Here is a 72,089-nt window from a genome sequence, read left to right on the forward strand (position 1 = left end):
GGCAATGAAAGCTATGTCACCTATGAAAGCAGATGCACCTCTTTTGGAACCGTGGCACTAATGGCTGCAGGCTGATGTAGACTTTCTGAGCCTCTGGTCTTGCTGTTTGAGTAGTCCACAGCCACAGGTACAGCCAATGGGCTAAGAACTAGTAGGTCTTTGTTTGGGCAGAGGGAATCAATCACTTCTTGCCATAGTGTCAGTTCTCCCATCACAGCTCAGTTCCTTTTTCTTGTCTCTTCGCTTTACTCCACACCTCAGTTTAAACAGCAAATTCCACACTCTAAACCACACTCATACCATCCTCAGTCTTTCCCATGCAGTTTTCCACCTTCTTCCCCTCCTGTCTGGGGACTAAGGCATAGCTTGGGCTGCTCCTGGTGGAGGTATAACCCAGGTTGCAGTGTCTATCAGCCACCAGGAGCAGCACCTTAATGGTCCAAGCCAGGAAAGCTCAGATACTCCAAGCTCCTACTTTTGTGGCCACAGACTCTTTCTATCACCTTTCAAGCCCCCTCTGTTACTGAAAGTATTCTTAAAACAACACTGAGTTCACTAGAAGCCCTGAGAAGCATCCTCAGCAATCATGATCTTCTTGAGATACAGTGAGGCTAGTGGGTAATTTATTCTGCTCTCCTGTGCTAACAAAGAAAGCACAACTGCTCTGGTTGTGTTGGGCCCAATTTACCAAAGAGGGTTCATTACAAGGTTGACTGCATGATGAAAAGATCATGATGGCAGGCTGCAGTGCAGCAGCCGTTCCCATCAGTTGAGGTCAATGTGCATATTTTGGAGTTTTCTCTTGCAATTTTCACATGTGGCACTGAATATTTTAGTATTCATGGGACCCCATATGGTTTACAGAATGTCTATATCCAGCAGAGCATACATTCTGCCCTATAAGCAGTAATTTTGATTTAACATTGCCAGTGTCTCTTCCTAAATCAGTTTTGATGCCTCCAATTCCATATCATCATATTCCTGTTTCAGCAAGTGTTGGTGTGATTCACGGTGAGCAACGTGGTTCATCAAATAATCTATTCCCTTACCTCGGTAATTATTTTTAATGGGTGATTTATCCTTTTATGAGTAAAACAGATTAAATGCACAGCACAGCGTATTTCAGTCTGTGGTACCTATCTGCTGCTTTTAGGATGTGGATGTGAGTTTGTACATCTTTCTGAGTTCCAGGATTGACTGGTGCATCACAAAATGTCACTTCATTTGGAGACAAACGGAAATAATCCAAGCAGAACCATTTTTATGATAAAGTGGAGCTGCAAAATATCAGGGTCACTTATCATTTTGTACGTGGAGGACAGGCAATGAAGTCTTTATTGGAAAATTCTCTATGACAGGAAAGCTCTTAATCTTGTCAGAGATAACACAGCCACAGTAATGCATTGCTTGATATTTATAATAGCTACAGTAGATAGCCCCAACCAAACATGCTGTTTCAGCAGTTCACAAGGCTTAAATGACTTTATGTCAAATGCCTTTGAAGATTCCATTTCTCTTTATCTTCTTTGCCAGGAAAATCTGGTATCCAAGCATTTCTTATGTGACTATTGCAAATTCTCAGCCCCAAGGTGGTGCACAAAAGGTGTGTGTCATACCGATCACAAAGGTTTTGCTAGGACTCCTGCAGCTTCATAAGCTTCTTCTGAGTGACACGATAGCCCACATCTTCAAAATGGCAAATGGGAATCCTTGTAATAGCCAAAATGCTACCAGAGATGTTCATACCACTTGCTTTTAAAGATGAGTTACCCTTTGTTTTCTAAGCAGTCTAAGCTTTTGCACTGTTCCAGAAAGCTTATCCTTTTTGTTGTCATATCAGCATCTCTTTGGGAAAAAGTAAGCATGGTCAGTGAGTTGTGAGGACCATCCCAGTCAGGTGACAACCCCAGCAGCAGGGCAGGGACTGTCCCTCCAAATAAAGCCACAATTTGTGTAGTACTTAATGCACTGACATTCAACTATATTACAATAGTGAAGTGACCTTATATTTTAGTCACTGAACTAAAGGAGTAAAGGAGTTTAAGCCAACCTTCTCTGACAGATATTTGTTTATAATTTGTTAATAATCTCCAATGCTGTCAGTTCTACATCCTTCTCAGTAAATCTATTCAGTGTTTCATTACTACTATTCTTGTTGTTGTTATGCTGATTTTAAATCCTCCCTGTTGCAAACAAGAGGATGTTTCTCATCCTATTCCCGAGAGTCATGGAAAATAATTCCTCTGTGTATTTGAAGAGCATCACTCCTCTTTAATCTTTTCAACTTCAGGCTATTTTCGCAGTCTTTCCAGGTTATCTTTTCTATTCATTTATGGCAAGATTCAGGTCTCAATTAAAGGAATCTATACGTAAGTCACTACCTCTAGTCACAAATGCCAGGTGTCCAAGTACCTGGCTTAATTCATGGAATCATAGCATCATTAAAGTTAGGAAGACCACTAAGACCACCTAGTCCAACAAGCAACTAATGCCTGTGACCGCTCTATTTAGCTGATAGAGAATCCATCAACAGATTCCATCAGCAGTCCAAGAGATGAATCAATTCACAGCAAAACAAACTCGACTGACTATTTTGCCAACCTTTTCATCAGCTATGAGAGCTCAAACATCTGCTTCACCTATAGACACATACATTGTAGCCCCACAAGCTTTGGTATCTAAGCCAGATAATAAATAATTCTCCATATAGTTTCTATTTCTCACACTGAAGCAGAAGACTCAGTCTAGCTCCAAGATTCAGCTCTTTGATTAACATGCTAAACACTTGGCTTGTATCTCTCAACAGCTGCATTCTAAAAGTTTCCCCCAAAACTACCTGTTTACCTCATAGACAAAAAATTTAGCAGACTCATATCCCGGCCTGGAAACATTTACTGGCAGGATCCTTTCAGCCAGAGATTCTTTAATGGCAGATGTCCCAGACCTGGGAATTTCAGAGAGATTAAATATTGGGCTATGAAGCAGTCACTTTCCAAGACCAGAAAATAATTATAGTAATAGTGGGAATCCCCTTGACCTTTCGAAGGGCCAGATGTATCACGATAAAAGTGGGTGGGCTGTGCAGCTTCAGAACTGAGTCCTGATCAGGTGAACGTGCATCAGTCTGGTGCTGATCACAGGATCCTATATTCTTCTTATCCTGCCTCCTGCAAATGAGTGCTTAAATACACGGTCTGCAGGTGCAGTTGTGATGAATGCTGTCACAGTTTTCTCTATCACAGAGCTTCCTCTGGCTGCTGCCAGTTTGCCCATAGCTCCTGGCAGCTGTGTCCACAACGAGAGAAGTGAAAGTCAGAGCATGTTACCAGGCAGAGCATTTCTGCAGGACAAGATTGGAAGTGACCTCAGCAGCAATTGCCACTTGGAGCATCTTTAACTGCAGGTAAGAAATGCTGTTTTCAACTTGTTTTCTTACAGAACAAAATGATTGATAGGATAAGAGGTAATGGCTTTAAGCTGTGCCAGGGGAGGTTCAGGATGGATCTTAGGAAAAATTTCTTGTCAGAAAGAGTGGCAATGCACTGACACAGGCTTCCAGGGAGGTGGTGGACTCACCATCCCTGGAGGTGTTCAAGAACCATGGAGATGTGGCACTGAGGGACATTGTTTAGTGGTATGGTGCTGGTAGGTTGGTGTTTGGACTAAATGTTTGAAGTGGTCACAGAAATGACATTTTGTCCTGCCCAGAACTAACCCTAAGGAAAAGGGTTCATGGCAACAGTGAAGCTACATAGCCTTCCCTGCAGGAAGGCAGGGACATGCCCTATCCCTGCCTTCAGAAGTCTGCTTCTGGCACAGACACATCTGGCTAGGACATCCCAGGTGGCCTCCTGGGGACACCACTCATCACCAGTCTCCATCTGAACACAGAGCCACTGACCACAGCCTTTGGCTGTGACCTTCCAACCACCCCATTATCCACTGAATAGTCCATCACTCCAATGTACATTTCTCCAATCTGGAGATAAGGACGTGGTACAGGACCATGTCAAAGGCCTCGCAGAAGTCCGCACAGACAACAAAAGTCACCCCTCCTTTGTCCACCCAAGCTGTCACTACCGTAGATCAAGGTGTCAGGGAGCAAGCTATCCTGTAATCAAGCATGCTTTTGGCTACAAAACACCACTTGCATACAGATCTGCTGGCATCAGATACTGAAAAGATTTTTTCAAACAGTTATTCAGTTCTTTGCCTTTGCACCTCATATTTTCAGCCTTTCTTCAGCTCCTAAAGCTGGCTCATTAACATTGATTCCAAAGTTTGCTTATAAAGGGGGTTGGGATCCTGCAAGCAAAGCACGGTGTTTCCAATCCCTGACTGCTGACAACAACTTCACATCTGGATAGCTCTCCTGTAAGCCAGGCTGGTGTCAAACCTAGAGCACTCACCTAAGCAAGCGGCCCTTTGGGTCTAAAATCCATGTCCATACATGAAGCCAGCACACAGCAGTTGCTCAGCATCTCCTGCAGCAAGAATTCTTCTCAAGGGAAGTGCAAAGATTCCCCTACTGAGACAACCAAACTTCTTGAAATTGGAGAAGCAAAATCAGCATAAAATCTGTTTCTTACACAAAAAGCCATAACTTTAAATGTCATTTTAAAGTTTGGAGAAGAACAGTTATGACAGCAATTTCAATATCATCAGTCTGTTTAACAATGGGAAAAACAGGGCTGAAGAAGTAGATGTGTTAGACGAAGAGCTCCCTCTAGCTAACGAGATAGCATTCAAAAGCACAGAAAGCATTGCGGTACGTGTATACACAGTATGAAAGTTCACTTCTCATCATCCCACTCGTTAGAGGACAGCAATAAATACAAATAAGCTGTAGGGCAATGTTAGCAATTACATCAACACTCAATACTGTTACGTCAAGCCACATAATGCAGCCTGTGTTTCTAGGTCTTCTATTTAGGTTCATCAGGAGGATGTGGTTAAGCAGAAATTGTTCAATTACACCTGAAATGCTGCAGTTTTATGCAGGTGCTGAAGCACCTCTTCAAATTCATCTAGCAGCACTAGCTGGAGGATTGTTTAAATTGTCAGAAAGCATTCCCCAAAAAACCAGCATGCTGAAAGCAGAGGTAACACACAGCTACTTACCGGCCAAGAAAGAGGCAAACACTCCTTCAGCAAAATAAATTCCCGGGAACTTAATGAGACTGATGTCTGTGCTCACTGTAGTCATGCTAATTAATTCAAAAAAGGTTGGTTTCACCTATTTTAAATCTCCCTTGAATGATGTCAAGTCGGCACATACCCCTGGTCCATGAGCTGTACTACTGACTGGCCAGCTGCCTTGTCACTGGCTGAGGTGGGGGACAGGTCTTGAAGCAGCTCCCATGCTGGGGGTGGAGAACCTCCTCCTTCTTCTGCATGGCAGAGCAGAGACAGCACCATGTGAGGCCATGGTGAGAGGTTGTTGGGGTCTGTAGTGCCATAAACTTACATCTAAACAGTGCCAGGATTCATTGAATCACAGAATAATAGAATGGGTTATGTCAAAAGGAACCTTAAGAATCATCCAGTTCCAACTCCATGCTGTGGGCTGGTTGCCCCCCATCAGATCAGACTGCCCAGTGCCCCATCCAACCTGACCTTGAGCACCTCCAGGGATGGGACATTCACAGCCTCTCTGGGCAGCAGTGCCAGTGCCTCATCACCTTCTGAGAAAGGAGTTTCCTCCTAACATCTAACTTAAATCTCCTCTCTTTTGATTTAAAGCCATTACTATCAGACTGTGTACAAAGTCAGTCCCACTCCTGTTTATAAGCTCCCTTCAAGTACCAGAAAGCCACGAGTTCTCTCCAGAACTTTCTCTTCTCCAAGCTGAATAATCCCAAATCCTTCAGTCTCTGCCAATTTCCACCCTTTGCTGAGTATCTCCAGATATAGACACTTCTTCAGAAGCCATCATGTTTGTTCTTGATTTAGAATCACAGCATCATTAAGGTTGGAAAAGACCACTATCATCACCAAGTCCAATCATTGGCCTACCCCCACAACGCCCCATGTCCTTTCAGTGCCACACCTCCACGGTTCTTGATCACCTCCAGGGATGGTGATGCCAGAACTCCCCTGAGCAACATGTTTCAAGAGTGATAACACTCTTTCTGAGAAGTTTTTCCTAATATCCAACCTGCACTAGGTGCCATGAAGGAAGAACTGATAAACAAAGAAGTATAAATGGGGCTTAGGGTCTAATAATGTCCACTTTAAGCAGGAACTGCATCTTGTTTCTCCCTATCCCCTCTCCAGATTCAATTCAGCATTTCTCTTCATTAGGGCAACACTTAACCAGGTGATTAGAATCACCATAAGACTTTAGCTTGTATCTTAGTACAACTTTTCCTGAGAAATAAATCCCCATAAGACTAGCTTATATCTCTGTGTAACTTTCCTTGAGTCCTACCTAAAGACAAGAAATTCAGGATCAGAAAAGTTAAATATATCAATCATCCCAAGGTACACCAAACCATTTAATTTTGGTTAAAATTCAGATTCTGTATGTATGCACAGTACTCCAACTTGAGCTTGCATGTTTCCCTAGGATGAAATCCTGGTTAAATACCTAATTCTAGCCAAGGAGATTTGTATGTGCACAGTAGCTGTTGGGTTTCAAAGATTAACTGCAAAGAAGCTTCCCTCATCTAAACTTAATTAACGTGCACTCTTATCAGGGTTTATAAAATTGCCTGAGAAATCACAAGCATGGTATGGAACATTTCTAGAGCTATAAAGCTCTAGGATTTTCTTTCTGATAGACATAAAAGATAAAAATTTGTGTTCCTATTACTCTCTAACAGTCTAATAAACTGCAAATATCTGATTTCCTATTAATGGCCAGAAGCCAAGAATTCAAACAGAAACATCTTCTATCGCTGTGCTCTGTACATAAAGTAATGTACAGATGCAATAAGAAAGTTAATTGGCTTCTTGTTGCTTGGAGTGCATGTGGAAGAAAATTAAAAGAACCAAATTGCTATATCTAATTAGAAATTCTGTGGAACAACGTTGTAGAGATGGATTGTCAGCTTCCTCAGGCATTTCCTACTCACGTCAGTCAAATTTATGCATCTCCTTTCCAATTAGTATCTTAATTGCCTTCCCATAACTAACAAACAAGTGCTGGCTGTCAGTTTACTTTAATTCACGCAGTCGCAGGGTTGCTAACACTCATCTCCCAGTGAGCAGGTGTCCTACTGGGCAAATCACAGCATTGCACTGCTACATGGAGAATTTCTGTTATGAAATTAAATCTGCAACAAACATCTCCTAGGAGACCATGGTAATTCTGGTTAGAGGAGAAGAGGAGGAAGTGGAGGACAGATAAAATGTTTTGTAAACAATATGGCTGTTGTGAAACGTTCGGATGGGCTGTCATCAGTATCTCTACTCTTAGCTTCATTTAGCAATTTGTGCTAATTTGTCCCCCTCTACTCCACCCTTGTAAGGATCCATCTGGATTACCGCAACCTGGCCTGGGGCACCCAGTAACAGGAAGGATGCAGAGCTGTTGGAGCGGGTCCAGAGGAGGCCGTGAAGATGCTCAGAGGGCTGGAGCACCTCTGCTACGAAGAAAGGCAGAGGAAACTGAGCTAAACTAGAAAAGAGAAAGCTCCTAGATGTTAGGAAGAAATTATTTGCTCAGAGAGTGCTGAGACACTGGCACTGCTGCCCAGAGAATGTGGGTGCCCCATTCCTGGAAGTGCTCAAAGCCAGGATGGATGGGGCCCAGAGACCTGGTGTTTGTAGCCCTGCCCATGGCAAGGCCTTGGAACTGGATAATCTTTAAGGACTCTCCCGACCTAAGCTGTTCTATGATTCTATGATCCTTCACAGGCAGCAGAGGGAAGAACTCAGAATCTTCTCTCCTACATTATCAAGATCTCCAAGGATACCAAATCCTCCAACTTTACCACCTCCCCTAAATTGTGCTCTCCTGCAGCTGGTAGAAATAGAAGATGAGGAACAACCAGCCTTCCCAGGCCCAGCTTAACTCACTGCTGAACACCATATTGTGTATTTGATCAAATCTCTTACCATGAGACAGCAAAGACCGCACACTGTCAGATGGAATCATTACCAAGAGGTAGGTATCCTCTGAAGACTGATAAGAGACACATTTGCACCACATAAAGGGTATATCCAAATGTCAGCATCTCTCCAGCAGAATCCCAATCAGCCTGAAAGCTCTCCTCTGCTGATTCACTCTCACATGTGAAACCAAGAAGGTAAATCTTGGGCTGCCTCCATGCTTCCGTTGTGTGCCCTAGTTAAATCTCAAGAAAGAGCACTGGGGTGAATGCTGGGGAGAATTTGCTGCCCAGTAGCTAAAAATCTTCTCCTTGCAGGCTGCTAACTGCTCATCCAGTTCTCTTCTGATTCCACAGATGATAGCTGAAGATGAAGGCTTACATCAGTTAAAACCGTGCAATGAAGCTTGGATTTCTTTTAATTTACAAGAGTAATAGTAGGAGCTTTACTCTGCAAGAAGGATTTTAAAATGACCAGAAAGCAGGAGTGGACAGATAAATGGTCACTGATCAAAATGGTGGTGATGAATGGTAATTGGAAAATTTTTCATACAATATTTTCATCAGAATTGAGAAAATGAAAGGTTCTTAAATGATTATTCAAGTTAAGAACAACAACAAATAGACGATATATCAGTTTTCTAAGACCATGTGAACTTTTAGCAACCTCCCTAGTGAAAACTACAGAGCAATAAAAATACTTTCCTTACAGACCCCATGGGATAAATGATCGTATCTTTTCCCATGTCATAAACCTGCAGAGAAACTCATGCTTCTGCTTAGAATTATCATAAGAACTGTGGTAGTCAATAGGATAAAATATAATACTAAGATAAACCTAGAAATCTCCAAAAGAAGATGCATATGATAGAATTTCACCCAATTGCTATGCATATGTAATGTCAAGATCCTTCCCAACTGAGGAAGAAAGAGATAATTCACTCCCTGTACGCTGGTGTCCTAAAAACTTTGCTCTGAAGCTGCTAACAAATAACACAACAAATGAACATTATTCAAGAACTTTCACCCGTGAAACATTGGTCTGTTAAAGCTGCCAACACCCCGAAGTGTTGGTATGCTTTCGGAAAATGCCATTGTTATGGCACATACAAAATCCATGTGACAGACAGTCCAGATGATGAAAAAGGTACTGTCCTGGATAGCATCAACACTGATTGCAATAACCAACATTTGAGCTGTAGGTGTTGCTCCTGTCAGTCAGACAGAAATTGAGTCGCTGCACTTCCCCTGGTGCATTCACAGAGAAAATTGTCCTGCAATGAACTCAAAAGCCCTGTGAGTTGCTCAGCACTGTTGATCTCTTACTGCAACACTGTACACCCTCCGGATACCAGTTCTATTAAGACACAGTGTGGGTAGTCCAGCAAATCATCCATCTGTAAACAATTGAATTAGAAGCCTGTCCTCAGAGCAATATGCTCATACAACGGCAGCCCACAGCAAGTGAATACAGGGAAACTCCATTCTGGGTTAGGAGAGAAACCTCTGATACCTCACCACTGTTTTCATCACGGTCACAGACTTTCTGAATGCCAATCATGTACCCATCCTCGTGGATCCTCCACCTGTGAAAGGGCCATAAAAACATTTAGTTGCCTTGCACAAATCCTGATTTACAAACAGAAAACCTGTGATATGGAATCTACTGTTCCCTTCTACAATTACACATTTTTAATCATGGTGTGACTTGAAGCAGCAGATATAACAGATAGATAACAGCACATGGCCTTTTCTTGTTTCAGACTCATCTTAAAAAGAGTTAACCTACCTTACCTGTTTGAATCACATCATTGTCATGAGGCGCTCGAGGTGTGCCTCAAAACTTGGAGCTGACTTACAGTACTCTGATGTCAATGGCAATTGCTGTTGTTCACTACAGGACATAAATGGATCATACAGGTAACAGCAAACAAGAAGAAACATGGCTGAAACAACAGGACTCTTGCCAGTAATCTTTGGCGCAAGAAAAATAGGTGGATATTGTGCAGCTGAATAGCTTTTATGACAGACAACCACTGAATAATACCAAATATCATAAGGCAACTGAGAACAAGGAATGAAGGAACTGTGTTCATTTTTATGGCGACAATGAAAACATGACTGAGAATCAGAAAAATATTGAAATTTTCAGAAGAAGCGTTAGCAAATATCTTTTTGTTAGGGACTAGATATAGTAGCCTAAGGTTCTGACACAGATCTGAGTTCCTGGAAAGAAGTCTCTTCTCAGCTAAGTTCAGCTGTGCATCTTGATCTAACTTGTTGAAAGAAAATAGATGGTGCTCTCCTGCTACCACAGAATCATTCGTCTGACCTAATTTAGACTCTATGAATTGCTCTTACAGATATATACCTCTCTCCTTGCATTTAAAGGGAGCCCAAAGTGATGAGCTTGGATTAGTTAGATATCTGGTACTGAGAACCCTTAAAATCTTCAAAAATAGTGCCCCGTCTCAGGATTATGTTTCCAATTTCTTAGCACACAACCATGATTTACTTGTATCCACTAGCACACAAATATCAAGAATACCAAACACGTGAAAGCTGCCACCTTCAGAAGGCTGCAAAGTAACAAGTTCTCCATCCTAGACTGCTTTCCAAGTAGATCTGCTTGCATTTAGCTTCACTCCACTGCTCTTCACAAGGACTGCCCGCTGAAAAAGTAGAGACAGGGCAAGACCAAAAAAGAGTGAGAAAGAGAGATATTTTGAGCAAGAGAAGCAAGTGCAGACCAGGCATACCAGGTTGCCCTATGTTAGCCTTCCTAGTTAGCTTCCACCCTTCTCATGATTATATGAGGGATCATCTATATTGAAGAAAATTAGTATCTGCTGCTACTTAGTGCTGTGACTGTCTGGTAGCATGCTGAATATTTCTCTGACACAGGCAGTAGAATTAGTCAAAATATCAGATTAATTGGAATTTTGCCCACAAAAGCTAAAACCAAGTAATTTTTAGATTTCTCATTGAAATAAAAGCTTATTCACAAGGAAATTTGAAGAAAATAAAACATCTATGTTAACAGAGCAGGAACTAAGCCCAGTGACTACAAAGGAGGTTCAGGTTCTGTTTGTTTGAGCTTCTCTCCAGTAAACCCTCAGGGAGGGCACACTCCAAGGCCTCAATGTTTTCTTTAGTGAGGGGACCAAAACTGAGCACAGCACTTGAGGTGTGTGAACACAGCACCCGAGGTTTGTCTCTTTTTTAATTTTATTTACTTTTTGTTTGAACTAATTGATCACAGTTTAGCTGCCAGTTGTGCTGATCCAAAATCCTCCTCCTTGGGATTGATGCTGCTTGGGTACGGCATTGGGAATCCAACCCACTGGATGCATTCAGAAGAGACCTCAGTGATCTCAGTGGGATACTGACCTGCCTGGAGCAGATAGAGAGCAGCTACAAAGAGGCAGATCTGCTTCCACCTGACTTATTATTCAAGTGTAAAAGTTTAATGCGCCTATCTGAACAATTAAAGCGTGTTCTCTGGAGCATAGTTGTCTTCTTGCTTCTGAAGAGACAATGGCTCATGAATTAGCAAGCAGTACGGGCAGTATCCCAACATGGATTTATTCATGAGCTGCTTGCTTCTTTGTACACACCTATGAGGAAGAAACAGCTTTAGTAATACACATCACCAAAGGATTTTAAGAAAATTAGGAACCATGTAGAAAATTCATTGGGTTTCTAAGACAAATTTTCTCAGAGATGGAAGGCCAGTATTTTTAAGGGTGGTTGATTCTACTCTGATACAGTTTTTATAGGATTTGTGCAGTCTTGTTAAAAAACATCTGTGGTGCAAATCATGACTGGAAGAAGCATGACCTTCCTTTGGGAAAGAACTGAGCTTGCTCTGCCGCAATGTCCTTAGTAACTACCTTTTTGGACATTCATACCAACGCATCCTGACTAATGACACCTCTTAATCTGTTATGTGACTACAGTTATCCCCAGAAGAAGAAAAGGGAGTTAATTTCGCAGTTACCTTTTGTTACTAAGGCCATGTACTCATGGCCAGTCTGTAATTCACAGCACAGAAGATTTAAATTATCATTCTGTGAAAGATTTGCTTTTTCCTTTGGTTTTGAGGAAAATTATGCCATTACAAAACTTTTATTTCTCTGGTATTGGCAATTTATCCAGTGTTATTCTGCTGCTACGCAAATTAGCATGGCAAATTTACAATTCCATCAATTTTTTATGCATTTGGGAATGCATTGGTTCAAAAGACTGCATCTTGCCAAATACTGATAATTGTATTCCTTCTTTCAAAGAAATTACTAACAAAAGAGATTATTTCTAGCAGAGTTACCCCAAAAAAGTCTTTTTCCTTCTTTTGAAAAGTACTATTTTGTCATAGTCAATCTTTGTGTAAATTGATCACCTCACTGAAATATATACACAAGATTCTTAGATCCAAGAGAGAAGAAAACTGAGGGGAAAACACAGGGAGTACACCGTGCAGACATGAGAGGAGAAAACAGAATTTTGACTACAATTTCAAAGCAACTTCTACTAAAGAAAAAAGTCTTGTGAGCCTTAGTGTTGATGCAAGGTGCATAGCAGGCTATTTCCAGCTGCTAGGTCTGATTTGTGGCAATACTCCAGAACAAATTGTTCAATATATAATTCTATCAAGTCATCCAGTAAACTGAAGAAGTCAAGCTGGTTTCTTTTTCCTTCTTGAGTGTTGCCATCAGGAGGAAAACTTCTCAGACAAATGAGATGCTAGATATATCTCTGTAATCGTAGAGCCTTATGGAGACAGGATGATAACTCATGCAAAATAGTGACACAAAAGGATTAAGAAAATAAAGATTTACTGATGAAAAGTTGCAGAACCTATGACCCCACAATGTGGAAAGTTAAGAGTATAAACTGACTTGTGTACTTACATATTTACAACATACACCCTTAAATATTACTGACCTTAAGAACTGCAACAGTGGTTTTGAAATTGACACCTTTTCAAAACACATTGGAGAGTTCATCATTGTTATCTGACAGCTTATAATACAGTTTCCTCCATGGTAGAACCAATTATAGCAGAAGTATTCTTCTTACACACAAAATAATTGACAACATTTACATCTTACACACAATTGACACACAATTGACAACAGCATAACAAAGACCTAGAGCCTTAAGAAAACAAAATAGCCCAGTATTTAAAATATTTTTCACCACTCTGACACTGAAAATATGCAAATTTTATTTATGCTGGTAAATTAAATGGTGTCAGGAAACATTCCCAGGCATCAGAGTACTATCAACTACATGTTTAATCACAAGCATGACCTAGAGCACCATTCTGGCCACAGCCATCATCACTGAGCCAACTAATGTCAGAGCACAGCTCAGGAATTAGTACAATCCAGAGACCATCCTAAAAGGTAGTTTGCATGTGCTCACTTTATCAGGAAGCCAGGAGAGTTGAGTAAGAACAGGCTGCACCATGCAAGTAGGCCTCCATGCCAGAAAATGATTTTGAGCATGTTTAATTTACAAGCATTTCTATCACTCAGAACAGACGTGGGATGCAAGCTGTTGCATTCCGAAGTTAATAAAAGGTTCTGTATTATCCTTGAAGAGAGTCATCCAAGTTCACAGAAAACTAAATGACATTTGGTTTACTTTTGATTTGGTAAAAAGAAGCCTAAGATCTCCATTTGGGGATCCAATCAACAGCTCAATGCTGTTCTGCTATTACAAAGATGATCCTTAGTTATACTCTCATTCATTTCATGTTCATTACAACTAAGTATCTGCAGTTCTTTAGAACAATGTAGACTGCAAAGGTAGTTGTCATCAGGTAAAAACATATTCAGATATACTCATGCAGGCTCCCATCTCCATTGCACAGAAATGGAGGGTCTAGAATACTTTCCTGAGATGTTTCTTATCATCTTCAAGGGTGTTTTATTGATTTCACTTCGTGGATACTCAAATTTAAGAGTTGCATACTCCAGATATGAGCCATTTTGATGAGTCACTGCATAATAAAGTCCAGGTGAGGGAGGAAAACAAGTATATTATAACACAAAAACATTACATTTTGATTATCCTGTAACAACATTTCCCATAAAAGGTCACTAACTCCTTAAAGCCAGCAAATTGTAAACTGTGTACTCAAGAAATAGATGTTATGGAAAAGCAGTTCATAATCCTCCTAATAATCTTTGCCATTGGGGCACATTCAATATAATTATAGACTGTGGCAGAGTAATTTGAAAACTTTATTCCACAGAGCCATAATTACATCCTGGCTATAATCCTTTAATAGCCAATATCATTTAATGCATAATAGACATACAATATGACTAGATGAACAGACGTCCTAAACATTTTGCAAGCAAGCCATAGTAAAAACAGAAGCATAGATAGTGATGTAGGCTACTAAACAAGATGCACAATTAATAAGCAACAGAATACACAGCCTAGAAACATTAGAACTTCTGCTCTCATTTGTGTATTTGCTGCAACAACAGCTGGTTTTCTAAAGTACCCTGCTGGATGAATAAATTGAAAGTACTGAAAGAAATCCGTCATGACTTGCCACTCACGTCAATCCACAATCAAGCAAAGGGTAGAAACAGACTTACAGCTATTCTTTGAAAAGACGTTGTAAGGACTTACCCTCCAGTAAGTGCTGACCCAGTCCAAAATGCAATGAAGCCACAACAGACCATCCATCCAGCTGCAAATGAGGAGCATTTATCTGGTCACCTCTCATTCTCCATGTTTACATTGTCTAAATTTTATCTGTGTCACAGAAAATAAAAGCAAAGGAAGCAGGGAGATTTGTTTAAACTGCTTATTTGTGCCTAAGAGCATATACAGTGTATGGGACCAGAAAGGAAAAGATTAAAAGAAAACATGATTTGGAGCCTACTTGTTTGTCTCAGGAAAGCAACACAGTGTTCAAGAATCTCTTTAAAATCTAAAGTGACCCTGAAGCACATAATCAGATGCTCCAGAGAAAAGACAGGAATCAGGACATGTCTAGTTCTTCTAGTACCTCACCAGGGGCTGGTGCTGCCTCTGTTCACTAAGCTAACATCAAGTCACCCTACACAACTGAAGGTTGAGACAAATGCAGCTTTTTTTAGTCCAACTACACTGATCTTTTTTTATTAATACACTATACACGTGATAGGTCACCACTTGAAGAGCATAATGGAGATGCCCATGATTGCAAAGGCATCACAAATTAGGACACTTGGTGAGCATCAAATTGCCCATTGCTTTGTTTTTTCCAGTCTACACCAGTTCATTTTGTTTCTCTTGCAGTCAAAGGGTCAAATATCACTCATCACAGGTAGCACTGTCTTCCTTGTACCAATTACAGAAGAAGATAAAATAAGGGGAAAATTCCTTCGTGTTAGCACAATGCAGTGTTTGTTGAGAAAAGTAAGATCTTTAATTTTAGAATGGCCATGGAAAGATCAGACAGGCTCCTGAGACTATGAGCAAAACAGCAGCAAACTTCAAACTAGGCAAAGGTAAGAAACAATGACTAATACTATAATCCAGTTATATTCATCAGCTGAATTCACAAGAACTTAAGAAAGAAATAGATGTAGAGAAGCAGAAGTGACAGTTCTCCCTCCTCTTCTGAATTCCACCAGACAGAGAGTTGAAAAGCAATCCAAATTGTCATAATTTAGCTTGACCTCTCCTTCCAATAGCTGAAGGCAGCAGACTTTCTTAGGCTGGCTCCACAGCCTTTCATCTACCTGGCAGGAGACTGCTATGAGACACAAACGTTACCTGAACTGCACTGCATGGAGGCAGAGTGGAAGCAATTTTTTCTTGAACAATGTGATAAGCGTTGGTGCACGTGAGAAGGCCACAGCCACCCAGGAGCTCAGTGCCGAACGCTGTGAGAACACAGCATGGCAGCTGTTAGAGTTAGCTGTTAGCTGTGTTGAGGGACATGGTTTAGTAGGAGCTATTGGGAATAGGTGAACGGTTGGACTGGGTGATCTTTTAGGTCTTTTCCAACCTTAGTGATTCTATGATTCTATGATTCTATGACATGCAGTGTTTCTCGAGGCACATCAAATTTGATACACTAACACACCCTTACCTCCCACATGAATAAGCTGCAGCTTACAGGAGTTGCTTTAAAACATTCTTCTGGAGTCACCAATTTTCATGGGTATGGTGCAGTGAATTGTCATCCTTTGTCATTAGTGAGCATGCTCCCTCACCACCTGGAGCATCTGCAGTGCCCAGACATTAAAACCAAGGCCAGGGTGAGATTCTTTTCCTCTTACCTTGAGCAACTGAGAATTAGATGCAACATTTGTGCTAGTCACCATAGCCTTCTATAGTCAACAGAGAGGGGGAAGCACTACCAAAGGCAGTGACTTGTTTTAGGTGCACATACTAGGATAAGATTATTTGCCCCCCACAGTGATCACATCAGACATCTGCACCTACCTTCTGATAGTTCAATCAAGGCAGACAATTGCTAAGGGGTACCTTCCTAAGAGGTAGTCCCTTAGGAAAAGATCAGAAAAGAAGAAAAGCTTACAAAAATGAAGTGTCTTCCCCCTAATGATGCAACAGTCAAGACTGGCAGTGGGAGATGGCAGTAAGAAACGGCCAGTGCTCTAGAAAATGGCAGGATCAGAGATCCCAACAGGATGACCATCACAGCTGAAGCAACAAGTACAAAAGAAACCACAGAAGCAAGCTGTGAAAGAAACAGGCAATTCTTTGTCATCTTCTGCAATGTACAACTGTTCATGAACTACAACGTCCAACTTGTTGCGAGGGATAGAAAAGAAAATTCAAATGTTAAAAACTACATGTACATTCATGTGCTGCTTTCCCTCAGAGTGTATTTCTTTACCTCTTGAAGAGGCACTTACTAAAGTCCAGTGTATGAAAATGAGATATCTGGCTATTTCTTTACTATAGTTTTATCTAAGCTTTCATTCACTCTAACTGCTCTAGCTGTTCACTGTAGCTGCTATATGGATGTCTTAACATTATTCCATGAGCTATTCAATTAAGCAGAAGGTTGCATATCTCTGTTCAGTATCCCTGGTGGTTTTAAGTCAGCTTTTCACTTGTTCCATCTCCAATGCTTATTTGGCACAACAGAAATTTTTCCAGATGAGAAGGAACCTACTTATCACCAAGAATGAATTATTTACAGAGAGACTGGTATTCCAGTTTGTGTCAAGACTTCACTAATTGTGGTTTATTGAAAGTATCGCATTGAACACAAGCACAACACTCTTCAGGTTCATAAGAGTCTTGAGAGCTTCTAAATAATACTAAAAAAGGAAAAATTCTGGGGATTGTAAGCAAGAAGCAACACCTTCCACTTCTACGGTATTGACTCAAATCAAGGTTAAATCAAAGCTAAAATAAATCATTTGGTAATTGGTTGCTGGGGATAGGTGAACCCCTTTCCTAACAGGTGCATGGTATAATGCATAAACTCTCCAAGTCAGAAGTCCCAGTTACAACTAGGCAGAACAGACTGAACCTCCTGCTGCACTTCAGCTTACCTGTGTTCAGTCTCCATGCACGTCCTATCACCTCACAGAAGAGTTCTGTGATTATCAGAGCTTGCTCCAGAGACCAAGCAGGACCACAACCCCTTCAACAGCAGCATGCCATCACAGCAATTCAGATACTGTTTAAATCCCAGCTTAGGCCACACGGAGCTCACAGATAAATGATTTTTCACATGTCAGGTTCAAACTCTGAAATTCAGAGTGCAGTGGCAGATGAAATCAAATAGCCTGTCAAATGTAACACCTGGTTGAGCTACTTCTAAATGTCAACTTCTTTTACTCTAAAGAGCTGTGTGAGCTTTCACATAGTTAAATCCAAAATTACACTGCTGAATACTGTCATACCAACACCACCTCACCACTTTCAAGTAGATAAAAACAGGCATTTTTCCATCCAAGCATACTGTTTTCTACTCCTGCAGATATAGACAGACTTGCCTTAGCAGGATAGGTAACAGATCCACCAGCCTCACCAGGCTCCAGAAATTTGCCCTAAAGCTCTGGGTATTAGTAGAATACACCTTACGAAATCAAGCTTTGTAGAAGTACTAATAAGTGCTGGTGCATGTGACTGAAGGCAAAAGAGGTACCTGTCCCTCTGGGTCTGTTTCAGGTTCAATTCCTTCCTGTCCAAAAGCAATCATGCCCAATGCATGCGTTCCTTCTCAAGTGAGTGCCCAGAGCAACAGGTTAAGGGAGCAACTTCCAACTCTGTTTTCAGAGAGTAGTGTGGGTCCTCATTAACTGTTGGCAAGAAATCCACAGAGTTAACTGAAAAAGCAAGCTGACCTGCCAACAATTCAGTAAAAAGGATCTAAGAACTCATTTTCAGTTTTTCCTCTGACATCTCATCCAGACTTCTTTTCCTGCCTAGCGGTGGTTTTAATGTCATGTGGTCCTTCACATGATAGGTAGATCAGCCTTCCACAAAGTTGAAGAGGAGGGTAACTCAGCTTCAGAACGCTCAAACATCCTATATTAGTATTCTTACTATTAGTGGTGTGAGCCTTTGGTTTTCTTCATTCACACCAAAACTTGCTCTTTGAAACTTCTTTCCCCACGAAAAAAAAAAAAAAAAGGGATACTCACATCTTCCATTGGAGTTGTTCAACAACATTACAGCTAACTCCAAGGAAACTCTATGCCTGACTAAAACTGGCAACTGGCAACCATTCCATATTCCCAGCATGCCTTATTTTGTAGCACCAAGTGTCACAGAGCTCAGTGCATGCATAAGTCTGAATGCACAAGGCTTCCTCTAAAGCCTGACTCCTGCCACATCACACTCATTGTTCTGGATTCTGCTGCGTACACCAGAAACCTAAAAAGTTGGCAATGCAGTGACAAACTTCTATTTTGCAGTCTTCACAATCCAACATCATTTTGAGACTAGCTGAGTGCTCAGTCCTAATGGATCTTGATTTCATTTTGAAGGGTATTTTTGAAGCATACTATTCTCAGGATCATCTCTTCTCCCTGCGTTAACAGCCTCTCCGTTTCTGATAAGATCACATGTCAGAACTCTTCTGGCTTATACCCACGTTTCCCTGTTTCTTAAGCTGCTGCTTAAAAATGACATGAAGGTGGAAGAACTAAAAAAAAAAAACCAACACCCAACTCATTCAGTTCAGGGCTGCATAGGAATACTTGTCCAGCATTTAAAATGCTTTCCTAGTGATTTATTCTCAGCAAACCTGAACGTTTTTAAAGTCTGTACCTCATAACATATTGCAGCAGGACTCAACAAAAATACTTTAACACAGACAAGGTGACGTTATGCTGGAACAAGCTGAAACACTGCACATTATATTGGATTTCCTATTTTGTTCTTAGTGGAAGGCTGAGCTGAATTTCAAGTTCTAACACATTCAGAAACAGGGTAGAGTCACAGAGTCCCCCTTTAATATCTAATGCATTGGTTGGTCTAATGCTGGTTAAAAAACAAATTTATGTGTATTGCAAAATCCTTATTGAGCTACGTAAACTGTTTCTAGAGCTAACGTGGAAAACCTCTGTTGCCACAGAACAAATAAATATCAGCATGAAAAGAAAAAGGATATCTTACCCTATCAATGACTGAAATCATGGGCACACAAGAACATGTACCCATGCAATGCATGTGAGTCCCGGAAAAGGTTGCCCAGAGATGCTGAGGATTCTCCATTTAGAGATTACTGAGTGAAACTTCACTGACCCTGAACAACTAGACCTAACTTTAGGGTGGCCCTCGTACAGAGCAAGAGTCTGAACCAGAGATCCCCAGAGATCCTTTTCAATTTGAGTTTTACTATGATCTACGAATGGAAAGGTAACCTTGGGAGATAATAGAAAGGAGTATGCAAATCAAAACTACCACAGACTTTCATAAAGATGTTAACAGCTTTTATTTCACTGGTGCAAGGCCCGTGTGTCACCCACCACTCAGCAACATCAAAACAAAACATCTTCTATAAAACAGTTTCAGAAAATTCAAAACAAAGTAACAGTGGCTATAATAAACTTCATACAGTACTGTAAATCACTTAATTTGTGTCATTCAAACAAGAATAAATCAATTGCTAGCATACATGGCTTTTATTTTTTTCCCCAAAAACAAAACATACCAGCACAACTCCAATACATGCCTCACACCTGGAAATGCGTAACATCGCTCCATGACATTGATAGCTGTTCGTGCTTAGAATTCGTCATCAATTCACCCTACTGATATCATAAAATACAAAATGATATGAAAAAAACCTTACATTTACAAAGTATAGTCCCAATCCTGCAATCTAATCTGTTTGGGCAGGTACCTGCCACCATTTTAACCCCCTGAAGGCAATGTGGTATTTAGTGCTCCATTGCTAAAGATTTGATTGCAGAATTAGGGCAAAAGTGGGAAAGGTTTAAATCTTTCCCCAAGCAGTAAAACCCTGCTTCATTCTTCTAGATTCAGTTTCAGTAGTATTTGCACAACCTCCTAAACAGAGAATTACCTACTGCCAATTACCTCACATTTAGGAAGAAAGAAGGATAGACTTTAAAGCAGTCTGCAGAGAAATGGCTTTCACTGAAATGACTTGGGGCTGTAAGCTGTGCTGTAGCACACGGCGGTGATCCAAATGCTTCCAAGAGATAGCCACATCTTCTTTCAGTATTTACAGTACCTGCTGCCTTCCTCTGCCTGACACGAGCTTCTTCACGAGTAAGAAATCACAGACCTTGTTTCCATTTCATAAGCATTATGACATGACTCCAAACACAGGATTATGACGACAAATGCTAGGGCCATATTCTTCATAGTCTTTTTTCGTGTGACATACTTGGAAGAACTCCGGCTATGAAAACATAAAACAAATCCTCTCAAAACCATATGAATACATAAAGCAGAAAAGCAGACAAGTAAAATAATGCTTTCTTTTTTAATAAAACTAAAATTTTTTAAGAAGCGAAAACAAATCAGTGAAAGCCTGTATGGACAATAGAGTTGATTAAAAAAAAAACAAAAAACAATACAAGAAATCTCACTTTGAAAACAAGAATTGTTCCTGCTTTCCTCCATTTGATTCTCTCTCACGTCAAAGAACGTTTGTTTAGATCCTATACTCCTGAAATCCTGACTAATCCTAAGTGCTAACTTCAAGAATAAAGGGTCTATGCTACAGCTATCATATAAATTTCATTTATGTCACATCATATCTTCACTCAAGTAAAGCTTCCACTTGCTCTGTACAAATTTTGCTGAGACGAACGTTGTGATAGGATTGCAGAATGTGACAAAGTTCAGGATGTCACAAAAGATTTGAAAGCAGTACTCAGAACAAACATAGCCAGCAGACAATGTGAAAAGAAAGATTCAGAATAGTTTTCATGAACACTTACTGTTGAAGCCAGCATGGAACCACCGAACCAAACCGCATAACGCTGCATATGATGTGTTATCACTTGAACTTCAACTGGCTTGGGCTAAGAAAAACAGTTCATCATTAGTTTACATTTCCTTCTAAACTCAAAATGTCTGGAAGTCTTCACCCCTCCATTCCTATCACTGTCTCATAATTACTCAGAACATTGTACTTCCTAGGAGATCGAATCATATAATAATTCCTGACCAGTAGGCTGAAGGACACAGCAGTTAAATTCCTTTTGTCTACTGCTGAGATCACTTCTCTCCCAGTAAGAGATATCAGAAAAGTCCATACACATTGCTCACAGTAACTTCAAAGTTCCTGTAAAGATACGTCATATGCTGCCAAGCTACCAAGAGATCGGATAATACATACGTTCACACACTCTATTCATTCTACAGCACTGTGTTTTCACTCGTGAGGTGAAAGCTCTGACCTTCATTTTTTCTACTATTCTCATAATCAACCCTACTTGAAATTCTGACTTACTTTTATCCGACCGCCACTGAGTTCCTCACTAAGCCTCAATCTCGCATCCACGACTCTTTTCAAATCCCTTTGCAGTCGCCGTCCAAAGTCCCTGAACATTGTGGATCCTCCTGAGAGCACCACATTCTGTGGAGAAAGTAAAAATACACTCTCTAAATCTTCAAAGCAAGTTTCCCAAATTGTATTAGGAAGCTGACAAGCTACACAAGGCACCTTAATGTTGCTCAGTTTCCACAGCACGTCCACAGCTCCTTATGTTCACCCTTTTTCCTTAAGTAGTAGCTTTGTGTAGAATATACTACCACAAAAGAGAAGGATTACATTAAAATAATGAGCAAGTATCTATATATGCACTGGAGCAGAAAGATGACACTGTCAAAAAGTCTCAGAGATGTTGATAACTAACTTAATTATCAGTGCTAAAACTGCATGGCTCTAGCCTGGTCATGTTGCTGTTAGTACCATTCCACAGGCTGGAAAGTTATCTAGAACTCACTTTTAAAAAGAGAGAGACTCCTAAACACAGTCACCAGCAAATCCAATGATTCAAAGATGTATCAAAAAAGGACAATAGTCCTGAGAAAAGTACAGTGCCTTCCACTTTTCTCTACTTGCTTGTCCAGTGCTAGTTCTCAAACAGAGCTAAAAGCCTTGTTCCCTGGACTTGTGCTTTGATTCTAAACACAGGTTCTAAAACATCACATCCTTAACGCTCCTGATAATATCTCAGGGCTCCAGAACAATGCAGAAGTCATTTCAACGGGGCAGGGGACCTGGGATTGATTTCAAAACAGGGACACTGGAAAATAACAATGGTGGCAACAAGAATGGACTTCATAATCAAAAAGGAATGAACTCTATGTGTGCCCCGCAGTGCCTGCATGTGGCACTGCAAACCAAAATACCAATTAGTGCTTACTAAAACCACATGTATACCTGAGTCACATTGGCAAGGAACTTTGCTAAGATTGAGAGTTTTACACTGGGCAAATGGTTATCCGTTCATAATAGCTTTTGACACTGCAGATTGTGCACATAAAGAAAGAATCCCTGAACCACTGCTCACAGCCACAAAACCTGCATACAGATCTGAAGTGCAAAAGTATTCATGCTTTCAGGCTGCAGAAGTAACTTTTTGGAGTTTAAGCACCACAGTACAAGCTGCAAACAAAATTTTCCTTGCTAACTGAGAAGAAAGCTGTTTGCTTATTTATGAAAAATAATGAGATAAGTAACCATATACCTGAAGTAGGATCCAGAAACCACAGCTGGTCCTAAGATTAACTTGCCCCCTTCATATACAAGAGCTCCCTCTGCTTTCAAGAACATATCTTACCCTGACTCAAAGTGGTTACACACTCTGTAAGAGGAAACTGCTAATGGGGAAGAAAAAAGGGAAAAAAGACAACGACTAACTTGAGTGATGAAATAGCAATTAAAAAATTGTCATCAGGAAATATTACCTGGAGATAATGAAGTTGGCAAAGAGAGCAAAAGCAATAATTCCATTCAAAACAAATTAAACTTTAAGTATACATCACAAAGTGGACAGTGATATCACTAAGAGATTTCAGAATACTCTTGAGAATATTTGTAGGAATACATCTTAGACCACCTTATGCGACTGCAGTTAGTGGTAACACTAGGAAAACCTCTTATCATTCCAGGGATACAAGCTAGAATGTCACACCTCCCTGAGATTATGATTGTTTAAGTAATTCTACATGCTAAAATAACATCAGAAAGAATAGAAACATTAGGGTATACTCTTTGAAACGATGCATCATCTCATCACACCTGGAAAAGTCAGGTTAAACAGCATGTGGGATACAAGTATCACCAACTGCCATCATAACATGATTCTACACAGTTACAGTTCCCCTGCTCCCTGTAGCTCTTGGCAGCACTGGGCCAAATCTGTGCTAAATCTTTTGTAAAGGACTGCTGACAACATATGGGCTTCAACAAGTCACCACCACTCAGCAGGTCAATCTTCTGTAAGGAGGGCAGAAGACAGGCCTCACAACCGAAGCAGAATCCACACACATTCCTCACCCTCCGAACACCCTTCAGAAACAAAACAGTGAAGGTGGCAAAAAACCATTGGGATTAAAACAAACAAACAGCCAATACCTTCTCTAAAATTACTGAGTGTAACTCCAGTAACAACTGGAATGAGAAACATTAACAGCAAAGAAGGCTACACATGTCTGTGGAGAAAGCTTACTGATAGTGTTTGGGATTCCAGCCTGCCTGGGATTTCTCTGGCCTCTCACAAAAAGAGATCAAGAGAGTTAGGATTCAAGTACCTGTTGCCAGCTGCTTCCTTTAAATGAGACTTCTTCTGACCTATGTGCTTAAACACACTTCAGCTGGTTTAACAGTTCTAGGCAGAGCACAGGTTTCACAGCTGACACTGATCACACCTCCTGATGGAAAGCAGCTCCAGTTTTTGCTTTTATAGCTACCTGGCTGAAAGTTACATTGGCTTGAAAGAATATATTTTCTTACAAGAGAGAGTTGAAGATCTTCCATGCTCTTGAATAAGACAACCACAAGTAGTAAATAACAAAGCAACCCAGTTCTGGGAGGAATCTGGGGGTCAATGCCATGCGCCTTAGAGGGCTGGCAGGAAACTTCTTACTTCCCATCCATTCCCTTCACTTCCATTATGAGCTCTAGGATATTGAATTTCATTCCATGCCACCTCTGATCCTATATCTGTGTAGTACAATGCTACAAAGATACAAAACAAAACCAACCCAGTTACAATAACAGAAATCTTTATCTAAGTAAAGCTTACCTAAAAGCTGCACACTTTTGCTAATTTAGTTAAAACACTTACAAAGACCGTATGGAAAGTGTAAGAAATATTCATCTCGAACAACAAATATTATCCCCACAAATAAGAAATGTATTGCAAAAAATTATTTCTGGAATAAAATTTTGTTTTAGTCACGAAGAAACAATTTGTGTTTCTTTAAATTCATGATACTTAGTGTCTATTTTACTATTTGAGTATGGTCCTTGCTGTTTCACTGAAACACTTCTGCACTCAGACAAAAAAGAAACCATAAGTCAGCCACTGTTAAACTAGCTAGCACACTAATGTTACAAACCTAATTAGCAGTGGATAAGAAGGTAGGAGGTTTCCTCTCAGCACTCCTGTGCTACCTCAATAATGTGAATCATTTGGGGCTTCAATTTTAAGTCGCAAGAATGCCTTTGCTTTCCCCATGACTTACATCAGTGCCAACAGGATGCAGAACTAATGGCCTGGCAAGCTCTCCAGCCTTAACTCACCTGCAAAGCCTGCCTACTCTGCACTTAGCAATTAATAGCAAGCTTTGCCATTTTGCTGAAGCACGCTTAAGCAAAAGTCAGTTGAATCCTTGCTAGCTTCTGCTCGAGGACACCTACAATTTCAGTGAAAGAGATTAGGAAAGAGTTGACAGGGCAAACGAGCCAGAACCCACTGGATGGTGTTCGTGCCTGCAGCTCACAGCTGCACAGCAGTCTAACAGCGCCATCTACACACCACACGGTGTATGTGAGGCTGCTTTCACACTAAAAGTATTTTAAGTTAGAAGTAACATCAGGGAGACATTTGCTATAGTTATAGTCTCTTGCATTTCATACCTCACCGGGATTCAGTGATGGTTCACTGCAAACTGGGTACCCAACAGTTTGACTTTCTAAGAGAACACAAGTACAATAAGCCTACTGCAAACATCAACTGCAGCAGTACTTTCAAATTCTCTACTGCTCACATTAGCTGCACATCCAGCTAAAAGTCATCTTCTCAATGGAAAAGAAGCAGTCTCCTTAAAATTCACTGAAAGCCAAAATAATCCATCTACAACAGACGTTCACATTCACCAATACACCACAGTCCCCAACTCATGTGATATGACCAGCTGGAAAAACTAGCTTAAAAAAAAATTAAAGAGGCCAAGGATGTGAGAACTCAATCCACCCTGAATATTTAAACTTGGTTGATTAGAATCTTTCAGAAAGATTTCTGAAACCAGCTGAATGCTCTGTCAGACATCACTTTTACCTTAAACCACATATTTGTGCCAAAAACACTGCAGAAAATGGAAATGAGCTGAAAGAAATCAATCAGAGACATGCAAGTGTAAGGTTGTTGGTCATATCCCACTGGCAGAAGGCACAGGTTTCAGAACTGTTGATACTGTTCTCATCAACTGTTACTGTCAGAACTCTGGAAGTATCTGGGGAGAAACTCTGGATGAGAAAAAAAGGAAGATGAAACAGCAAGAAATAAGAATGACAATTTCTGAACCCAATACAAAAATATAAAGAACATTATAACTTACTAGAATATCAAGCAGTTTTCAGGACTTTGAAAAGTCCTTCATTCACTTGTAAAAGTTATTACAACTATATCCACTAGCCAACTGATATGTCTGGCTATTCTTTTTTTGACACTGAGGTAAAGTGTCATAAGATACACCCTAACTGACACAAAGTTGGGACGAGTTTCAAGGTCATACAGAGTGTTTCCAACTTAGAGAGGTTTTTAAATAACAGTACTGAAACCACACAACATTATCATTCCTTGCAAATATACCACAGAGCAGATATTTCATGATTTCAAGCTAGATGTGCATTAATAACAGTGTTTAGTAATATGCTCAGAGTAACCTAAAAGCAGATCACCTTCTACTTCCACATCACGCTACTGCTCTCTGCATTCCTGTGATATGTCATGTATTCACATAACTGTGATGAAAATAAGGAAAGAGGAACAATATTCTAGGGAAAACTGGAGCTAAAGAACGTGACAGAGAATACCTCTGTAAACAAAGACATGGAGGTATTGGATGGAGAGCTGGACGTTAGCCAGCAATGAACCCAAGAACCCAACTGTATCCTGGGCTGTGTCAAAAGAAGCACAGCCAGCAGAGCAACACAGGAGACTCTCCCCCTCTGTTCTGCTCCTTTGAGAAGGCTCTGGGGAGACATCACTGCAGTGCCTAAGGGGGGCTACAGGAAAGCTGGGGAGGGATTTTATCAAGGAGTGCAGTGATAAGTCAAAAGCTGATAGTTTTAAATTAGAAGTTGGTAAGACTTATATTAGATAATAGGAATAAATTATTTACTACTAGAGTGGTGAAGCACTGGCACAGGCTGCTCAGAGCAGCTGCGGATGCCCCATCCTTTGTGGTGCTTGAGGCCAAGTTGAATGGGTTCCTGGGCAACTGGGTTTGGTGGGAGGTGTCCCAACAAAGGGTTGGAATTAGGTGATCTTTCAGGTCTCTTTCAACTCAAACCGTTCTATGTTTCTGTTATAACTCTCTAAAAAAACAGAGCTGGATAAACAAACTATACCTTTCTGCCCAAAGAACACCAAAGGTAATGTGATGCACTTTAACAGCCTCACCAAGCCCTAAGGAAGCACGATCACATTACCTGCTTCATGCAGAATGTTTCATTTTCCAGTGGAATTCAGCATACAGGAATAAGCAACATAACCAGGATACCAGACTACTTCAGTCCTACGGTAAGCTCAAAAAATTACTCCTCCATCACCTAAGCACTCAGTTTAATTTAATTCTACTTTCTGTTGTTTCTGGTTTATTTAAAAAATAAATACATAGTTTATCCTATTTCTTCAAATTCCAGTGCAAGTCTCTGGTTCCAAACTCAACAGCTTAGCACTCCTTCCTTATTTTATCAGAAAGAATCTCACTCCAAGCAATCTGGAACTCTCAACCCCATTAGATACAGTCAGGGAAGACAGAGAATATAAATCAGTGTTTCCAAGCAATCACATCAAGGTGTAATCATTATCAGAATTAAAAACAAAGTACATTGTTGCTAACCTTTACACAATTAAAAAAAATTTATGAGTTTATCTTCTGCAATTTGTAGAAGAATGCTTGCATATAGGCAACACATAAGGCAACACCACCAGCCTCATAAGAAAACTGCTAATAAGATCAGGAAACAGGAATACCAGGAATAAAACTACAAAAACAAACACCATAGAACATCAGAAGATGGGTTACAGAACAATTCTTCAAAGGCTACAAAACACATATAACCTGCAACAGGGTATCTTAGGATATATTCTGGAGGAACATTGATGAAACACTGGGCTCCATCAAAAGAGGAGTGGCCAGCAGGGACAGGGAGGTGATTGTCCCCCTCTACTCTGCTCTTGTGAGGCCCCATCTGCAGTACCGTGTCCAAGTCTGGAGCCCCCAATACAAGAAAGACAGGGAGCTGTTGGAGAGGGTCCAGAGGAGAGCCATGAAGATGATCAGGGGACTGGAGCACCTCCCCTATGAGGACAGGCTGAGGGAGCTGGGCTTGTTCAGCCTGGAGAAAAGAAGGCTGCGGGGTGACCTCATGGCAGCCTTTCAGTACCTAAAGGGAGCCTACAGACAGGAGGGGAATCAACTCTTTGAAAGGGTAGATAACAGCAGGACAAGGGGAAATGGTTTTAAATTGAGGGAGGGGAGATTTGGGCTGGATGTCGGGGGAAATTCTTTGCAGAGAGAGTGGTGAGGTGCTGGAACAGCTGCCCAGAGAGGCTGTGGATGCCCCGTCCCTGGAGGTGTTCAAGGCCAGGTTGGATGGGGCCCTGGGCAGCCTGGTCTGGTGTTAAATGGGGAGTTTGGCAGCCCTGCATGTGGCGGGGGGTTGGAGATTCATGATCCTTGAGGTCCCTTCCAACCCTGGCCATTCTGTGTGATTCTGTGAAACACCCAACATGTATCCAATGCAAGCCTAGCACTCCAGCACAGTAGCAAGAACAGGAGATATTTGCCTCTATGAAAACTTCGGTCTTGCAGAAAGAAAAAGGACAAAGGAGAGCCAGACATTAAGAGTTACCAAAACCTTTTGCAGCAATCCTAAGCTTGAAGCCATTGTAGCCATCTACTACAAAAGTCACTCTGTATAGAAATTTGTTAAGTAGTAGAACCTCCCCTTTTAACCTGCATTGCAGATTTGCTCTAGGTTACTATGTTTCATTCTAGATTACAGAATATGTTATCTAAATAACTAAAACATGCTACAAAATGTTAATAGACACAAACTGTTCTAGGATATATTTAGTTACAACTTAATTGTTCCTGAGAAAATGCCAACTCTTGCAGAGGAGATTCTCGAGATTCTAACAGAACAAAACCATAGCCTTTCACATGAACAAGGCTATTTCTTCATGTTACTTCTTATGCTGTTAATCAAAAATGAAAAAATAAAAAAATAGGGCACTGCTGCTGCTACACAAACAGAAACAACCAGGAAGCATAGAATGTGCTGCCGATGCAGAAAGACAGCTTGCCATAGGCTATGCCCATCAATACCTTCTTTTTCAGTTCTTAATGAACCACTGACTGAAAAAACTCTCTGGACTATATGCTCTAAACAAATTTAAACAGCCTTAATTATTGTCTTCTAAAGGATTAATTTTTCATGTACTTCAACATGAGGTTCAACACCTGGCTAAAACTGCAGTAAACACACTGAGACTACAGGAAAAAAAAAAATCCGCATGGGGAAGAGACCATGAGGCAGCCCTTAAAAATGGGCAAAATCCAAAAAATCCCACCATAAGAATTTATATTACAAATACCAAATATAAATAGTTCCTTTGGAACAATACTTACCTGCATGCCAAGCCACTGCTAATCACCATCTTTTGTTTAAAATTAAAAGATCAGGTATTCCTCACTCAGAAAAACTGAACCTTGTTTCATCTTAAACTTTATTTCTATTCAAAAGTTCACATCCCTCACAGTAGGGGAAATCACAGCTACGTGTACCATACACAAATGCATCATAATGTTATAGTTATCTTCCAAATGAATTCAGTTAATCTTAGAACACAAAGGCCATACCTTATATAACGGACGCCGGACATCGATGGGACAGTTCTGTATAACTTCATCAACTACATCCGAAATGGATTCCATAAAATCAGGATTAGCAAACTAGAATGAAATAGAACAGACATGGTGTGTTTCCTTCCAAAAAAGGAAAAGGCAGAAGTGAGACTTCAGAGACAATTTGTAACAGCAGTTTTAAAAGAAAAAAAGAAGAAAAAAAAAAAAAAAAGGGAAATAAAAGTCAGTATCACTCCTGCTGACCAAGTATTTTACCCTATAACAAGCCCACTTTTGTACAAGGGAAATAAGAAACACTCTTTTCTACAGGCAAACTCAGCTTCTCCTCCTTGGTCGTAAGTCCACCGTTCAAAATTTACGCACTAGAAGCCCACTGCTGCACGTGACATGATTTTAGAGTACATTCTGTCAGACAGAGATAAACTGAAAACAGAATAAGATTGTAAGATGGTTTTACCAAAGACAGCTTTACCTAGCTAACTCAAAACCTGTTAAAGTTAGGAGTTAATGAAGTCCTGGGAGAAATTCTTCTTGGAAGCGGTACCTATCATCTGCTGTGTTTCTCCTGTCTAGAAAGGTAGTGTTTTCAATGCAGAGCCAAGACATTAATTCTTCATTAAGTAATAAAAAAAAAGGAAGATTGTCCTTTATCCTATTCCTCACTGCCTTTATAGGGCCTAGGGAAAACGAAAATATTAAAACCATGTCTGACATGGGATTCAATGCTCCTCTGTAAGATCATGTGGGTAAACAGTGGGGAGGAGAAGCTACTTAGCCTGGAGGTTTAATGGTGATGTAAGATTAGACACCTAGAAATTGATAACAAACAATTTAAGGTTGGAATTTAGACTAAAGGCAAAGGAATGAAATTTTCAAACAATCTTCCAATAGGAAGAGGGTAGACAGAATGAAACTTTAGTGTCAATATAGACCCTGATTAAGTTTTTATACTTTATTACAGACTCGGTTGCCTGAAATAAGCTGAATGGAGCATAAAATAACAGACAGGACATACTCTGCTATGCAGAATCAAATTTTAATGTTTCAATCTTCTCCCAGGATATTACAACATCTTGAAGTTCACTCAAATTGAACTACCAAAAAAAAATCAGACAGACCAGGCACTGTAAATGTCTCCCAAAACTGTTACTTGTTACCAACACAGATTTCAACAGACTTCCCTCAGGGAAAAAAAGTAGCATCCATAAAATGACATCAACAGAAAGCAACAACAAAAGTCAAGATTTCAAACAGTATCTATTGAGTAATTCCATGCAGAGCATAGCCCAAACACACTGGTAACATAACTAAAAACACGATTATTAAAGCGTGCTGGTTTACACCAGTGCTTACAGAAAGAGAACAAGTACTATATAAAATCTGAAGGTTCTAACTTGTTCTTCTGAACTTTAGCTTGCCTTTAAAGAAAGAAAATGAGACGTTATAAACATAGCAAGAGATACAAGAAAAAAATTACCCAGTGCACTCATGTTGCTCTGTGCTTGAGCAACCGGAGACTGTACAAGGCTTGCAGTTAGGAGACCTACTGAGAGCTTACTTCCACTTGATGGCGCACTCGCATCAAAAACAACAGTAATTCCCTCCCCCTCTACTTATTCAGTAAAGCTTCTGTAACTTAATACTGTTAGCATTTAACTCTTACCTCAGGATGAAAGAAAATTTCAGGTCCAAGGAACCTTTCATAACCAACGTCTATAACAAATTTGGTTTTGTTGATTGCATTGATGCCAGTATACTGTTTGATCCATTTTCGTGGATCCCCATCATACTTAGCAAATTCTTTCACTATGTCAGGGCAAATGTAACAATATTTCTCCTGTTAAGAGATATCAAGCATAAAAAAATACCAAAATAATTATTTTATTATTGACTTAAAGTATGTTCCAATGAGAAAAATAAAAACATGTATGAATTCTTACAGATTTGAGTACAAATATCTCTTGGACAGCCCAATAACTACTGAAGCCTCAACCATTCAAGACAACGCACGTGCTTAACTCTTCAATAAAATTCCACACTGACTCATGTAGATTACAGAAAAGTTCAATAGTGAGCTCTCTTTGCAAGATCAGATCCATGAAAATCAACCTACCTGCATTACATATTCATCAAATCAAAAAACAAATCTTAAACAAATCTTGAGCCCTGCATGCTAATTCAATCTGCAAAGCATATTCAACTCTACCAAGGAGTCTAATGTGACGATTTTCTTCCTCTTTCTCCTTACACTGCACTTGATTGGATACACCAGCAGAAGCTTGTGTAATTACCTGCATTTTTAAGTGAACACAAGCAACTTGCTAAAGCAAAAAAAGAACATTTGCTCAAAGTATTTAGGTATTAGGAGACAAAGAAGGGTGTACCTTTATGGCTTTTGCTGTCTCCAGAGATTGTTCAGGAGGAATTCCCACTTCCCTCTCCCTCAGGAGTTGTTGAATAAAGTAAGTAATATCCCTACCTGCAATAGGAATATGTTTGATGCAACTTCCAATTACGTAGCCTTCTGCCTATGTGGGAGGAGGAGGGAAAACAAGAAGATGATCTTTAGACAAGTCATACTGTGCAAAACATCAAGAATCAACAGCAAAGTTATCTTTCTTTTATACAACAGCTTGCTTTCGTTTTTAATTGAAAGTAAAATATTGAAACAGTGAAGTGTTAAGATGTGCAAGCAGCCCCCTGCAAAGTGGATATTATTTTTAAAAGAGCTTGATTACAACTTATAAACAGATACTGCTGATCTAATTGAAAAACATAAGCAGCAGACAAAAAAAAAATCTTGCACATTAGAAGATAGACAAAGTCTGATCAGATGCAATCTTTCATTTTTTAGGCATAATCTGAAAAACAATATGAAAAGACTGCCCACGTCCTGTTTCAAAATGAAAAATGAACAGGAAAAAGTATAAAATTATTAAAAAGCTCAAATAAAAAACAACAACAAAAAAATCAAATGAAGACATATCTAACAATAAGTGCAATGAAAAATAGAAATCTTTGTAGCATTTTTTTCCAGGATGCATTGATTGAAAGCAGTTGTATTGCTGAACCAACATTATTTCTTCTCTTGCTTTTTACATGCTTCAGAGCTTCATACGGTAAATGTATGTAAAAAATATGGTTCTTTTTCTACCATTAGAAGACAATACTGATAAAGCCAGATTAATACCAAAATGCAAGAAATTATAGGGAGTCAGATGTTCATTCCTAAAATAACTGAGCATTCAAGCATACTATATGCTTCAGAAGTACACTGTCATCAATAAAATATATGTTAGTATGCATGAACAACTGTATATTTTTAACATCCTTCAAGAAATAAGCCATTTGAAATCAGCCATGTATATGAACATCCCTTTGTACCAGCCTGCAGTTGCTTCCACAGAGTTCACTAACTTCTAAAACAGAGACAACAGCTACGTAGCATAAATAAAATACAAGATATAAAAAAGTTTGTACGTATGACAAGAAGTAACGTAAGCATGAAGGAGATTTAACACTGATATACATTAATATTGAACAGAGCTGAAGCATCACAATAATGCAAGACAAGGATTTACATTGAAGCAGCCTTTAAAAGATGCCCTAGTGGTTCCTCACCACAGCTTTGCAATAGTCTGGACAGCTAAAATTGATCTCATAAATAAAGTCACATAAGTAAATACATATTTTGCAAAGCTGCTGTAAGGGAGGAAATCCCAAACAACCAAGTAACTATAAAATTTTTTACTATAAAAATTTTTGCTTTGTTTACACTGTTTACTTTGACAGTTTTTATTTTAGCATATAGAAAACAAAATCTATACTTGTCTAAACAGCCAATATTTTAGAAATGCACCCTCCTACATACCACAGGAATTACATGGGTCACTCCATCACCACTATCAATGACAATTCCAGTCAAAGTACGTTCTCCGACCTGTCGTGATGTCCAAGAGGCAGCTAAGGCCAACACTGCCTGTATGAGAAACAGTTTCTATTTAGGCAGAATGTGCTGATTTACAATCTTAGAAAGCAATCATTTCAAGGATTTTAGACATAGGCATATGGAAGATAATATACACTGCAGCTGCACTGTACTTTAGAAGTATATAATCACTGTGATCACCTGAACAGCAATGTAAAGTCCTGGTATGTTAAATGACTCAAACATGATTTCTGCAAGATACTCTCTGTTTTCAGGTGTGTTCAGGGGAGGTTCTGTCTGGAAAAAAACAAAAACAAAAACAACTCCTCAGAGTCCTAACAGTTAATGCAGTGATTAGCTCATAGAGTAATAATCAAACTTCTAAAGTTCTTAATGCATTCCTAAACCTCACACAAGCTCCAATTCTAAAAATAAAGAATTCACACAATCTGGGGAGAGTGGCAAGAAGGTTATCTTCTGCAACATGTTCGCTTTGAATTAAATTCTCAAAGCAAAGGAACAATGATGTTACAACAAAAGATGTTCTCTATCATACTGTATCATTGCCACTACAAGGAATGACATTATTTCAACACCCAAGTGTTCAGAAAGAATGAGAGTAATGTGTTAGAGCGGCCCAGTTGATTTCAGAAGGACTCGTCATAGGAAAAAACCACAACGCTCAATGCTTAAACACGAAGGTGAAAAGCTTAGTAAGATATACTAGGAGCAGACAACCTCTGAAAATTCTTCATGTCCCACACAGTCCTACCTGGAAAAGGACTGAATTTTAGTGAAAACAACCAGAAATATTTTGAAGGATTCCAAGTAAGCAAAGGCCTCTTCTTACACACGAGTGTATAGCACCATCAATCACATTCTTACCATTGCTTTTACACACACTCTTACTCAATTTGTGCAAATCATTTAGCATTTAGAAACGAACAAGTTTCAAGCTACTGGCACCATCCATTCAGTTAGACTCAAAATGGCACTGGGTTTTGCAGACATATAGAAGTCTGCCAGTGCAGTGCTGACTTTTTAGGCTTTTGGTGCACATAACAGAATGCAGAACTGTTAGAGAACATGGCAGGAGTCAGCCTTCAGAAGTCTTCTGTGCTCAGTGCACTGTGATATTTGTCTGGTACTACAAAATGCTGGGGATGTGGAATGGGTATAGGTGGCCTGCAATCAGTTCCAGTCAGGTCTTGAAAGATAACAGAGGGTGGGTGGTGTTTTTGTGTAACATCTCCAACATAAGATGCCTAAGGAAGTTGTGGAGTCCTCCTCCCTGGAGTTGTGTGGACATGGCACTAAGAAACATGGCAAGTCAGGCTGATTACTTAGAGATCTCAAAGATCTTTTCCAACCTAGACAATTCTGTGATTTTAAGTCACGTTCAGAGTAGAACTAACCAAAAGCCCCTTGCATGAAAAATCTGGAGATAAACCAGGCATAAGGACACATGAATAAAGGATATAAAAATAGTCTATTGCAAACTGCTTGCTAAGAACTAGTTACCTAATTTGATCTTCAAGAAAATTTTTCATACGTTTGTCCTTTACCACTAACATATGGTGCTCTACTAAGCAAGAATATCCCCTACTGCAAAATCAGCCAAGAATTTCACACAGAATTCAGTTTAAACAAAGCAATTGAAGCTTTGCAAAAACAAAATCCAACCCGTCAGCAGCCTGCATCACAAACTGAACAGAATTTGGTTGCAATGCAGTTTCACAGATTTATTTTTCTCCACTTGATGAAGAAATACTGAGAGAAAAATCCTCTAACGGAGCTTGGAATTTGTATGTTGGAAGCTTGAACTTAGAATATTATGTACTTTTGCTCTTACATAAATACTCTCCAAATAACGTGCGGTTTTCATCTCAGAAAGTGTTTTCTCTTTCTCAGTCTCAATAACTCACCATTAAAAAATAGTGATCCTCAGGTTCAGCTCGTAGGTATTTAAAAATGACCTGCTCCATGAATCTCTCCATGAGGTCCCAGTCTTCAACAATACCATGTCTTATAGGCCACTGAAACAAGAAATGTCAACCTTTGATATTATAAGAGAATAAGCACACCCAAAAATAGGAACAGTGAAAGCACCCAAATCCTTACATCTCCTGCAAGAATTGAAACCTCTCATCTCATTGTCACACCATCAAATCCTCTATTCTCACTTTAATTTAGAATTACTATTTCCAGTTATCTCATATTTCCATGTATTTCCAATTGCAATTCTGGGTTGCAGGACTGCAAGCCAGAGAGCATTCTTTGTTCTTAAATCTTGCTGTTATTTTCTTGCAGCTCCATATTTTAATCTCTTTTTGTATCAGTTTAATCATTTATAAAGTTGAGAATCATACTTCTCTTCAATATGTCTTCCAATCTGTAAGAAGTAAAGAACATACAGGCAATACATTTTTCAGCATAAATTATCACAGGGATATGTTTACATTTTGTTCAGTGTTAGGAACACAGATGACATTTAAGTAATACAGTAGGATGTATAAAATATGATTTTTTCCACATAATTCAGATGCTGTTAACATCTTGTAAGTACAATAAGTCCCTTACTAGGGTATGGAAAATATGATTCACACAGAAGCCACGCTGAAGTCAGCTCTTCACAAAACAATTGTGACAATCCATGAAACAGAAGTATCCAATATGTTCACCAATTCACGAGCCACGTTAGAAAGATATATTGTTAACAAGAATTTAAACATTCAGCATTATGTGACTACTTTAATAGCTAATAATGTTGAACACTGACCGACTGCAGTGATTCAGTGGATATTTACAGAGGTCATCAAACACCAGCACAGGGCAGCACTAGTAAAACAGGCACTTCAGCAAGGTTTAAAAAAAAAAAATAAAAAAATTAAAAAAAAAAAAAAAAAAATCAACAAACCAAAAGCATGTAGTTGTAAAATATGTATTTTTGTTGCTTTTTAACAATGCAAATGTGTTTCTTTAAGTAGCTATCAAAAAGACACAGAACGATACACAATAGCAATAAAAATATGAAAATTTGAGAAGCTTTCAGAAAAAGCATTCACTATTTTCTTACCTTTGTAGCATAGGTAGGTTTATCTATGGCTTCATCTCCTATGAAAAAGTCCAGATCATCAACACCTTTCATTACCCTCCTCTGAGCCTGGTCACCTACTTTGGCTGATTCACGGATCGCAATACCTTCAGACAGAATCCAAACAAATTGAAGTCAAATTAAAATAGCTAAATACACAGGAATTCATTTATTTGGAGCCTTTCCTAGAAATAAAAACTGAAATGTAGAAATCATAGTTGCCAGAAAGCAGAAATTATACCTACTGACAAGGCAAGAGAGCAGAATTCATTTCTGGTGCTCTCTCAGGAAGGATTTCGGTCACCAATCTCCCATTAAAGTAATAGATAGCTCAGAGCCCATCTTTAAAATGCATTCTGATATGTGCTACAGCAGTCATTTAACTTGCATGAGCAATGTTCCACCAAGAGGTACTCCGTCAGTAAGCAATGTGATTTTCTGAGTTTCAACTCAAAATTAAGGAAAAGGGCACAAGAAAAATTACGTACTTCTGAAGTAAGTATTTAAGTGATTATCCTGGTTGGTGAGAATGAGGAAGCATGGAGGGGCTAAATCAATTTGCAGTGGTACAGAGACATCTTTGAAGAGTCATGATTCCCATTATCAGGCTGTTATTCTCACTAAACTTATTAGGTGATGGCTGCCATAGGCAAGGAGACAGCAGAAGAAAAAAAAACAACACATCTGGGGCAAGTTATAAATAAAAAGGGTCTGAAATGATGTAAAATACTGCTTATCTATCTGCAGGTTGTTTGTTTGTTTGTTTTTTAAATACATCATCATCAGGCTCTCAATAACATACAGTAGAAAATGCACAGCAGAGAGGCATCATTCACAAAAGCACTGAGCAGCATCAGGACCACAAATCACAGACAAGCAAACAGCTCTTTTGGAAACACATTCCAGTCTCCACACGTTATCTCAGTTCTATAAAGCCAGGTTTATAAAAAATTCATAGGAAACACTTGCTATCCCACTTCTTTAACTAAGATGTTAAGATTTTTACAAGTGCTATTGGCTTGAATTATTGCTTACAATGGTTATAGACTGTAACCAGTACTGCACCTGGTCAAGAACATGTTTCCCTCCACCTCTTTGGCCCCAACAACCATGATTATTTTCTTATCTTTATACCTCCTATTACAAGTAGTCACGGCAAAATGGATGCTTTAATAAGGAGGGAATTGATGATGTTCCCAAAAAGTAAAGGCAGCATTTATTGCAATTGGAGATAATCACAAGATAATAAAAGCCATTATGGAGTTAAACAGGTAGTCAGTGCTACAATCTGCACACATACATAGTATTTGAGACAAACTACTAAGGTTACAATTAAAAACACTGGAAAACATATAACATTTTAAATTAAACAATTTTAATGTGGAAAAACAAGAAGAGGAAATCTGCTCACCAAAACCATGTTAAATGGGTACAAACATTTTACTGGGTAAATATATATCTTGGATGAACATTACCTAACAGGAACAATGTTTCTGACCATTAAAGTGCCTGCAGCCCTAGAGAGATGTAAGCAAGGCAGAGACCACCTGCACTTCAGTACTTAATTTGGTGGGAAGCCTCACCCAGATTATCCAGGCAGTAATAACCATGGTGTCAGATAGACTGGAGGTGAGTTGCATTCTGTCTACTCAGGAGTCCTAGCAAAAAAATAATGACTGTAAAAAGGAAATAGAATTGAAGTCCTCTTCATTTGTCATGGCAACCAGGAGGTGATCTAATAAGCACCAGGCCCAGCTAACTGCAAACAAGTTCTGCTGAACTACACTCCAGCCAATGATGCCAACACAAATAATGTTGCTTCCCAGATGGATGAGAGACTGTGAAGGCCAAGCTGGGAGCTAGAAAGCAAGTCATTTGCTTGTCATAGTGCTCAGTAACAGTGGTGTACCCTAAAAATTGGAGGGACAAAAAATTTACTCACATGATGGAATAATGAACTGAGGTTCTGTATTCCCTGCATAGCCAAGTTTGGTATACCTGGAGAAAGAAGGATCACAAGGTCATTATGTGCACATACACATTAAGGAAAAAAAAAAAATCCACTCCACTTCTCACACTGAAGGCCAAATAAGCAATACCACATCTATATTTTCTAGGTTATGCTTTCAAGTGTAAACCTGCTGAGAAGAAAACTCAGAAGTGGTAAATATTTTAGATGCTATTTATTTTTCAGGCACTTTCAGCTTTTCAGAGTGGAATTTCAGAATGCTGAAACCTGTACACTCAGCTCTATTTCCACTTACTCACCAGCTATGGCAAAAGCTGGGGTGGGCCACATTCCACTGATAAAAGGAAGATGCAGATCTTACCTTTCCAAGAGCTACCATAGCCAAAGATGCCATGAGATGCTGTAAATTTGGTTAATATTGTCCAACAGGAAAAAAAAAAAAACATCAAATGGTACAAAGCATTGACTGTTTGTCTCGATATACAATATTGAGACATGTATATATATTTATCAACTAAAATACCAAGACAGAAAAGAAACAAGTAACTTGGGCAGGGAAAAAAAAAGGGAATGTCCACACAAAATCTAATACCTGTGCATGATGTTTCCTGGCTCCAAGCTAGCTCAGGTTTTTAGCAACTATAAATCATTAATATCCCAGACTACAAAGAATCTCTTAAAATACACAAATACATTCAGACGGAGTTTAAAGATCAATTATAATTGAATGACTTTAAACTGAACTTTTTCTCTGATATTGTCATACTACAGTACTGGATTGTGAGGGAAATCAGCATTAATCACATTCAGTTTTTCCATGAAAACCCAAAGGCAGAACATTGTTAAACAAGACCAATCACAAAATTACAGCTTATTCAGGATCTCTGTCTACAGTTTGCTGTCAACATTTGCAAATGATACCCCTAAAACAGAAGGTGGTTTCTTCATTAACAGCTTAAACAGAAAATGCCCCTTTATGGAGTATTTGGTATAAAAATACTCATTGAGAGTCAGTCTGCCTGAATAAAGAAATTAAAACTGAATTAGCAATGACCTTGGAATTTAAATATTGTATTTTCAACAACTCTTCAAAGCTATAGCTTCAATAGACTTCAAGGAATCTTTTAAAAGATTTTTCCCCAAGGCTAAAAAGACAAGGACTGTGTTTTGAGGGCAAGGGTTTGTTGTATTTTTAATCATCATTAGACTGAAAGCATATGCCTGTATAATCCAGAATGTTTGTACATACTTTCTATGGCTCTGAAAAATATAATCAGGGTATTAAATTAGACTGATTTGTAAAGAAGGCCATTACTAGCAAGAATTCTTTTTATGATAATTACTGCTTGGTTTCTCCACATTTTAGAATGAAGCCCATCTTGGGAATACAGTTAAAATGTAACAAACAACAAAGCAGGCATTACACTGGGACTTGGGATGCATTACAGGATACTCACTTTTCATTTGTCCCTCTGAAATTGGTTTTGCTTGCATGCACATAATGGCAGCCAACGAAACCCTTTTTGGACTCAGAAGTCCTAGGTCTAAGGCTGAGAAACAGCAAGACAGGCAGAAGCCTCAGGAAAGCAATACTCATTGCTCAGTCCTCTGAGATCCACTGATAAAAAAATAGTCACTGTACACACATAAGCATAGAAATACGTACATATACTTGTAATACAATTTCTATGTGTATAATGAAAAGTAAAAGGTTCCTGAAATACAGCCAGAACTTTCTTCCTAAGCTAAGCTGTGGCCCTGAGTTCAGTTTGCCATCTCTTCTCCCTCCAAACACTTGCCAAACTCAAATTCAATCACGGTATTGAACAGAAAACAGCCTTGAAGAGTCAATTTGGGATATCAGTGTATCATGGCATTACCTTACCACTCAACCAGGAATCAGATGCCAGTGCTAGGATAACTTACAAAGGTACCAAAAGCTGATAGCTCAGCGTCTTACTGATTTGCTTTGTCATTAGCTGAAGCTGATCACTTGGTATCTGACTGATTGATTTTATCATTACCTGAACTTCTCTGCTTCAGTTAAAACAACAGGATGAGCCTATTTTTTAGTATGAGTGAAAATAGTTCTGTGGAAGATAACATCTGGAAAGGTTTCTCCTGTACGCCATTCATCCATTCAGGATAAACACTAGAATTTTGTCAAGAAGTCATCTTTCGGTTCAACATTGAAAGAAATGAAAAGATGTACGTTAATGAACAACAACAATGAAAAAACAGAATCCCTTTTTAGGACCAAACAAGATACAGACAGTTTTCTGTGGCATATCTCAGATGTTTTGACAAAACCAAATGAAAGGGAAACTCAAACCACTGAGAAAGACAAAAGAAACGAGGCAGGTGTCTTCCCTTCCCTTGCCCAGCAGCCCACTCACCCAGAGCACAGCACACGTGGCCACAGCCTTCTCTTCTGCCCAGCAGGACCTGGGCACACTCCATCTTCCAGGGCAGTACCCAAGAGTGCATTGGAGTGGTTGGGTGACCCACTTTCAGGACCTGCTACAGACACTGTTTGCTTTTATACAAAGCACTTGAATATTCATCAACCTTGAAGGTCTGGACGTAAATAGTTAGGGAGGTTACCTGGTCTCCAGCTCTTTTTCCAATGAATATTTAAGGGTCTGAAACATGTTCTTCCTTTCTCCTGGGCTACAGCCTAGCAGACTAATGGTAATGCAACATCTCATGATCTGTAAATTACAGAGAAGGCTTTAGGGAACGTGTAAATAATCAGTATTCCAATGTCATTAAAAGTAGCAGATTTATTGCTAGAGAGATAGGAACATACCGGAAACTCTATAGAATGTAGCATATTGAAGACTGCATGAAAGATTAGTAGAAATGTGATCCAGTAGATGAAGGCTGTATTATGAAAGGGAATTTGAAGGAACTACTCATAAAAAAATAAATAAAACAGCTAAAAGTTGCGTTGTTGAAGCAAGCATATTTAGGTATTTTTACTATTGTTCTCTACTATATACTACTTTTCCCAGGTGACCCGTTAGTACACCACTCAGCTTGGTCAGTTTTTGCATGAAGAACAGTAAGCCCTGCTTCTTCTGAGGCCCTACCATGAAAAGACAAAATGAAATCCAAAGAAAAATGCAGTGTGCATGAAGACGATTGCACAGATGTACAAATGGACCAAACTTGAAAGCAGATATGGAACCCTCGGTCACTTTTAGGGGAATATAATCTGGAAATTTCTTACTAAAGCATAAGAACACAGTTGAAGCATACAAGGCTACTCAGGCAGTTGCCTTATCCATTTCAAAGCAGAAGTCACTCAGCAAGCAAGCAGAAAAGCAAAGCCCAGGTGGGAACATGAAAGACAGGGAGGAACCTTTCCTCAGGAAGTGTAGGGATAGGACAAGGGGTAATGATTTTAACCTGAATGGGGGTGGATTTAGATTAGATATTAGGAAAAATTCTTCACGATGAGGCCAGATCATGGCATAGCTGCCCAGAGAGCTGCAGGTGCCCCAACCCTAGGGGTGCTCAAGGCTGGATGGGCCTAAGGGCCTCCTGGCCTGGCAAAAGGTGTCCTTGCCCGTGGCTGGGGGCCGGAACTGGATGAGCTTTAAGGTCCCTCTAACCCAAACTATTACGTAATTCTACAATTCTAAGTTTGAGCATTTTTAAATTTCCTTTGTTTCTTTTAAGATTGAGACCAAGAAGCAATGTATTAGATCCACAAATGAGCTCTGAAGAGACAGAACTACTGAGAATACCGGAAGGCTTTAAGAAAGACCTGTAAACAAACAAACAAAAAATAATCACCTCTGTAATGAGAAAGCTTCCTCTGATGGATGATGCTAAAACGTAGCAGTTTTCACTGTTACAACACCTGTGATGACATACTGCCATAAACAGACTGCGTATCATTATTACAAGTAGGCCTGAGAAATAAGGTCCTCATAAAGATGTGAAAATGCACTTTTGGAATGAAGGAGGATGTGAGAAGGGAATGGGAACGAAGAAAGAAAGAATGCAGTAGAAAATAATAATAATAATAAAATATTATGTCTGCACTACGTACAGAGAAGCACCACCAACCACTATACTAATAAACTGCAAATTAGAGCCATAGCTTTGGGAGAGACTAGTAGGACCAGGATTGAAGCCTGTGATTATAAACAACAGCTAATTAACCCATGCTCCTTACACTCAGAACAGCAATTAGAAACTTAGCTGTGCACGACTGGTGTAAAGAATAGAGATAATACTACTTGCATGGAACAACTCGTTTCACATCAGAAATACAATAGCAAGAAGAAACGTAAGACAGCCAAGTTAAATGGCAAAAGCAACAACAACAACCCCTTAAGTTTCAAGACAAGTTGAGCTCACTTCTCCCAAAAATCAAGTATTTACTTCTAAGCTGATCAGTAACACTTGGCCAGAGTAAGCTTTCCTTACTAAAATAAAAAACACTTGAATAAAATACACCCAAAATAGAAGCATTCCTCAATGCCTGAAGATGAAGAACAGTATTTTAAGCCACCTCCACTTTGCACACCCACCTACTGGAGTGCTGATGTCCCACAGCTAAATGCCAATTAATAAAAACAGCCATGAAGTTTAAAGCCACTTGGAACAACACCAGAGAGGCCTGGTAGTCCGAAGGCCCTAAAAATAGCATGCCCTTCTCCACAAAAGGACTGGCAGCAACACGAAAGCTGATCACTAGAAAAAACCTCACTCAAAGAAAATGAAGACGTAGTGCATCAAAACTGAAGCAGGATGGTTCACCTGCAAATGCTAATGGAAAAAGAGCAGTCACATCAAATAAACTGCTACTGCTTTCTGCAAAAATGTCATGAACTGTTCACTCTCGATTCATAAAGACAAAGTCAGCTACCTAACAGAGGAAAATAAATGTTAATGTGTCCTGCTACAAGGATATGTTTCTCGCCAAAGCTCTGTACCTATTTTCACACACCCATTGCTGCTTTTCTGCCAAAATCCAGCACTGCTCAGGACTGAGGCCTACCAATGCAAATGACAACTTTAATCCAGGCTTCATATGCACAAAAAACAGAAAGAGTATTTTCATAAACTTAAATCTACTTAGATGAACAGAAATTTGTGCTGAGACAAAGCTCCTCATTCAATACCAGAGATATAAAACACATTTTTCTTCTTATGTATGAAATATTTCGCTGTGTATCTGCACACACCTTTCCATTTCCGTTATGCTCTTCCAAGTTTTTCATCTGAAAGCCTTTTCATGAATCATTTGAATGAATTGTTCCAAGCGTGTAACCCAAAGTAGATTCATTCTAACAATAAGAAGATTTTCAACCCACACAGAAGAAAATTCCAGAGACTGTACCAGTGAGTCAAGCTACTTCTGGCTGCTTGGATCAGAATCTTATGTCTTCTTGCTCTGCAAGATTACTTACTTCAGATAAAGTCCCGTCAGCAGAGACACCACATCGTCTCATACATACTAAGATAGTTTGGAGGCATGGAAATGACAAGTCCACTTGTGGGCGGCCTGAACTCTTTCTGAAACAAGCTATCGTACCTGCATACACACAAATTCCAATAGTTTTTGCAGTGTAACCACTGAACAGATTTCAGAAATTGTACTACAATTATCATTTCTCTGAAAGCATACAGCAGGTTATTTTTTGTCCTTATTTATTTCGTACAACTGTTGGCCAGTAACATCCACTGCTTATGCAACAATGGAATCACTTCACAAACTGAGAGCAAAGGAGTGCTCCTGCAAGAGACAGACAGACATATTTTGTGCATTTTCTGGATTTTGCAGTTGATGCTGCAGCTTTTGTAAAGGACCCACCTAGCGTCGCCCTTTCCCCAAGAAAAGCTCTCCAATTCTGTGAATTAACATTCCTGTAACACCAAAGTTCCTTGCAGAACAGGTACTTAAAATCTCTTCATTGGAATATTCCAATGGAGTATCTAATGGACAGGCACAACTATATACAAGATGGAACCCATTCTCTATTCTACTCCCAGAACTTTCAGCTGTGGACTCCACTGAGAAGACTGAACTGATTTTAGGTATTATAAGCAGAAACAGCACAAGAGACTTGGGAAAGTTTTGTCACAGCTTAATAAACTTTAAAACACGAAATGCTTTTTCTGAAGAAACTGAACCCATCAACACAATGGGTTGCTCTGGTTACCTATCACTTCTTTTTTAAATTATCTTTCTTTTCTTTTGGTCTTAATACGATGGCTCAGTTTTGGGAATTTTAAAGGGAAATTTCCAGGCATTACCTAAACCAAAATAGTGCAACCAATTCCCTGCAGAAGGAAGGGCTATTCTTGCAATAAATAAACGAAATTGATGACCCTAAAGCACAGCCTGACATGTGAAGTTATCAGCTGAACTCATGCACCAGTGTCTCTTCTCCTCCTGAGAACTTTCCATCACTGCCAGGCCAAAGAAACGAGCTCAGTGCATCTCCAGCATCTCCATCACAGCTCCCTGACACCTCCTGCTCCAGAGGCACAGCAGCAGCACCAATGGACCCATCAGAAGCTGACAGTCCTCACTTGTCAGACAGGTAGGAAAGAACTGTTCCTCTCCAAAGTGAAAATCCCAGCACAGCCTCTGCTGTTCAGATTAACTCCTTGGAGTGACAAGGAGTCACAAAACTCGTGGTACAGCTAAACATCGAATAAATCAGAATAAGTTACAGAGCTGTGCTTGCCCAGGCAGAGTAAGTACAGATCTTTCTCCTCGCAGCAGTTTCAAACGTCATCCCCCACGTTTAGCATGTAAGTCCTTGGATCGTGGTAAGCCAGGGAACAGAAAAGAGGAGAAACGGGCGCGTTGGGACACAGCACCCCGGGCCGACACGGCCTGCCGGGCACAGGAGGAAAAAGCAGCGGGCACAGCGGCCTGCCCAGCAGCAGCAGGGCCCGCAGGCCAGCAAAGGGACGGGGACACACGGTAGAGACCGGGCTGGCTCCGGACGCAGGGGAAGGGACAACGCGCTGCGGCACGGCGGGGCTCCCACCACGCGCGCACACACACACACACACACGTCGCCAAGAAGGCTATCAGCACCGGTCCCCCCCGCTCCCCGCACTCACCCGGTGCCTCCGTCTATCACGCAGGGCGGCAGGTAACTCGCCATGCTGGGGAGCCGGCCCTACGCCGCACCCAGGCCGCCGCCGGCTCCCCCCGGACCGGCCCGGCGCGGCTTCACTGCATGAGCGCTGGAGGGGCGGCGGACACCATGCAGCCGCCTGTCAGCACCGCCCCTGGGGCGCATGCGCCGCCCGCCGGCACCACGTGACGCGACCTCCGCCCGCCTTCGCCGTTCTAGGGCGGCCATCTTAAGAGGGGGCGGCGAGCCTGCGAGGACGGCAGGTCGGGGAGTTATAGGAGGGGCTTTCTTTTTGCCCGTTGCCACAGCCTCTAGAACACAGTGAATAAACTTGTTGAGCAATGTTTATGTCAGCAGGGGCATCACAGAATCGTAGGGATTCGAAGGGACCTGGAGATCTTGCAGAGCGAGCCCCTGCTAAAGCAGTTCCCTGCAGCAGGTTGTACAGGAGAGAGTTCCACCAGGTCTTGAATATCTCCAGCAAAGGAGAGCTCTCCACAATCTTTCTGGACAGCCTGTTCCAGTGCTCTGTCCCTCTGAGAAGTTCTTCCATGTGTTTGCCTAGAACTTACAGTGTGTCAGTTTCTGCCTGTTGCCCCTTGTTCTATTGCTGCACGCCACCAAAAAGTGTCTCCCCCCCTCGTCAGTTTGACTCCTGCGCTTTAACTATTTATTAACAGTGATGAGATCCCTTCTCAGCCTTTTCCAAATTGAACAGCCCCAGGTCTCTCAGCCTTTCCTTATAAGGGAGATGCTCCAGGCCCTCATTCATCTTTGTATCCCTTTGCTGGATTCTCTCCAGCAGTTCCCTGTCTTTCTTGAGCTTGAGAAGGCAGAACTGGACACAGTGCTACAGCTGTGGCCTCACCAGGACAGAGTAGATGGGGAGGCTCACCTTCCTCCACCTGCTGGCCACACTGCTTGCTGTGCCTGCACAGCCCTCTGGTGCGTCATCCCAGCTTCATATCATCAGCAAACTTGCTGAGTGTGGCTCTATCCCTTCATCCAGATCACTGATGAACAATATGGCACTGAATAAGACTCAGACCAGCACTGACCCCTGAGGAACACCACTAGTTGCAGACTCTGTACCATTGATCACAACCCTCTGAGGGGTACTCTGTCACCCAACGAGTACACGCTAACAAAATATACATTCATCAGGTTAAAAAACTTCTTTTAAACCTCACATGGCCACAAAGGATGCAGCAGAGTAAGGGAAGGAGGAGAAAGAAAGAGTTCACCACACCCCAGCAAGCACTGCAGATGCTACCCTCAGAGCAAGGCTCACTTCACGAGTCACGTCTCAGTGGTGGTAGGTTTTGCCCCACCAGCATTTAACCACTCACTTGTGAAAACACAAATTGTGTTCTTCTGGGTGCAGGTGGCTGCCGCACAGCCCGCATATCCTCTGAGTTGGCCACAAGCAGACCCAGAATACCAAATTAATACCCGAGTCTCAAAGCTTTTGAGAAAAAAATAAGCTGCAACAAACATCACCTGCAAAGTTGTTGACATCCTATTTACATATACGATAATGATTTCTCATACGTGACTCAGCCATGGTCATACTGTGAGTGCGTGGTAGCACCAGAAATAGGCCTTGCAGATGCTTTGGCCCGAGTGCTAACCACAGGGACACATTTGTTAGCCGTGGGGGTGTCAGTTTTTATTACCTTCTCCCAGTCGAGCATTGCTGTGCAGAAGCTCATGCAGAAACAGGCTTTATATGAAACCATGAAAATGTATCCCCTGGTCCTCAGAAATTACATCTTTGGTGCAATAGCTATAGACTGTTGCAGATGCCTGTGGGGTTTGTTCAGCCATTTACCCCACACCGAGCTCATTCACTCAACATGTTTGCTTACACCAGTCCCCATAGAAATTTTGGAAGATAGAGCATGGTGGAAGCCAGCCCAATTTGTGTGTTAGAAAGGCTCCCTTATCAGTGTGCTGAGATAGCTGGAAAGGCAGACTCCAACAAGCACGCTCAAGGATTGGAGATTCAAGGTGGATGGGAATCATCTGCTTCCTCTTTAAGATAGTCAACTCTGAATGACACATTAAAGGCACTGCTTTGGGATCCAGGGGGAAAGGGGAAAAAAAGAAAGAAAGAAGAATTCTTTGTTTTCCTTGGCCAAAATTTCCCCTCTTGCATGCTGTCGCACAATATGCCATGCTTAGAGAATACACACTCATATGCTACATGGGCACATTTCTGTAACATTTCTTACCATTCTCGAGTTCCCTTTCCACCCCCACACCCCCCAGCTGCAATGGCTGAGAAGAAAGTTTCAACTGGAAAAGGAGATATTGTCACAGTTCACATATAGCCTGCAGGCTGCATGTAGAAATTCCATTTGCAAACAGCTGCAGAGGTTTGAAACATTTGTGCCCTGCCCTTTTCTTCTCAAGATGTTAATTGCCGTCCCTGGGGCATTGATTACTGCCCCCTGGCTCTCCCAGCTGTTTGTCGGAGTGCTCCCCAACCCACTTCAAGCAGAATCAGCTGAGATAGTTCAAACAGTTTAAGTTGGTGCTGTGTACTAACTTAGTCACTTATCTCTGAAGAGGATTAGGGAGCATTCAAATTACTTTGTTAACAGAGAGGAAGGGATGGGATTGGATCAATTACTGTAATGTTTTTAGCTGTTCCAGCTGGATCCAGAAGAAATCTGTCCATAATCAAGTAGCATAGAGAACCTGGAATAAAACTTTAGCCAGCAAACTACTGTAGCTAGATACTCTGTGCTGGTAAGGCCTCACCTTAAGTCCTCAGTACAGGAGAGCCATGGGCCTGTTAGAGTGTATCCAGAGGAGAGCCACAGAAATTATTCAAAGGACTGAACACCTCTCCTACAAGGACAGGCTGAGAGAGCTAGGGCTGTTCAGCCTGGAGAGGAGAAGGCTCCAAGGTGACCTGATAGCAGCCTTTCAGTATCTAAAGAGGAGCTACAGGAAAGAAGGGGACAGACTCTTCAGTAGTGTCTGTGGTGACAGAACAAGGGGAAATGGTTTCAAGCTTAAAGAGGGTAGATTTAGGTTGGATGTAAGGAAAAAGTCTTTTGCAGTGAGGGTGGTGAGGCACTGGAACAGATTGCCCAGAGATGTGTTGATGCCTCGTCCTTGGAGACTTTCAAGATGAGGCTCAGTCAGGCCGTGGGCAACTTGATCTAGCCATGGGATCCCTGTTCAATGCAGGGGAGTTGGACTACATGACCTTTAAATGTCCCTTCCAATTCTAAGGAATCTCTGATACATCAGTTGGTGGTCTTACCCAGCAGCAATGAGAAATGATGTAAAAACACTTATACATCCAGGTGATACATTGGAACTCTAATAGCTAGCAATTATTTAAATGAAAATAATGGTGAATAATTCCTCAGGTAGAAAAAGAAGTAAAAGACACCCATCTATGCAGCTCAGCAAATGATAGATTCTTCTTCAGCGTTTGGAGGACATTATGGCTTCTCCCTCATTATTGGAGAAAATATGTTGTTATTTCTACTTTTGTGCTTTCAGCCAACGTGGATCATGACATCCCTTCACCTTTTGTACAGTGCAGACCACAAAAGTCCAACAAGTTTAAGCTATACTGAAAGGAAAATGACTTCCAAGAAGGTTAGGTAGTCTCAATTTGAATATCTGTAGAGCCTACCATAAGTTACATGATTAAAGCTCTGCTGTTTCACATTGCTTTGTCTACACCCCTTTTCACCGCAGTATCCACATGCCTTTGAGGAATGTAGTAAGTGATGTGGGTAGTATCTGCCATTCTTTCATTTTAGTCTCAAAGGGAGAACTGTGTAGGCAGCAGAGGGTTGGGTTTTATTTTCAGCTTTTTATTTTGAAGTGTTGATGCCACTGTATGTTTACAATAAAGAAGGTAATCCAAAGAAGTAGATGCTGGAGTTCTGATAACTCTTAACTCCTGTGAGTCTTTTTCAACAGCAACAGAACAGAAAAACTTCTTAGATAACTGAAACAGTGAGTGTGGGCTCAGCTAAGAAAGGTCAGTATGGAAGAGAAGAGTGATGCTGGTGCATTTGAACCAGCCTCCTAAGATGAACTGCACTTTGTGTTCTAGATTATGCATCTCAAAAGGTGATGGTGTCATACTTAGATATATCACACCGATATTTTGGAGCATTAGGAATGGCAGACCAGCTTCAGTTACATATGCAATCTGCCAGAAGGAGACGGGTTCCTAAACAAAATGGATTCAGAAGCTCAGAGTCCAGGGGATGCTACCAAATTAACTAGCAAGTAAACCAATTGCCTTTGCCTAGCCTCAAATAAATAAGGCTGCAAATAAGATTTCCTTTGCTTACATAACCTCTCCCCCTGCTTGGCATCAGCTTCAGCCAGCTCTTTTTCATTGCTGATCTATAAAAGTATTAGGCTAACTTGGTGGTATCAATAAAAACAAAGATCTTTTGAAGGGCTATACTGCTGGCATTTAAGTTTGTATTGCCCAAGCAGCTTTCTTTCAGGCTGTATGTTTGTGATGAATTCTAGTTAAAGGGATAGAGTGAGCATATTTTACTTCCATCGCTGCTTTTTTTAGAGGAAACCTTCACAGAGGCACCAAGAACTTTCTCCTGCACCCCTGCCTCCTTGCAGAGAGTCCTGTAGTATCTTGAATCAAGAAATTTGAGGGTAAGAGAGCAGTACTGGCACATGTCCTGAAGTTTCTGTTCTATCCACCATCCATCATCCTCCATCCAAAATAATTTGAGCTATGTATTTAAAAAAAAACACTTTCAAATCTAATGCTTCAATCTGTAGATAAATGGCTGGTCAGCACTGTTTCTCTAAACCTTGATTTTTGGCAAGTAGTGGAAATCTGTTATTAGATCTTATACTGTGAATTGTTTTTGAGTTAGTACTACACCCTCTGATTTTTTCATCTGACCTGCCAAAAACTGTGCTTACATATTGGTCACAAATACATGATTGCAGTCTTCACTTGTTTTCTAAGTGGTAAAAATGATGGCAACGTTAAAAAAGACTCTCTTCAGAAGCTCAAAAAGTAACAGTGTGAAAGACAGGTCTTTAATCCCCTGATCACCTCTAACGTGAGACGAGTTTAAGGGCAGCTGCTACACAGTTGTCATCTTATAATCACTAGCAAAGGTCACCAAGTATTGGTGTTCACACACTAGAAATCACAGAAGTATTACTCAGTCACTGGGAAGTAAATTGCTGGAGAATCTAGGCTTTTCCCTGTGACACAGCCAAAGAAAAAGAAAAAAAGAAAAGGGGGGGGGGGGGGAAGCAGCAACATAGGGCAAACTATTCTCACAAAGATACATCTGGAGAGCACACATCAACCTATTCAATTTCTTTGTTTCTATAGACCTTTAAACAGCTACTTCTAAGACCACTCTGAGCAGACTCCATCTGTAATTTAAAGCACAGGAATAATCATGCTGAAAACAACAATTATCCATGCTCCTAAACTTATGTATCATTTATATAAGTGCAAACTGGGGCCTAAACAAGCTTTACTTCCTACCAAACTGTTGACTTAAGATATCATGGCAGAAAAATCACAAGCTGCTTATGCAAACAGAATAAAAACTACTTGCTGTCTTTATAGTGGGGACTTCTGTTATGAGAAAGTTAAAAGACAGTCCATGGTTCGGTTGAAAGGCAACAGAGTTGTACGTCTTCTGTAGAAAATGTGACATCTCTGAAAGTCTTTTCTATTTGTGTATCCCCCTGTTGTGTGATCCTTTAATTGCCTTATAAATATATGAGGGAACATTGCCATTTCTAGCACTGCCTGCTCAAAAGAGGCTTTTATGCCCCAGGTAGAATCTTTCCATGCTTCTTATGTTTCTGGAACATCATGTTTCTGCTTTTTTTTTTTTTACTTTTTTTTTTTTCACTTTTTTTTTTTTTTTTTATTTTTGTAAGGATTGAACAGAATCAGAACCCAGTATTCCCACTGAGATTGCATCACCAGTCACAGTATGAACAACTGCTTCCTATCCTCTTCTTTGTATAAGCCACTCTGGACTGGCTGTTGATGTATGTTTTCTTAAATAGTGCCCAATGACTCTCTACCTCTCTTTCCTGAGTGGATACTGTTAATTTAGATCTACTCAAAACATTCTGGATTCTATCTAATCTATTTTGTGTTTGTACCATATTCATCACCATGGTAGCTGAATGCCATAGTGTCCTTGAGGTAGAGGCTATGCAAAGCTTATTTTAAACCGCTCCAATTCTTTGCCTTTTAAATTGAGTTCTAACAATTTCAGCTTACTTCAGCTGAGAAATTACCCTTCTGCTCTTCATAAATAACAGTCTGAAATTTGAAACGAATCCAGCACGACCTGGGACTCTCTTTTAGCTGGGAATATCCACCACAGTAACTCTGACAACTATGTTAATAATACCCTTTTATTTAGTTACTTCTCTTACTCTAAGAGAAATGTTGTGAAAGAACACTTATAATTAATGAAAGCAATAGTTCTTCAAACTCAAGCAAAGCAAGCAGTCTTCTAGTAAGCTCTCATGCTCACTCTCACATCTTTTAACACTTATCTACCTTGAAATCTGATTATCATTAATGATAAAGCTCTGACTACAAATGTATGTACAAATACAATATATATGTATAGCATAACTGCATTACCTGTTTTTAAAACACAACACAAATTTTTTGTTCCATATACTCAATGCTGTATACTTTATGATGTTATAGGGAAGGTCTGAACTACTCCTTCCTCAACAATGCTGCTGATACATTTACAAATTGCAAATTTAAGGGGAAAAAAAGAAGAATGCCCATATTGAACATGGAAATAGTGTAAGGTCAACTGTATGTTTCTAGTTTTTATATATCAATTTTAGTATTCGTTTTCAAATTCCTTGATTGAGTATTCAATGTGGCATTCAAAGGAAAAAAAAGCTCACCAATAGTCGCTACCCTCACTTTTTAAGCACACTGCACAACTTCAATCAAGACTGAAGAAATGGTAGAAGCTTCAAAGATTTAAAAATCACGAGCAGATGTATGAAGAAAAATCACTAAGAAGCTAATGGTGAAAGGTCAGAATTGCCCTCACAGATAGAGAGATTACAGCATCAGCACAGCTAGATCATTAACAACAAAGTCACATGGCAGACATCTTCCAAAGTGTCGATATCTAAAGGACTGTGGGCTTAACCTGTCTGAAGCTGTTACAGAAGGGAGTCAGAACAGCACAGAACAAGGAACGAGTGATGAATTTGCCTTCCTTGGCACACGTGCGGCCACACAAATCTTTATCTTCTTTGCAACAGATGCCTTACAGCCAGTTCTAAAAATGGTGACTCAGGATGTTTAGATGAACGCGCACACACAGAAGATGGATTAACATTCTTCCGGAGGTACTCCAGAATGCAAACAACAGCCCAGCTCCACACTGTACAAAATCACCCCACTGCAAGAAGTGCATCAATTCAGAGGTGATTACACAGATTTGTGCAAAACCTCCTATCCAGTGGTTTCCACCCTTAAAAGTGACTACAGATTCAACTAACCTACTGGCTTGGAAACTGTACATCCTGTCTTCTGTTACCGAATGGAATATTTTCTCCCATTACTGTCTGAATCATTAAAACGTCAGTCACATAACTTTTATGCAATGTAGGAAGGCTGCTCTGAAAGCAGTGCCTCCTATTTTATGATGTTGGCCCACACATCAGAGGTGGATGTTGCTGGTATGGCAGAGCGGCTGAACCTTCCCACCAAAATTCCATTACATTTTGTTGCAGTGCGACAGATGGCAGCAGAGGGGCAGTCTGACATGGAAGTGTGCATGAAGCAAAGGTGTGCCATCGAATTCCTCCATGCAGACAAAGTGGCATCCATTGACATTCATCAATCCTTGCTGAAAGTTTATGGAGACCAAACAGTGCATGTGAGAAAAGTGAGACGGTGGATGGTGTGTTTCAGCAGTGGCAACAACGTCATGAAAGACAAGCTATGTTTTAGGTAGCCATGTAGATTTGTACGAATGTAGCATGCAGACTTTTGTTCATCACTGGTGAAAAAGAATAGCTAACGGTAGGCCTATGTTGAAAAACAGTATTTTGTAGCTGACAATTTGATCTGTCAAACAGTGTTATTGTGCTTTTTGTATCTATTGTACCTTCTATGGAAGTTAATAAGAGACACTATTTTCAGAGCAATCTAGATAGTTTTTAATCAAATCTCAGATACACTCAAGTTTTGTGGTTTGGTAAGTTTCCCACAATATTTTGTTCATAAAGCATAGATCTGTTTGTTACAACAACAGCATATGATACCTCATCTGAGGCGCAGGATAGTTGTTTGTAATTCAGAAGTGATTTCTTCATTACGACCATGAAGCAAACGAGATTGCCATGGTCTGATGAGAGCCAATCTCAACATCTTCCTGCCCAGCCTACCTCTGCAGATATATCAGCTAGACTAGTTTGGACAGGCAGATCAGTTTGTTGTATGTTTTGTTGTTGTTGTTGTTTTTAAAATACATCAAATGAATCAACACATCAACAAAGCAGCAACATATTTTTCCAGTTACTAAATGTATTTGTTAATCAGCCAAACCAGAGATACCAAAGAGCCTGTCTGTGGAAACAAAGCCTTTGGTTCACCAAGTCACCACAAGAACTGTCACACACAACACAAACATCATTTTGATCTAATCAGGGTTTACAAAGACATTTATTGTAGCCCTACATAGCTGTCCAAAATCATGGAGATCCAAAGTACGTGTGACAGGATCAACCCCAGAGACACAAAATGGGGTCAGACCAAGCCTTGCCTTAGGAGCAAGGCAGTAGTCAGTCTCAAGCACTGTTAAAAGCAGCGTGCCATTCCTCATCTCCAGAATTCCTGGTATTTATATCAAATATCTTTCCAAGTCTTTCCAAACAACTTTCCCAGGCAGCAGAATTGTTTTTTAAAAAAAGGCTTTGGGAGAAAATCTTGTGCATGCTTCAGGTTGCAACAAGTCACCCACCAGAAGGGCTGAGAGGCTGCTGCTGGCACACAGTACTTGGAGGTGGAAATCCAGCCTTCCACAAAAGCCAGGGGCTAATTCTCTTCAGTAGCATTAAAATACCAGCACATTCTTTCTGCCAAGGGAGGAATGGGTTGTTTCCCCCAACAAAGACTATCCCACAAAAAGATTCACAAAAACTGGAGCCAGACTTGATTTCTACTTCAAGTAAATATATTTGGGGGGAGGGAGGGTGAGGGGCATTTGCTGATGAAATTGATTAAGAATCCCAAAAATCTCTACTTGGACTTAACTCACAGCAAGTACTCTTCTTTCACTCTGCAGTAAAACTGCAGATTATGAGACGTTGTGTTTACTTGCATTTCTCAGGTCATGCATCTAAAGCTGCCACCTACTGCAGAGCACTCAGACTTATGGTAGTTCTGCTGCCAGATGCTCACTGATTTACACTTTTTTGCTTCTGTACTTCAAGCACCAGAAAGATTCATGCCTTCCATATTTTTCTAAGTTGTTCAGGCCCAGTTGACATCAAAACTTAACATTTGTCTACATGAGATATGAGAGAAAACCCATCTTCCCAGATGAGTGTTTTCATCGTCAGCTATAAGAAAAAGCATAATTTTCTCAAATACGCTTCACTGTTTCTTCTCCCTCAGTTCTTGTGTCTCCATTAACGCTTCCCTGCACTTAACCCCACTTTTATTTTCCTTGGCTGCAACACATATTAACTAACAAAGTTGGGCTTTTCCATAAGTAATAGAATTTTGCTAATGAATTACAACATGTTTTGATACTAATACTGTATAAAGCCAAAACCCCACACTTCAAGTCTCCTCTATCTCAACTTCACCATCTGTGAAAACAAAGACTTTCAAACTCACAGCCCTTTGGTTTCACACAATACCTCCACGTACACCAGGGAACAACAGGTCTGTTCTGCACCTGGAGAAAACTGCAAACAATTGCAAACTGCTCTTGATCTCTGCATCTTAACAACTGGTAGCAGTGGCAGTGCAGCAATGTGGATTGGGCTGCAGGTGATTAACCAAGTGGGTGGCACATCTCAGGATCTCTTCACTCTGCTTGTTACCCAAGCAAAGCAGATCAAAGTTAAATGTACTCAGCAATGCCAGAAGCAGACCCTCAGCTGAAGCAGACATACACGTCCACTCCACTGTTGTGTGCGTTGTGCATACCAAACCTCCTCCTGCCTATATTCCTACTCTGATAAGTTAAGGCTTGTAGCAACTCTTTCGAGCAGCTAAGGATGAAGCTCTTCTTGGGAACCTGTGTGGGTGCTGCGCCTTGTTTCACTTACGGGTTGTTCCTTTTTTTCCCTTCATAAATTCAGCTATCATTACAGTAGCTGAGACTACCACATGATGGAGTTGAAAATAAGAAAGGCTATCAGTAGGTGCAAGCAGTGATGTGAAGACGCAGTATTAATCATCTCAAGCTCTGACAACAAGAAAGTGGATATCACACACAGACAACACAGGCAGATGCAATCAAGCAGCTGCATCCTTTACAGTAGAACAAGTTTTCCATCTTATCTACTTATTGCAGACCCACAATTATTTTTCCACTCAGCCAGGCACTATAGCTCCCTCAGGAAAGGTATAGAATTGGCATGAAAAAAAAAAAATAGGAAAGTAAAATGTTTCTTACTGTTTAAAAAATGTATCTGCTTCACAGCTTCAGGGATGAAACATGAGATTAATGTAACTCAGGAGCTCAGAGTTAGAGAGGATGGGGCAATTGCTTAAAGATCACCCAGCAGTCACATCCACCCAGCCACTACCTCAACACTTTGTAAACACGTACTTACAAAGTAATGGCTCCTTTCCCTGCCCCCAGCCAGCCCTCCTGGAATGATAATTAATAAATAAATAAAGTAAACAGGGGACTTGTATCTAACACAAGTCAATTTTAAAATAAATAAGTGAACAAATAAAAAGCATGCCTAAGTTTATAGCCAGAAGGCCAGAGCCTTCCCACTAGCTTTATGAGCAAATCTGACTTTAGCCAATTTAAGGATATCCTTGAATAGTGATTCAAACTACTTGCTATCACATCAAGTAGCTATCACAAGAACTAAACTAAACTAAATTTTAAAAAGTAGAAAAAAATAAATCAGCTGTGACAGCACTTTGGAATACAGACTTACCAGAGCTCTCGAACAGAAGAAATACGATGAGCCCTTAGCATTGTCTCAAAAGTGCTGTGAAACTTTTGTACTTCCTGCAAAGCTCCCTGGAAAAAAACAAACACCTCATCACCTTAGTATATGTTCACTCCCATTTTTTAAAAAGAGGAAAAGAAAGACCTGGGGAACTGCAAGCCAGTGAGCTTTATGATTGCACATGGAAGATTGTGGAACAGAGCCTTCTGAAAGCTGAGTGCGACAAGGAGGTGATGTGACACAGTAGCACAGCTTCATCAAAGGCAGATCACGCCTGATCAATCCCATGGCCTTCTATGAAGGAATGATGGCATCAGTGGAGAGAGGAAGGGCAATTGATGTCATCTGCCTGGACTTGTGTAGGACCTTTGACATGATCCAGCACCACATCCTTATCTCTACATTGGAGAGATGTGGATTTGACAGCTGGATAATGGATAATGAGTTGGTTGGATGGCCAAAGGGTTGTGGTCAGTGGCTCTATGTCCAGGTGGCAGCTGGTCTAAGACCAGCAGGTTTTAACAGTCAGTCACAAGACAGTGGGATTGAGTGCCCACAGCAAGTTTGCAGATCACACCATTGTGAGTTGATGTGATAGAAGGAAGAGAGATGCCATTACCTCTCGACCCATCACTGCTACCCAGGAGAAGTAGGCTGGAAGTAGGAGGTGAGGGAGCAGCAGGGACTGCTTCAGCAGGCTTGAGGCACTAAAGGAATACATCCTTCACCAGGACTGGGCATTCCTAGGGTCTCTTGTGAGGATGGATGGATGGTTCCCCTGCTCTCTCTCAGCAGTGTTTCACTTGACAAACTTGTCTGTTTGTGGGTGTCTGATTCATTGTAATGGAGATCCACCACTGAACTACACTCACTGTTTTCCAGCAGGGACATTTCCTGCTAAGGGGTGTGTTTCAGGCAAACACTGCCAGCATTTCCTCCAGTGAATTAGCCTTTGGGACTTTATGTCTCTGACTTTGTCTTAAGGCACTAAACAGCTTCTCACCTAAAGCAAAACTGCAAGCAGGCATGCTGTTGCCTGCAGATTTCACACAGCCTCCAGCACAATCACAGAACCTGTGAGCTGCTCGGGTATATTTAGAATCCCATATTGTCATTACTTTCATCCTACAAAAGGGAGGATAAAAATCAAAGAAGAATGGAAGCAGAGGATAAATGCACAGCTGGAGAATGTCAGCAGTCACCTCAGCAGTGGCTGGGCCTGATGCACCTGTTGTTTAACAGAAAGGGAGCAGATAACCCAGAGAAAAGAAAATCAAAGTTAATTCCTACTGCTGTAGTCAACACACACTGTGTACAGTAGTCCATCTAGTCATACAAAGGTCAATGCATAAGTCATGTGTCAGCAGAGATGCTTGTAATTAACGATTTAAATCACAGTTGTTGGCTAATTAGCTTGGACCGTGAAATGTGATATTTTTCCCAAGACAGGATCCCAAGTGAAAGAGGAAAATATCAAAGATGCAGACAAAGTTGGAGCTCTGCCTCCAAAAGCTTCTTCCACAATCACTCAAACTTATCAGGGCTGCTTCCTCTTGGTTCACCAGGCCCCTAATTTATGTCTATTAAAACATTTGCAGAGCTGCTTGCAAGCTAGCTGACCTATTTGTCTTCCTTTTCACCATTCCTAAGACTCCTCATCTATCTAGCTTTGTTTAATTCCTCAGAGGCACCTAATTTCTCGAGAAGTTGGAGGTCACTTGCTCATACACACTTTTAATTATAATAATGGATAAAATTACCCAGATTATAATATTTTTTGCCTCCACTCTACCTTTTCATTTAATCTAGTGGGAACTATATTAGTAAAAATTTCATTTATCAGGATTTTTGTTTGCCAAGAGCAAGAAGGAAAGGGGAGTAGAGATCAAATTCTGGGTATTTTATTTAGTTGTTCAAGTAACTATTAGGTTCACTTTGGTAGGGTAGGGAAATACTGCAGTCAGCTGATGACTCCAGAGAACGGGGTGAAAAGAGCTCTTCTGGGTCACAGTAACTCCATGGCCATCTAATTAAAACTTAATGATGTTATCCTTAAATTCAGAAAAGGGAAAAAAAAAAAAAAAAAAGCAATTAGAAAAAAAAACCAACCTACCACCAATGTTAGTGATGTTACATTCAATTCGAAGCTGATCTTGGACCGCAGCAACAGTAAGATTCACTGGCAACTGCAATGGTCTTTTAGAAATACAGCAGCCTTTGTGAATCCCGTGACCTTTATGAATGGCCATAAGTCCTCAGACACCCTGCTCTTGTTGCATGGAATCCTTGTAATTGCTTTTATTATGGACGGTGACTTGTGAAATGCCACATGAACACGGAGAGCCTCCCAGAAATCTGCAGACATAGCTCCCACAAGTTTATTACACCTCCACAGATCCAAAGAATCATTAGGGTTGGAAAAGACCTCAAAGACCATCACATCCAACCATCAGCCCAGCCCCACACCAGCTAACCGTGTCTCTCAGGGCCATGGTCACATTTCTTGAAAACTTCCAGGCATGGTGACTCCACCACCTCCCTGGGCAGTCTGTTCCGATGCATTACCACACTGACTTACACCATCTTCTTTGTTAGGGACCATCTGTTTAGTAAGTCCAGCCTAGTGCTTGCTTGCAGATCTTTGGGAGGCATCATGACATCTCTTACTGCAGTTGCTACCCTGAGCAAAATCATTTTTGTTGAAACTCTGGTGGTGTCAGGGGATTTGTACAGAAACTATTTTAAGCCTACTGCAATTCCCTGGCAAATTAAAGGGTAGAAGTTACCCTGCTTTGGGCCAGACACAGAAAACATTCTATATCACCTTCAGATGGCCTAGCAACAGGGTGTTTCCTTCTGGGCACTTCACTTTGTGCTTCTGAATGTTAAGCTTTGTTTTGAGACAGTAAATTTCACAGAGAAGAATTCCACCTTTCAGATCCCAACCATAGAACAGTGCGATGAGGCAGCATGAACCTACTGCCCAGAGAGGAGCCACGTCTTGCTGCAGCAGCCTGAATCTGTATAATTTTGAAGCATAAGGCAACTGCAGCCTTAGTCTCCACACTGAAAATCTTAAATCACTCAGATTTGTTGTAGTGAAGTGCTTCATTATCAGTCAGTGTTTAAATATCACTTAATCCACTGCTGCACTGCTTATTAAAAATTAAGGTAGCAGAAGAAGTGACCACGTTTTTATGATCTACATAACCAGAGACAGTACTTCGGTACTTCAGAAAACCCCATTTGCAGATAAAGAATGCTGTCACTTACTTTCTCCTCCATAAACAACTACTACCAGATCTCAGATCTCTGAGCAAGTTTATTACAAATATGAACCATCAGAAAATTCAGGCCGTGACTGCTTACGTGAATGCACAAATCATACAGCTGATGCAAAATCTTATGTTTTATATATATTTAGAATTCACTTTCATTCATAATATACTTGAATGCTCACTAACAAATACGCAACCTCAATAAACACTTCTATCAGCATCTTACTGTCATTTGCAGAAGATCAAGTATTAAAATAGGTATGAACAAGAGCAAAGTGAATACATTTAAAAAATAGAGAAATGCTGCTTATCTCTAAGTGTTTTTTTTTTCACTAGTGCCTGAATGCAGAGAGTATAGGAAATCAGAATACAGGGTGGTGTTCCCAAGCTGCAGGGCTATTTTATGCTGCCCTAATGTAATATAACCTTAGATGTCTATTCAGCTTTACATAGAGTATGAAAAGGTTTCCATCCTAGGGGAGCTTCACAATTCTAAAGCCAAAAGAGCAAAATCTTGTACTCCAATCCACTAGTGAGCCAACAAGAACATTTTTTTAATGTTTCCTTTCAGCTACGGCCTTTGTCATTCAGATATTTTCATATAATTAAGTTCAAGATGCATAAAGAACCTTTTTGCACAAGACAATTGTCAGACTGAAATCACTAACTGATGATGTCTGCAAAATATACAAAAAATCCTTCCTCCTTTTCCTTCCATCAGAAGGACTCCAGAAGAGAGTCCTTGAGGACCCTTGTTTACCACCAGCCTGTATTCTCTGACAGAAAAACTATGGATCAGTGAACTCTCAGCTGAATCTGCTCTGTGCCACTCCTATGTCCATCTTCCATCCTCATGACAGAACCACGAGCATGCCAAACAAACATGGACAAAGCACGCTGTCTTTGCAACACTCCACATGTGCAATTACCTCCTGAGAGTTACTGCAAGTTGCTTTACACAGAGAATCTCTGAGGTGAATGAAATCTATGTCACATGGAAATGGCTTCCCATAGCACCACAATTCTGAACAGCTTCTGACAACACCAGTGCAAGGCTATCTTTGATACATACCCTGGTCACGGGTGTCCCATTTAAACAGATGCAAGAAACTTCTATACAAGTCAAACCCAACAAGTTTGGGACAGGTCACAAGCAAACCAACTTGTGACTCTTCTAGCTGCTGTGTGGAAACAAAGATTACAGAATCAGAGAAGCATTGACTACAAGAAGTCCCAAAGGTCATCTGAACCAACCTCTTTCTCAAACCCAGACTATTGCCAACTCTAGAACAAGTCAGTCATAGCTTTATCTGGCTGATGCTTGAAAATCTCAAAGGATCAAGCTTCCACATCTTCAAATAATATATCTCAGTGCTGTATTTCAGGACCCTTCTGGACTGAAGCAGTTGAGTGTGACAGCCATTTCCCTCAGTGCAGCACTGCAGCACCACACGCATGCTTTCTGAAGGTGCATTTTCACTGAACACAATGAAAATACTGGAGTATCAGCCCCAGTACCAAGCCTGGGGCTCTCATCTATTACCAGTCACCAGCTGGGCACTGGCCTACTGATTACTGTTCATCACATCTCGAAATCCAGGCAATTTTCAACTAATGTAACATTCTGCTCATCAAACCATTACTTTCTCAGCTTCCGGATAAGGATGCTATGTTGTCAAACCTTACTAAAGATGAGATATATTACATTCATCAGTCTTCCCTCATCTTTGTAGCCAGTTATTTAACCATATATCTGCCAATCAGGTTGGTCAAGCATGATTTACTGTTGGTAAATAAATCCATGTTCATTCATCCTTGTCATTCCCTGTCATTGTGTTCTTGTGTGTTTGGAAATGAATTCCAAGAGTATATGCCCTGTGAAAAGTATATCAAGCTTCAGTTGCAGTGGCAAAACTAACATCATATAACATCTAAATACGTTCAACAGACATTCAGGTACTGGGATTTTGTCTGCATTGCAAGCACAGCCACAGAAGCAGACTGGCATTACTGACCAAGCTCTTGCTGGGGCTTGTAGACACAGTGATGTAAGACTGCGACAGTGGATCTGTCATCCATACTAAAGGCAGCCAGATACACCCCAGTTTTTTCTAATAGATTTATTTCAAAGATGATTCAGATAAAGTTGTCGATATCTCTTGGGTAAGTTCACCATCAAGCCCCACTTTCAAGACAGTAGCCAACAAATGAGGCATTCCCTGAATACGGTCTGGAGAGTCATTACTGAGGTAAGTGTGGTCTAGCTTAAACAAAGGTTTATAGCCTTCTATAAAAACATACCTTTTCCTATTACTACCACCATCAGTTCTGACAGCTGTTATCTCTCTACTTATATTTTATGCTTCTTAATTCTAACATATGATGGCACTTTGCTTCCCAATATCCAATTGACATTCTTTTGATGTATCTTTTGGGCTGGTGCCTAAGCACATTTGCAAATAGTTTAGTGCTCAATTTAGGGCTGAATATATTCCCAGAATTCCTTTGGCAATCAATTATTTATTACTTACAAGTGTTAAGATCAAAAAGAAAAGAAATAGATGTATATTTCACGCTGACAGGAGGTCCGCGGGGATTACAGAAAACAGAAACTTTAATGCTAAATTTGTGTAAAAAGGGTAAAATGGGGATTCCCTTGTCAGTTCTTAAAAAATTAAAAAAAAAAAAAAAAAGAAGAAGAAAATGGCCTGGATTATTCACGTATTCTTCCTGGGCTTTATCTCATGGTTTGAAATGCACATTAGAATTGTACCGTTAGTTCTCTGTACCACAGGGGCAAGGTCTGGTTTGCTTTCATTAAGGAGTACCAGTCGGCTTGGGCTCACTGTCAGCTACCTGGATACCTTTTAGCAGCATATCCAGAATGGTATACATAGCTAATTAATTAACCTTCTAATTCATTTCTATTGATAAGCCTAGGATTTGCATTAATTTTCCAGCAAGAACATACCACTGGTATGGCTTCTTTGTCACATTTGTAAGACTTGAAGCTTGTAACAGCAACAACATTTAAGTAAAGGAGAACTTGCAAGAGCAGAATTTTAAAAGATCATCCATACTTCATAAACAGCTTAGCAGAAATGGAGAGCATTTTATTAAACATGTTTGGCTGGGGCAGAATAGTATTATTCTGATCTGTGGGGTATAAGCAGTGATGGGGGATCTCAGGGGTCAGAGCTAGAGAACTCAGAACCAAACTCTCTCTGCAGTCACCACTGACTACTCATCTGTCTCTATAAACTGCATGCTCCTCTCCTTGTATTTATATAAAAATAATAAGTTTTTAATTTATTGCTAACTTCAACTGTGACCCAGATCAGGTGCCAAATAAAGACAGCTTTTGTATAAGCAAGAAATAGCCCTCGCCAGATCACCAATACAAAACCAGTCCTTATCTGTGTGGCTAACTGCTACATAAGGGATATCTGGCAGTTTCACAGTGAGCCAGCACAGATTATTCAAAGAGGACGGAAGCAGCAGCAGGAAAAGAGCAACCTGGTGCAAACAAACAAAGAGGAATTCAAACTCAGCAATACAAGCTGATAAAAGGCAACCTCCAGAAATAAGAAGTCTACTCATGAGTATATGTGAAAGGCTGCACAGACCACGTTTATTTATGGTGTAGCTCTGCAAACCGAAATGTAAAGCAGAATATCCAGCAACCAGCTCTGAAACTTTACAACAGATGCCAGAATTTAGTAATGTTCCGGCTTGTTTTTTCATGGCCAGCAGCCCATCCACCAATGGACTCAATTCTTTCCTCTTTTTTTTCCCCCAGGTTGCACAGCAAATCTATCACCTTCTCTAAAGCCATTGAAATTATAACACCCTTGTAATTTAACCTGCTTATTTGTCACGCAAACAGATAAATTATACTACTGTAAAACTGAGATGCATTTACAGAAAGTGGCAGCTCTCCAGGTAAAAAGAATCAGCCATCTGCTCTCAGAAAATCTAATAAAGCCCAGTGACAGATCATTTCAGTTATTGAGAGAAACTTGGAACAGTGGGGCAGAAATCAGCCACATGAAACTGGAGGAGTCACACAACAGACAGGTTGTGCATAATCTGAAAGGCAGTCCATCATTTGCTTTGCCACCTGCAGATTAAACATCCACCTGAAGGCAGAACTTTCAGAATGGTTATTGTTGTTATCAGTATTAGCTGAGACTTATTTAGGACTCTGAGGTGGTCTTTAGTTCATCAGCCTTTTGGGCGTTGAGCATAACTAGACAAAGGAGTAAATGAGGCAGACCGAAAAAATGAGACCTTTCTGTTTTGTCTTTCAGAGTGACTCTTCTGTTCAAGTGAGTTTTCAGATAGCCAACTTGTCACATTTGGAGCAAAGGTGTTCTAGAGGTTAACGAGCAAAGCAACAGCTGACTTCACTAAAGAGTTTAATTCAACTATACAAACTGTTTTCAACCTAGAAGATCCGTTTGGAGCTGGTTTGTGCTGGAATGTCACCCACACAAATCTTGCAAGGAACACTAAGTGACAATACACCAAAAATAATGAAGCTCATGTTGGAACAAAATCTCTGTAATTGAAAAAAAAAACACTGCTTCAAGGAAGAAACATTTAAATTCCAGTTTCTAATTTAGCTATTACCTAATTAAATATAAAAACTTGATGTATTTGAACCTTTTTGCAAACATCCTCACACAGTCTACATTTCTTGTCACCACACTGGTTTGCTTTGTGCTTCTCCCCATTGTTTTGCTCTTACCTCAGGCCTTGTTCCAGGATGGGGTGTTAAGTCTCTGGGCTGTCTCTGTATTGCAGACCAACTGGCAATTTAAGGTTAGGACTTTGTGTCTTAAAAAAAAATTAACTAATGTTTATATAAACAGTCGATTCAGGTCTCTACAGCCCCAGGGCATTCATGCAAGTCCTTCCTTCCCCAGAACCCAACCCAGCTTCCTTCTGTTGGCTGAAATTAGTAATGACGAATGGATAAATAAGCAAATACAAAAAATAATAATAATATTAAAAGATCATTCTGCTTGAGGCTGCAACTCCGCTTTAAATGCCTTCCTCTCTAGCACCATCATTTTCTCTCTCAACCGTGAATGTCTTAAACACGTGCAGGGGAAAACCTCTCACTGTGGAAGATGTTCAAAATATAGACTGGGAAAGAGGAATTTTCTCCACAATGTGCACTTTGTGCAGACAGACATGCACACCCCTAGAGCCTGATCTTTCTGCTATTAGAAAAGTCATTGCTCTTGCTGCTGAATTGCTACATAAACAGTGCCTATGGCTCAAGGGGCACCCTGAGGCTCCCCACATGCCAAACAAAGGAAGACTAATTTTCTGCCTGTAGAAACAGGAGTGCTGGGGCATAGAGTCCCTGGATAGAATGATCTACTTATAGCCATACTGCATTAAGGAGGATTCTGTCTTAAGGAGGATTCTTCTTTGTAGTAGAAAAACAGAATAAGGTGCAGGTAGGATACTGTATTCCTGGTGCTCCCTATTGCTCAGGAATGCTGCAGAGAAATAAAAAAGAATGTAAACAGAACAAAACAAAGCAGAAACAGAGAGTCGATTCTTATCTATCTTTGATGAAGCCAACGGTAGAGAGTCTTCTTGCTTACCCATGTTAATGTTTTTCTCTAAAGGAACAAGGTAAACACAGAGATTACTGTACACATAGAAAACCAAAAAAGGCAAATGGATGAGAAATACATTGGCAAGTTTGAAAAAAAATACAATACTGAATTTGATAAGATGCCAACGGTGCTCACTGCTGAAGTGCAGGGACTTTGGTAGACAAAGATCTGTGTAGGGCGTGGGGTTGGTTAAAGGTTGAAATATGTATAGTTGCCAAAACCTCACTTTCTATCTGCCAAGAAAAGTAACTGTACTGATAAATAAATGTAAAAAGCAAAAATGTGATTCTTTATTACGGCAGAGCACTGTCAGAGCAAGTATCAGTTTTCCAAAGTAATAATGCCAGCCTCAATGTATTCAGCACATGAATGCAAAGGTAACGTAAGAGAGGTGGTTACTGCAACCTGCCTATCAAGATGACCACTTATTTGATTTACACGTTTCTGTTATGTACTAAACATATCAGGCCAATAAATATCTGTTTTTTTTACTGCTCTGGTGAGTTCAACGTTTTTAGCCTCTCTTTCTGGAATCTTTGTCACTTGATCTCTACTCAGCTGTGATACTTCATCTTGCATTAGATTGTAATACCAAAACTGTGTTCACCCACGCAGAGTTCCCATAGGACCCTACCAGGATACAGACAATGATTAGTGATGAGGTAGGAGTGGGTTTCAGTCAACTGACATTTATGTGTATTTTATGTTTCCGAATTCAAACAGCAACTGCTTTTTCAAATTAGTGCAATGGCTTTAATTAGAGAACAGCAACAAAGAGGCTATAATTAAAAAAAAAATCAAATCACATGGTTGATGCAATGAGTAGTGTCTTTGTCATAACACACAGTGAGTCTGCTCTACTGTCGGGTTAGGTTCAATCATCAGTCAGCTTCAAGGGCAATCACTTCTAATTAAGAAACCTTTTAAATACTTCCAGGGAACACAGTCCAGACCTCTGTGGTACTGTAAGAACAGTCAGGCACACAATTCTTAAGGTTGTCTGACCTTCAAAACTGCATTTCATGCTGTGTGTCCCCATGGAGCCATCCAGGTCTTTCTTACCTTTTTGAGGGACATGGTTTAATGGACGTGGTGGGGATGCCGTGATGGTTGAACTAGATGATAGTAGTCTTTTCCAACCTTACTGATTTAATACTAAAGAGCTAATCACCTTTGCTTTTGATAATTTTACATGTATTTATACCCAGAGAATAAGAAAGCCTACAACAGCTGTCCAAAAGAGTACTTACTTCTTGTGATTTAATGAGACATTGGACACTGAGAACCTGATGCTGAAAGTACTGTTTTGAATGAGATTAAATGTGCCTGTCTTTGTGGAAGTAAGTGGCATTCAGCTAAAAACCTTGAACTAGGTGGCAACAACAGGGTGTTTTGAATTAGAGGGAGTGATTCGGGGGCTGAAAGAAGGTTGAAAAAGTAAACAAAGCCTACGCCTTCCATTTGAGGTTAGGTTTTTCTGATTCTTGGTAGATTCAATCTCACTCCAGCAGAGACTTTTTATGTAGACAAACTTCACCTCTTTGAAGAAACAAAGAACTCCACCGGTGGTTTCTCCTCCAATCTGTAAGAACGTGCAGTATCACTGATAACCTCCCTCATCCCAAAGGGATGGTATCACTGCTGTCCTTTGATATGCAGATGCAGGGAGTGGGATTGCTATACTTATCCCTGCTGGCTAGCACCGAGTCTATGGAAAACACAAACAGGTTCTCCACGTTTCCCCCAGCACAGCTGAGACCAATGGGCCACGACCAACCACCAGTGTCACTGGGCATTGGGATCCTGCCCTGGAGCACTGCATGCCACACGAGGCAGCTCATCCAGAGGTATGCATGTAAAACATCCCAAATTTTTTTAAATATAAGCCATAATTGATAGCTGGCTTATACAAGGCTAATTTTGCCAGCGTTGGAGTTCAATGACTACCATGCAGATGAGTTTCCTGTGAGTCACCTCAGCCCCAGCAGCCACTTCTGCACACAGCAGTCTGCTCTCCTCACGTTTCTGTGTAGAACTGGGAAGCAGGACTTCTCCCAGAAGCCACAGGGATGCCCGCGGCGAACACGGAGCCCGACACGGCTCTGCGGTGGCTCAGGGCGGGGCCGCGGCCTCCTGTACTGACAGGCACCGCGCCTGATGCTGCCAGCCCTGCCCAGGGCCCGCAGGCCTTCCTAAACGCCCACTTCCATCTCAAGAGAAAAACAAACGACCTACAACGGAGATAAACCTTTTTTATAAAAAGAAACAAACATCCGCCTCCCCGCAGAGACTGCACCCACGGGAACACCAAGCGCCACAGACACCAACGGACTCGAACCTCGAACCCGCCACCGAACCGCCCACCCCGCGGCTCGAACCGCGCACGCGCACGGCACCGTCAGCTGCCGCCCAGCCGCAACGCGACTGCGCAGCTGCCGCAGCCCGCCGGGCCGGAGGGGGATCGGGAGCGGAGCGGCACCCCCTCCCCCGGCCGCGCCATGGGTGACGCGTTCCGGAGGGCGGAGTCGGGCACTCAGGTGAGGCGCTGCCCCCGCTCCCCTCAGAACCCCCGGGGCGTCCACTTGGCGACAGCGGCTGCGCGCCGCGCCTCCTTTCGGCCTGGGGAACGGAGCAGCCGGCCCCATCCCGCCCCCTGAGGGCGGGCGCCGTGTAACCGCGCGGGCCGGGCCGGGCCGGGCTGGGCGCCCCCGCGTCGGTCGGGCCCCGCGAGGGCGGTGCGTGAGGGGAGGGGCAGCGGCCCAGCCGCCCCCGCCCGCCCCCGCCCGCCCCCGCTCCGCCGCCCTTCCCCCCGCCTGCCCTGGAGCGCGGCTCCGGGAGGGGGCGGGCAGCGCCTGAGGGGAGCGGCGGGCTGCGGGGCTGCGCCTGTGGCGGCGTAAGGCGGGAGCGCTTGGAGCTGTGGCGGTGATGTCTTTACGAGTGTTTTCTTTGCTCTGCCGCTCCCGAACGGTGCAGTGGGTGCTGTGAGGAAGAAAAGCCGTGAAACGGAGGGGGAAAGGCTGGTGGTGGTTTACGTGCTGTGCGGATGGTAGAATCCTGATCTTCAGACGCAGGGGGGTTCAGTTTGGGGGCTCTTCGGGTTTTTCCTTTCCTGAGGCGTTTGTTATTCCTGCTTGTAATCAGTAAGTTAATTACCTGGAAGTTTGTGTGTTACCCTGTCGCAATAACGCTGCGTGGAGCACATAAAAGCGTAGCAACACGAGTGGTCTTAATTATTGTGCGTTAAAACGCCATTTTATTGTAAGGGACTTCTGTTCGTAGGGCCTTTTGGCGTTTAAAACACTCGCTGATGACCAAACCTCAGCGAGGTAGGAACCCATAGCCGATGGGTTGATGGAGTCTTACAGTGCAATCGCAGGATCATGAAGGTTGGAAAAGACCTCTCAGATGACCACATCCAATCCCAGCCCACCCCACTGTACTCACTGGCTATGGCTCTCTGCCACATCTGCATGGCTCTGGGACCCCCCAGGGATAGCGACCCCACTGCCTCCATAGGAGCCATGCGCACCATCCAGGTAAAGCCCTTCAAGCAGCATTTCATTGAAAATAAGCTTCCTCCGACATCCTGGTGCTTAAGATCTGATTTTAGTGAGGATTATACGGAGATCACAGCCTTGCAATTTTATTCTTTAGTGAAATTAATGCAACAAATTAGAACGTCTCATAAAACGCCATTGGTACATCACGAATAAGTGATGAATTGCTAGCACACATCTTCGTGCCCAAAGTTTACAGAAGTTCAGGTGGAGCGGTTGTGGTGGTTGAGAATTAAGATTTGTCTCATGCATGAAATAGATTTGTACTTACAAATAGCCTGTAGGTTAGCTCACAGCCCTTAGCAGAGTTCAAGTATTTAATTTGAATTTCTTTAACATTTTAATTAAGTAATATCTCATTTCTGACAAGGCCTACACATATGCTTACCTTTATGCCCAGCTTTTTTGAGACTTATATGGTACGAGCGTGTGATGTTTTACTTGATGGGACTGCTCAAATGCTTGTTTCTTTATTAAAAAGATGGCATTAATAAATTATAAAAAATATTGCTGAAATATTTGAGCATTGTCATTAATGACATTGATGACAATTAATTCATGCTGGATAGCTTATTCCCTACTCCTGCATGCACACCTGTGTGCAGTTTCTTTCATGGATAATTGCACTTCTCAAGAATGCATACAAGGGAAGACCTGCCACCAGGATGTTGCTAAAAGGTGATGTTTTCTATGAAAGATGATGAAAGAGCATTATAAAGGAAGAGCATCTACAGCTAAATTACAGAATTAGAAGTCTGAATTACACGATTTCAAATTATGGGTGCTTTTTTCTCCATGCTTTTTGCATGGCAGGGCTTTACCCATAGCTGTTCTGAGACACCTGACTTCCATCACTGAGGCCACCCTTTAATCCCCATAGGTGTTCCCTTTCCCCCATTATCTAGAAGGCTCTGTAAGTAGGCCATGTGGAAACGCTTTCCCTGGAACACAGCCAAGGCAGCTCCTGCTGGTTTGGGAAAACCCGCCTTGTCACTGTCTGTGCCTGCAGAGGTGAGGGATCCCTGTCTGCTGTCTCATCACGGTACAGCTCAGCTGCTGTCACTTCTGTCAGCGTGTGGACAAACCCTTGTGAGCTGGGAAGGCAAATTGTTCGTTCCTTCTGCCAGAAACCCCACTGCTCACAGTGTGACACTAATGAGGCAAGTGCCTTTGGAGATTCTGCTTCAGAACTCAGAAGTAAATAGGAGTTTGATAAAAACACAGGTGTGCTATCATCAGCAAATTACCATAAATTACCTACAGGAGGACTGCTCAGAGTGAGCACCTGTAGTTATTTAAAATGAGTGCATAAACTCATTTAAACAATGACGGATTCGTATTTAAACAATAGCACTGCTCTGCTGTGTGTTTCCAGTGCTGTGGCAAGAAGCTGAAGAGGTGATAGTCTGAGAAGAGAAAGGGGCTCTTCATTTCCAGAAAAAAAAAGTCTGCAGGGAGTGTATTTGTTAGTGTAGAGATAAATGAGGGAGCAGCAGGCTGCAGGGATGTGTTTCCTTGGGGCCTTGCGTTGCAGTCCGGCAGTGCTGCTGCTCCCAGCCCCCGTCCTGTTGCAGGGAGCTGAAGGGCATCAGGAGCAGCAGCCTGTGGTGGTTTCCTGGCTGTGACAGCTTGCAGTGCCACATGAGGGGGGCAAGAGCCTTTGCCCTGCTGCTGGGGAAGCTTCTGCTGCCATGGCCTGGGGCTGCTGCTGCTGCGGTCTGGGTGGCCACAGCTGCATTTTGGGTGCGTGTTTAGGGGTCAGAAATGTTTCTATGTTCTCTTTACACGTCCATCCAGTTGTTTGCTTCGCCCAGGTCGCAGAACCCTACTGGTTCCCCAAATACTCAAGAGTTCTTGGCGTGTTCAGTTTGCTGCACAAACACGGGTGGTGTGGCAGGAGAGTCTGCAGGTCCACAGCGAGGTCAGCCCCAGTGATTCATGGCCCCTCGGTGGGCTCGTCAGAAAGCTCTCCTGGTAATGTGGGAACAAGCAAACAAAGGTGAACACATTGACATTTTCTTAATGGAAGGGAATGCTAAAATGTCAATGGAAATGTCACACTTAGATTTCCATCATGATCACTTCAAGTAAATTCAGGGCCCTTTAATGCGGCTTTATTCCGCTATTAAAGGCAAACACAGGCGCACAACTGTTTAAACAGCTTTTAAGAGAATTCAGAGCAAAAGCTCCTCCTTGATACAGCAGGGAGGAAAGTGAGATAAGATGGTGTACATTTAAAGCTTTGTGCTCGTTCCATGACTGGCTTTAAGGAGGATGCAATAAAACCAAACAAGATTTCTTTTGGTTTTGCTGAAATCTTTAGATGACAGCTGGGTGTCCTGCAGAATTAAATACTTGGCTCTGGCAGTGCTGCAGGCATCCCAGAGCGTCCTTTCCCACGTGTGTTGCTACTCATGGGGAGCAAAAGCATTGGGTGAAGTGCTGATTCTCCTGTCGGGTGAGTATC

At 41.0% G+C, this 72,089-nt stretch overlaps 2 protein-coding genes across 4 annotated transcripts in view; one reads left to right on the forward strand and one right to left on the reverse strand.

Annotated features, from left to right (window-relative positions):
- Positions 1–19,965: 19,965 nt before the first annotated feature.
- ACTR3B (actin related protein 3B) lies at positions 19,966–46,058 on the reverse strand. 2 transcript variants are annotated; one of them, XM_042888843.1, is made up of 12 exons: positions 45,951–46,058; positions 38,829–38,884; positions 36,869–36,993; positions 35,718–35,828; positions 33,994–34,089; positions 33,736–33,843; positions 32,249–32,392; positions 31,528–31,701; positions 29,859–29,951; positions 21,985–22,110; positions 21,470–21,553; positions 19,966–20,925 (listed from the first exon to the last, which is right to left on the reverse strand). In XM_042888843.1, exons 1-12 carry the CDS (start codon positions 45,992–45,994, stop codon positions 20,830–20,832), a joined length of 1,257 nt encoding a protein of 418 aa, XP_042744777.1. In that variant the 5' UTR covers positions 45,995–46,058; the 3' UTR covers positions 19,966–20,829. The 2 variants fall into 2 exon arrangements, with proteins under 2 accessions (XP_042744777.1, XP_042744778.1); XM_042888844.1 differs by lacking the exons at positions 33,994–34,089; positions 45,951–46,058 and adding an exon at positions 41,460–41,482.
- A 22,447-nt stretch (positions 46,059–68,505) lies between these two features.
- The window catches only part of XRCC2 (X-ray repair cross complementing 2), a 10,125-nt gene continuing 6,541 nt past the window's right edge, over positions 68,506–72,089 (forward strand). Inside the window, exons 1-2 of one of the 2 annotated variants that reach the window (XM_042889180.1) lie at positions 68,549–68,602; positions 69,345–69,601. In XM_042889180.1, coding sequence (XP_042745114.1) covers positions 69,446–69,601 — 156 coding nt within the window. In that variant the 5' untranslated portion in view covers positions 68,549–68,602; positions 69,345–69,445. Of the gene's footprint in view, positions 68,603–69,344; positions 69,602–72,089 lie in introns of both variants that reach the window. The other variant, XM_042889182.1, reaches the window with a different exon arrangement.

This window comes from Lagopus leucura, unplaced genomic scaffold (genome assembly GCF_019238085.1).
Source record: "Lagopus leucura isolate 7727_CA_CO unplaced genomic scaffold, USGS_WTPT01 Super-Scaffold_100157, whole genome shotgun sequence".
NCBI lineage: Eukaryota > Metazoa > Chordata > Aves > Galliformes > Phasianidae > Lagopus > Lagopus leucura.

Coding starts and splice junctions, on each gene's coding strand:
- ACTR3B (XM_042888843.1), bottom strand. CDS start 45,994: ATGGCGAGTTACCTGCCGCCCTGCGTGATAGACGGAGGCACCGG. Junction 33,844..33,993: donor GACTTTACATTGCTGTTCAG/GTGATCACAGTG, acceptor TTTCTCATACAG/GCAGTGTTGGCCTTAGCTGC. Junction 29,952..31,527: donor AAATTTTCTTTCATCCTGAG/GTAAGAGTTAAA, acceptor ATTTCATTCTAG/TTTGCTAATCCTGATTTTAT.